We start from the raw sequence: 72,089 nt of genomic DNA, 5'->3' as shown, positions 1-72,089 counted from the left end.
CGGTAAATTGAAGTAATTTTGAAACATGTTCACTGTCACAACGTAAGAAAAGTGTCAGAAACAAAATATCTCACCTGTCATGCAGCAATATTTGACTGGTTAATTTGCTTTTCCTGGTCTTGCTTGAAGGTTAAGTATTTGCCAGGAAGCAAGAAGCTGACTTTGGCTTTAAAATAGTGACATGCTTTCCTTTGTTTCCACTTAAGAGAGCAGAATGCGCCATTTATTTGAATAATGGTGCCTCTAGAAGTACAGTACTCCTCAACAACGTGCTATTGTTGGCTAGATAGAACCACAGAAAAGTATGACAGAGAAGGATGTCATTCTAATGGTATCAATGCTTATCAAAATTATCTGCATAAAAGATATGCAAGAAAACCTTTTGACTGTATCTTGGTACATGTGACGATAAAAAGCAATAATTAGTCTGCCAAGCATTGTAGACATGCTATGTTGACACTAGAGTGTGTCGTAACACTTATGGGCTGCCATAAGTGTACACGTCCTTGGGTGTATTGATTCTTATTGCAAATGATGCATTCCACTGTATGTTCAACGTATGTGTGATAAATAAACGTGAATCAGAATTAATACCAATATCAATACTGGCTCATATATGCAACCAAGAGTTTGGTACTCCAGAGGGAGAGATCTGCCAACATCTAGTGTCATTATAATTGCTACGCCATTGCCATCCTTATGCTTGTCATCAACCAGAAACTTAAATGCACCAGCTACGGAAATACCAAGGCTTCATCAGCAGAGCAGAGAATGGGTTTTCCACTAGGACAGATTCAAGTTTTTGTTACTCCAGAAACTTCCGTCATCTCAAGGGAGAAATCAGGAATGCAATGGAATATCTCCAACGGGCATTTTCTGTCAGTTGAGATGATGACCAGTTCTTAGAAACAGGACACTGTCACAACTAGGGGAGGATCTGTAGTTTTTACATGTAGTGAGAGACTTTGCCTCCCCCGTAAACAGTGAGTTCAAGACCCCGACACCATATTGAGTGAAATTACTTTCTCAACTCCTATCCTTTAACCAATTAACCTGTATTTATTGATCTGTCAATTACTGACCTCTCTGTTAGGGTAAATGAGTCCTTATTGTTTGCTTTCTATGGTTTCTCCAGCCTTTGTATACCTGATCATGTCTTCTTTAGGTCTTTGTTCCAAAGTAAACACCCACAGTCTAGACAGCCTTTCCTTATAACTATAATTCTTCAGGTGACGCAATGTCATAAATTAATTCACAGGATGTGAATGTTGCTAGAAAAGCTAATATTTAATACCCATCCCAGTTTGTGTGTGCAAAGGTGGTGGGAAGGACAGCAAATAGTGGTTTAATTGTAGTGCTACTGCACCCAATATCCATAAGCCTGTATTAATAATTTGGATGTCCGAATCTGACCTCGACAGCAGATAATTTAAATTCAGTTTAATAAACAAGCTACAATAAAATGCTGGGATAGTATATGGTAAGCATGAAACTACTGATTGCTCCTTTGAACCCATCTGACTTACTGTTATCCTTCATTGGGTTGCATAGTAGCATAGCGGTTAGCATAATGCGTTGCAGTAGCAACGATCAGTGATAGGAGTTCAAAACACGCCGCCATCTATAAGGAGCTTATACTTTCTCTCCATAACCATCTGGGTTTCCTCACACATTCTAAAGACATACAGATTAGGGTTAGGTTTAGCAAGTCGTGGCCCTGCTACGTTGCTGCTGGAATCATGGCGGCACTTGTGGGCTGCCCTAGCGCATCCTCGCTGATTTGATTTGATGCAAAGGATGCACTTCATTCTATGTTTCTACGTACATGTGATAAATAAAGCTAACCGATCTTGTAAATATAAGGGGCACTATAAGTAGCATAGTGGTTAGTGTGACTCTATTATAGCTCAGGGCGTCAAAGTTGGGAGTTCAATTCCGACTCCTTCTGTAAGGAGTCTGTACATCCTCCCTGTGCATGCGTTGGGTTTTCTCCGGGCGTTCTGGTTTCCTTTTACAGTCCAAAGACAAACTAGTTGGTAGATTGATTAGTCATTGTAAATTGTCCCATGTTTAGGCTGGGGTTAAACCAGCGGTTGCTGGGCTGCGTGGCTCAAAGGACTGGAAGAGCCTATTCCGTGCTGAATCTCTAAAATAAGAATAAAAATCACTGTGTTACTTGTGTTTCCCACCCAGCAGCACTCTGTGTGGCATAGATTAAGAATCTCATCCACGTCATCATCTGTGGGCATAATCCATGAAAATCAGAGGAGCACAGGACACTGCACTAAATGGGCATACCCTTACAATTTATCAAACAGTATTCAAACGTTTATTCCAAATGAACCAGAAAATAAATACAATTTTATGTCAATTTTAAGAGAGAAAAATGAAGAAGTTTATCCAAAACAAATCCAAGAATCTAACAAGTGGTCTAATACATTTGTCTATAATTGTTATTAACTACTTAATTGTGACATGGCTCAAAGCATCGTGTCTCTTCCTTTGTGTGGGAGGCAGTTAACGTTGCCGTAAATTTGACTGTATTTGATTGCCGGGCAATTATCTGATTGCCCACTTTAGATTCTCTGATAGGCTGCGTCCTCCAGATCAACCACAAAGCAAAGTGCAGGATTAATTACAGCAAAATGGGAGTGATTGCCATTTCCATGGCAAGAAGCTGGGCCTTGTTTGCAAGTGTTAGCCACACAAAATAGTGAAATGGATCTGAATCTGGTGGACTGCTTAGATATCATGGATGGGCTGGGTCAAGAGGCCTTTTTCTACACTGTATGAACCCTATAATGCTATTAGAAACATGTGCAGAACTAGCAAATTGAGAGTGGTAAACCTCAGCCAGCTCTATCATAGGCAATAGCCTCCCCACCATCAAGGACATCTTCAGAAAGGCAGCAGCCTTCATTAAGGACATCCACCACCCAAGACTTCCATCAGAGAAGAGGAAAGGAACCCAAAAACAAGCACTCAGCGTTTTTGAAGGAGCTTCTTCCCCTCCACCATCAGATTTCTGAACTGTCCGTGAAGCAATGAAAACTAACTCACTATCGCTGCTCTCTTTTGACTACTTATTTATCATATCTCACACTACTTATTTATCATATCTCACTGTATATTTCTTATTATAATTTATGGTATTTTTCATGTATTACACTGTACTGCTGCAAAATAATAAATTTCACAACGTGTTAGTGACAATAGACCTGATTCAGATCCTTAATGTCAATATATTTCTCTCTCAACATTAAATGTCTTGCTTCTGTTCAAAGTGAGAACAGAGATCTAAAGCTCATCTAAACTGGCTCCCTGTATAATATCACTATAGCTATACTTGACTTTACAGAATGTATGACTGCCTAACCCACTGCTTCTCTCAGAAACAATGCAAAGCTACTCTGCATTGAATTGTTAATCACTGTGCACTTAGGTCAGCCTTCCTTCACTTTCTTAATTACCTTTCTTTTCTGAGATATTTCTAATCATGTAAAGACGCCTGCACAATTTTACCAGGTGCTGTTCGCTTTACCGCACCTGAGTGATCCTGATAAGAGATATTTTGAAAGTTGCTATGGATTCTATGCAGGGTACCTGGAAATGGTCTTCAGGGAATTTGTACTAAAGATTCCCTCCTAAAGCAGTTTTCACAAGTAGGCTTCAGTATAAATTATCACCTCAAGTCATTTACAACTGTCAGTTGTGTAGAGTACTCATGATTTCAGATGTACAGCACTAAATAAGGCATTTAATTATTTTAAACTCAAAATGCTAAAATAATATCTTAGAATCTTCATGTAAATATGATTCATATTTCAAATATACTAATCTATTTCAGCTTGATTATAAATACTTTGGACAAAAAAAAGCAGGAACATTTATTATCCCTCTTACAACCACACACAATTTGTTGCTAACCTTGGTTGCTCAAGCGCTGTTTTTCTATACATAGCAACTGACAATGATGAGGCCAATCTCTAGGTGTGGCGACTGTCATCATGTGCTCTCTGTAGCAAAGTACATTGTTGAGTCACTAGGAAATGAGCTATAATGCTCTAATCTGCACCACACTTAAACAAACAAGGTAACTGGTTTCTGAGAGATTATTTAGCACTAAATCACTGCAGTCTGTATTTAGCTGCTGAGTCCTATATTCACACCGGTAACCTTTAGTGAAGAAGCAGTTGTGAGTCAATGGTATATCAATAGATTTAGAAATGGTTCAGAGAGTGGCTGGTCCTTCACTCCTCCCCATCCTCCTCTCCCCGACTTCAATGATTATACTCTCACCACCACAGATTGGAGGATACAATCCGGGCTGGAGATTCACCACGAGGCTGAGTGGGTGTTGCTTTTCCACTGAAGCCACCTTTCAGAGCAGATACGAGGAAATCTGCAGATGCTGGAAATTCAAACAACACACACAAAATGCTGGTGGAACACAGCAGGCCAGGCAGCATCTATAGGGAGAAGCACTGTCGACATTTCGGGCCGAGACCCTTCGTCAGGACGAAGTCGAAGTCCTGACTTCGGATCTTGGGTCTTGGGATCATACAAAAAATATTTAGACCACACATTTGCACCATCTATTAGACCCAGAGAGGCATTCATAGTTTCATCTGCTCACAGACCATTACAATCATGGGTTGTAATGGTCAACGCCTGTTCTGATTGTGAATTTTAGTATCTATTTGATTCAACTGTGCTTTAGCTCAATCAGGAAAGTGACCTTTTCAAGCAAAAATATTATGCATGCTTGAGTGTAGATCTCCATACTTTCCACTCACTTCAACATAATACATTTTTACTTTTGCCTGAGGTAAATCATATTCAAAGCTTAGCCTTTAGTTGAGGCTACAAATAGGACTCTACCCTGCAAATCAAATTGAAGCACATCTTTAAGTCTGTAATCTCATTATTGCATCCTCGCCAGATGCACAGTGATTTTGACTGGCATTTCATTGCTTGGCATGCTTTTTAAATTGACTCTCATTATAATGAAGACTGCAGATGTGTGGTGGCTGTTTGTTTGGCCTGTGTTGGTTTAGGGAAGGTAGATGAGCCTTAATGTGGATGAGATGCACCTGGTGTCCAAATTGTTGGGTATATCAGTGTCAGCACCCCTTTTAATTTCAGAAGTTTGTGAAAAAGTTTGTAACTTCAAAACATTAAAGTAATTCAAAGAAAGACACGGAAGTCTGGGAATACAGGAATAACGATGTTTATTTTAAGCAAAGTGAGCATGTATCACATGGTAGCGTGGTGACGTATGCAATTCATGTATTTATATATGTAATCCACAATGAATTATTTAAATGAAAAAGAATACTTAATCAAACAATATATATAGATTACTCAAATATTACTGAAATATTAAATTCATAGCACTGCACAGACCTTTAAAATATTTTGTAGTTGTATGTTTAAATTCAAGTGATTCTTTGACTAAAGAGACTTTTATTTGTTGCCTGGAAGCATGTTCTTCCTCTCAACCATGAGGTCTTACATTTGCGGTAGGGTGAGGGAGACAAAGAGATTAGAACATAGAACATGGAACACCACAGTCCTGTACAGGCCCTTCAGCCCACAAAGTTGTGCCAACCTTATACCCTATTCAAAGAACAGTCTTGGCAAATGGATAGGCATCTTGGGTTGGCACGGTAGCGTAGTGGTTAGTGTAATGCTTTACAATACAGGCGACCCGGATTCAATTCCTGTCACTGCCTGTAGGGAGTTTGTATTTTCTTCTCCGTGTCTGCATATGTGTCCTCCCGGATGCACTGGTTTCCTCCCACAGTCCAAAGACCTACCAGTAGGTCAATTGTCCAGTGCTTAGGGTGGGATTAAATTGGGGGTTTGGTGGGTGGCATGGCTCAAATCAATGGAAGGTATCTCAACAAAATACTCTAAAATCAATCTAACAAAGGGATTAGCATCTTCAAGAGCAGAGCGTTCTGAGCGGATGATAAAGACAAAAAAAAGCTTGCATTTGTATAGTGATTTAAATATAATGACTAGAACTATAGTGACATGAAGATCACTGCATTCAATGAAGTTCTTTTGATGTCATAGTTATAGATGTAAGAAGTCATCAGTCAGTTTTGTACAGAACTCCCACAAACAGTCATAAGGTGACATATAGACTGGTGGTGCTTCAGGGAAAATACGGTCTGGAACAGCAGAGAAACCTTCAGGAATTTTCTTTAAATATCCATCATCATTATGTGCTGTGTCATATGACGTGAGTGATCATGGTCTTGACCATGATAGTTCTTGGCAAATTTTTCTGCAGAAGTTGTTTCCGGGGAGGGTCTTTTCTAGACAGGTGATCCCAGCCATTACCAATACTTTTCAGAGATTGTCCGACGGACGTCAGTGGTCGCATAACCAGGAGTTGTGATATGCACCCGCTGCTCATCCGACCATCCACCACCTGCTCCCATTGCTTCACATGAGCCTGATCTGTGGGCTCTGTAGGTGCTGCACCTTTGCCAAGGGGAAGCTGCAGGTTAGCCGAGAGATGGAATGCCTTACAGCTTCTTTGGTAGAGATGTACCTCCACCACGCCACCCCCTTTCAAATAGTGTATGTATTTATTTATTGATTGATTGTGATACAGTGTGGAGTAGGCCCTTCCAGCCTTTGTGTTGCACTGCCCAGCAGATTTAACCCTAGCTTAAACATGGGACAATTTACAGTGACCAATTGAACTACCAACCAGTACGTCTTTGCACTATTAGAGGAAACCAGAGCACCCGGAGGAAACCCACGAGGTCTCGGTGAGAATGTACAAACAAACTCCTTACAGACAGTGGCATGAATCAAACCCAGATCAGTGACAGTGAAAAGTGTTGTGCTAGCCACTATGCTACCAGTAGGACCTTTTACTTCCATCTAACAAAATAGAGGGGAACTTGGTTTAATATTTAATTTGAGAGCTGAAACATCAGAACAAGATGTCCAAGAGGATATTAAACAGTAATATGGATATGACTGTGACACAATAACGGTGTTGCAGTGGTGGATATGTACCCACACTAATGACATTCATTGATTGTTTTTTTTACATTGTCATTCAATTGATACATGTTCATTCATAAAGTGCCGTGCACAGTGTGAACTGTGATTAGTCATACCCACGTCAGATGGTAGCATTGTATATAGCAACACATGATTACAAGGCAAATGTAGGGAAATTTTGTCTAACTTAGTACCATTCTAAATGTCCTGCTCTTGCGTTAGATTTTATTTTTGTCTCTGCTAACTTGTAAGCATCATTTCTATTCTCATTCTTTCTTTTTGAGATGATGCAGAATTCATTGTGAAGGAGGATGAGAGGTGATTTGGTAGATGTGTACAGGAACACTTCCATCAAGAACATAGAACATTACAGCACCATGCAGGTCCTTTGGCCCGGTATGCTGTGCCAACTCAGTTCTGGTTGTCCTCATTATAGGAAGGATGTGGAAGCTATCCTATAGAGAGGGTGCAGAGGAGATTTACAAGGATGCTGCCTAGTTCAGAGAACATGCCTTATGAAGATAGAATCGAAGTTTCAAAGTATATTTATTATTAAAGTATGAATGCAGTATACAACTCTAAGATTTGTCTTTCTACAGACAGCCTCAAAACTAAGAAACACCATGGAACCCGTTCAAGAAAACATCAAATGCTAAAAAAAACACACAAAAAAGATTGCACGAAAAAGCAAATAACAAATGAAAACCACAAAATATAAAATAGCAAATCATATTGAAACAGTCTAGGATAGGCTGAAAAAGCTAGGACTTTTCTCCTTGCAGTGGAGGAGGATGAGAAGTGACTTGATAAGGTTGGACAACATGACAAGAAGCATTGATAAAGTAGATAGCTACAGAGTTTTTCTCCCAAGCAGAAATGGCTAATACGAGGGGGTGTGGCGACCCACTTCCTAGCACACTCGAACCGGCTCACAATTAGCCAGCGTGCAGGCACAAAGGCCAGGTCCACAACAAAGGTTGAAAAGCCTGCGGGGGTTTGTGAGTACGTGTTTCTTGGAGCATCCGTGACTAGGGAGGGCGGAATGAGGGAGGCTTTAAAGCAAGGCTGTGAAGTTCGAATAAAATTATCTTCGACTGCAGTTCACTGACTCCCTGTCGTTATTTTAGCGCTGCGTGTAGCACACTGCTACAGGGGCATAATTTGTGGGCCATGGTGGTTAGCACAACGCTATTACAGCTTGGGCACTCTGGAGTTCAGAGTTCAATTCCAGCATTGTTCTGTAAGGAGTCTCTGTTCACCCTCTCCAGGGTAACGTGTGGGTTTGCTCCAGGTCACCAGGTTTCCTCCCACAGCCCAAGGACGTATCAGGTAGGTTAATAGGTCATTGTGATTTGTTCCGTAATTAGGTTAGATTTAGTCAGGTTTGTTGGGGGTTGCTGGGACGACATGGTTCAAAGGGGATGGAAGGGCTTACTCCACCCTGCATAGCTAAATAAATAAATAATTTTAAGCTGATTGCAGGAAGGTATAGGGGGATGTCAGAAGTAAATTATTTTATACAGTGTGGTGGGCACATGGAGTGCTCTGCCAGGGGTGTTGGCATTGACAGATACATTAGGGGTACTTAAGTAGCTTTTAGATAGGCACAAGGATGATAGAGAAATGGAGGGCTAAGTAGGAGGGAGGGGTTAGATTGATCTTAGTGAAAGTTAAAAGGTCAACATGACATAGTAGGCCGAAAGGCCTGTGCTGTGCTGTAATGTTCTATGTTTTATGTTTAAGTCCCATTTGAAGATAAGAAGATATAACAATAATTAAAAATCTGTTTCATTGAAGGTCCTAGATCCTTTAAGAGAACCCATGGCAATACTTGAAGATCATAGAATTGACTTCAACATCATTCTTCCCTTGACCAATAATACTAAAATGTGATTTGGGCATTAGTTTCATTAGTTACTCTAAACATTCATTTTCTCTCCCATCAGTGCAGGATGTTCTACCTACAAAATGCCCCCCTTCACTTTGTCCTGTCCCCTTCCTGAAAATGTGGTCTCATATGCCAGGCTGCTGTTTATAGACTTCAGATCGGCATCTAAGACCATCATACCCTAGAAACTGGTGGGGTAATTGTCCTTACTGGGCACCAACATTTCCCTCTGCAACTTGATCCTGGACTTCTTAACAGAAAGGCCACATGTGGGCAGCAACGTCTCAGGTCCCATTTCGCTGAGCACTGGTGTATCCCAGATCTGTGTGCTCAGCTGCTGCTGTTCGTACTGCTGACACAAAACTAGGTCACGGGATTCAGCTCAAACCATGTCATCAAGTTTGCAGATGACACAGCAGCACCAATGCTGAGTTGGAGTACAGAGAGGAAGTGGAGTGGCTGGTGGACTGGTCTGAGAAGAAATACTTATGACTGAACGTGGAAAAGACCAAGGAAATCATTGCGGACTTTAGTAAGGTGCAGGTGAACCATCCTCCTCTGCAAATACATGGCTTCTCCAAGTTCCTGGGAGTTCTCATCACAGATTACCTCACCTGGATGCTTAATATCACCTCCCTGAGCGAGAAGGCACAGCAGCATCTCCAGTTGCCAAGGAGATTGAGGAAAGCGAAGCTTCCCCTCCCCCTGCATCTTAACTGAGTTTTACAGGAGCACCATTGAGAGCGTCCTGACAAGCTGCATCTCCATCTGGTCTGGGAGCAGCCGAGCATCGGACTGTAACTCCCTACAAAGCACTGTGAGAATAGCTTAGAGGATCATAAAGGTCACCCTACCACCCACTGGGGACATTTATCAGGAGCACTGCATAGGCAGGGCCCTTAGTTTATTAAAGATCCCACCCATCCATCAACCTCTTTCTGCCATCAGGCAGGAGATAAGAACGGTCAGGATGGGAAACAGTTTCCTCCCTCAGACCTTAACATCACCTGTAGTGCATTCAAAGTGTCATTGGTTAGTCTGTTCTGTACTTCCAATATTTAACTTATGCACTTTAGTTTGAACTTGGTTTGCTTATTTATGTGTAATCTTTACTTTCATAAGTTATTATGTGTTCTGTGTGTTATGTATACTACAATGCTTTACAACCTGGTTCTGAGAAATGTCGTCTCATTTTGACAGAATACATGTATATAGTTAAATAACAGTTAACTTGACTTGATTTCATCATCATTTCCTCTGTTACCAAGGATAAGGAGAGCTGGGGAATGGGAGCGCTGTCCTGACTGGGAAATATACAACCATTTTCCAATTTCACTGGGTCTAAATCCTGAAGTTACTTACCTGCAGCCTTGTGAGAGTCCCTTCACCATAAAGGCTGCAGCCGTCCAAGATGGCGGGTCACCACCGCTTTTTGAAGAGCAGGGAATGTGACTATTTAGGTGACTCTACCTCTATTCTACTTCACTATTCGTCATTTTACACTGTTTACTTATTTATGTTTGTAACTTAGTTTCCTTGTCTTGCACTGCTTTGCTGCCACACAACAACAAATTTCAGGACACAAGCCAATGGTAATAAATCTGATTCTGATTCCAATTCTGGCACTCACATCTCGAAGCAGTGGATGCACTGTCGATAACCCTGCATCTCATGACCTTGATATTTAGTGCTTACTTATTTATTATTATTACATCTTTCTGTAATGGAACAGTTTGTTGTCTTTTCCACTCTGGTTGAATGCCCTAGATGGCAGTTTGTTGTTGATTCTGTTATGATAATTATTTTATAGACTTATTGAATATGCCCACAAGAAAAGGGTTGTATATGGCAGTGGTTGGGGACCTCTGGTATATGGTGACATGTAAATAGTTTGATAATAAAGTTACTTTGAACTTTGAACTTGCATTCTCCTTTTGCAAACTCATCTGCCAGTCTTCTGGGATTTTCACACACAATAATGTCTTGTGTTTCCTCAGTGTGGTGCGATAAACAAAATACATCCATCGAGCAGCAGTTCAGTGGGTGAAAGCACCTTGTTAATGAGAGGATGGCAAGACTGGTTCAAGCTGTCTGGAAGGCGATAGTAACTCAAATAGCCATGTGTTACAAAAGTGGTGTGCGGAAGAGCGTCTCTGAAGGTACAACACGTCGAACCCTTGCAGTGCATGGTCTGCAGTTGCGGAAGACCACGAATATACACTCTGGTGGCTACTTCATTACATACAAGAAGTACCTGATAAAGTTATCACTGAGTACAACTTCCTTTACTTTCTGCCTTTCCTCAATCTCTTGAGTGTTTTTCCCTCTGGTTGGAGTGTTTGATCATAGTCTATCTCACAGGAAGTTGCACGTACATATAGAATTTACAGAAAACATTCTGCTCAGCTGAGATGCAGGAACAGAAGATCACAGGGGCAGGTGCAGGCTATTTAGAAATGCAACCTGTTCCAGTATTCAGTAAATCATGACTAATCTGTAAATTGACTCCATCAACCTGCTTTTTCCTCATTTAATAGAGTCAGTCAGCCTTAAAAATTAACAACTGACCGAACAGTTATGGAACAATGCATACCTGCACCATCTTCTGTGTGGGATCTGTTCTGTCTTCAAATCTGAAAATACCGATTCTAATAATATTTTGATGTTGCCTCCTTATCCATGATTCTCCAAGTGGCAAGATGGATTTCTCTCCTATTCCATTGTTCCCAAAAATATTTTTGGAAAATTCAAGTCAGCTCCTATAACTAACAAGTGAACATGCCAACTAGCCCAGAGAGAGAAGAGATGGAAGATACTGCAGTGTAAAGTTGGAAGAACTCATGACCAGAAATATTGATTGTCCATTTCCCCCCGCAGCTGCTGTTCGACCAGTTGAGTTCCTCCGGAAGCTCTTCTTATTTTGCTTTAACCTTAACCCATTTAATGTCATCTTTAACCTTATGAGCACAGGATTCATTTTCTTTACTACACTTAGCGACCTCTTTATTAGATACCTCCTAGTAAAGTTATATTTGAGCTCTTCTGTTGCTGTAGGCCATCCACTTCAAGGGTTCGACATGTTGTGCCTTTGTAGGATTTTGCAATATCCTTGTAAAATTTCTCTGCACTCTTTCAATCTCATTGCTCTCCTTCCCATAGGATGGTGACCAGGATCCGGCCCTGTTTAGCAGGCAACCAGGAGATGTAAGTTGGTACATGTTTAAGATATTTGGCCGATAAGGTAGCGTAAGGGTTTGCGCAACGTGATTGCAGCTTGAGGTATTCTGGAGTTTGGAGCTCAATTCCGGCACTACTTTGTAAGGAATGTCTGCATGTGCTCCTTGTGGAATGTCTGGGTTTTCCCCAAGTTCTCTGGTTTCTTCCGACAGTCCAAAGATCTACCCGATAGGCTAACGGGTCATTGTAAGTTGTCCTGTGATTAGGCGAGGGTTAATTACATTTGTTGGCGGTTGCTAGGGCAGCGTGGTTCAAAGAGCTGGAAGGGCCTACTCCTCACTGTATCGCAAAATAACTAAATAAATAAACTTACAGTGATTGGAGGAAAGTATGGGGGTGGGAGGATGTCAGAAGTATTTTTTTTTACACAGAGTGGTGGGCGTCCTGTAATTAGGTTATGGTTAATCGGGGTTGTGGGATTGCATGGCTCAAAGGCCTGGAAGGGCCTACTCTGCTTTGTATCATTAGATAAATAAATTAATAAAATATTGTTTGACTTGAGGCCAGGTTTTCAAATAACTGCACATTGGCTGTAACGTAGAGGATGGAGGCTGGGTGCTGAAACAGCAGAATATAGTTTGTTTGTTGTAGTGTGCATCCTTGCACAGGCTTTGTTCTCCCTGTTGGTGTCTCTATATGCCTGCCTTCAGTCTGATGATAGCCTAAAAATAACATGTACGTATTTGCAGCAAAGGAGCTGAGCCTTAGCTTCTATTAGTGCCTCTGACCTTTTTGGGTGATGTGTGGGGCAAGAGGGTATTTTGTGAAATGGAATCCATTATTCATTATGTCTTCATCAGCTGTGCCGTGGTTTGGTTGTATCCAGTTAAGGTTAGACAACCTCAGCATTTTTGTCTCCAAACATCTGGAATCCACATACCCTGGTTGCTGGCTAACCAAAATAGGCAGTAAAACTAAAATAGCTCTCCCGATGTGTCAGCGAACATATCCAGTTGAATGGCTGAGACTTACAGATAGGGAGATCTTTGACGTAAACCCTGCATTACTTGAGGTGATAACTGGAGAGTGTGACCAGCCTCAGAATCCATTGGGAATATGATGATATGCGGGGCTTTCGTTCCTGGCTGCTGGCCAGTGATTCTGGCTGGAAATTCATCTGCAGTAAGCGTTAAATATTGGCAGGACTGAACTTGCTTGTAGCAGCTAATGTGGTGCAAATACAGTCTAGAATGCATCGTTCTTCACATGTTCCTCAGACAGACATTAATTCCAGAGGAGAGAGAAAATTGAAAAGTGAAAGGAAACAAAGCTATAATTCTTTCATATTTGCCCAAAGAGGCTTATAATCCTCATTCAACTCTAATTTATTTCTGGATATGCCACTTTAATATATAAAAGTTAAGGTGAATTTTAATTATTCAGTTCATCCTATTTACCTTAGTGAAGTGGCTGCTTTTGTTAAATCCACTTCAGTTTTGATCACGATCATTGCCTGCAGTATATGTTAATGGTTTCAATGGAACCATCCTGTAATTAGAAACCTTGAAGTGAGCAGCATTGATTCTATATCAAAAAAAATCATACAATCAACATTGTAGGATGAGACTATTCATTCCATTTTTTTCTGTGCTTGCTCCTTGCCAGTGTCAATTTGTCTCAATCTTTTGCTCTTTCCCCAAAGCCATGGAGATTCATCCTTATCATCATCATCATCATTATGTGCCATGTTGTATGATATAGGAGACCATGGTCTCAGCAAATTTTTCTACAGAAGTGGTTTGCCATTGCCTTCTTCTGGGCAGTGTCTTTCCAAGACAGCTGACCCCAGACATTATCAATATTCTCCAGCGACTGTCTGCCTCGTGTCAGTTGTTGCATAACCAGGACTTGTGATATGCACCAATTGCTCATACAACCATCCACCTCCTGCTCCAGGGCTTCTCAGGGCTGAACGAGGGGCTAAGTAGATGCTACACCTTGCCCAAGAGTGACCTCAGGCTAATGGAGGGTAGGAGTGCCTTACACATCCTTTGGTGGAGACGAATCTCCCCACCCCACTGTCCTTCTGCATCAATTTATTTCTTTTTTTCTAAATTATTGAATCTGTATCGACCATCTTTACTGGTAGAACATTCCAGATTGTAACAAAATGAGTTATAGAGTCCTTGAAAGTGTGTTCCCAAACTATGGGCTCATATTCAAGGTCTCTACAACTCATATTCTCTGTATTATTCATATATGGACTCTCTCTATTTATATATATCTATCTATATTGTTTTATTTATTTACTTAAAACATAAACTCTATACGAATTAATCTACGTATTTATTTAATTTGCAGATTTTTACCTTTTCACATTGACTTTTGTCAGTTTGTGTGTAGTTTTTCATTTCTTCTATTGATTTTCTTTTTCTTTGTGTGAACACCAGCAAGAAAGTAGATCTCACTTTCCTTTTCCATCTAGGTAGCCTCCAATATAATGTCAGGATCGTTGATTTCTCCTTCCAGTAATATTTTTCTCCTTCTCCCTCCCTCTTTTTCTATGGCCTCCTACTTCTTCTCCTCACCTGCCTATCATATCCCTCTGGTGCCCTCCTCCATCCCTTTCTCCCATCGTCTATTCTCCTATCAGATTCCTTCTTCTTCAGCCCTTTACCTCCTCCACCTATCACCTACCAGCTTCTTACATCACCCCTCTCTTCCCCCACCTGCCTGGCTTTACCTATCACCTTCTAGCTTGTCCTCCTTCCCCTCATCCACCTTCTTATTCTGGCCTCTTCCCTCCTCCCTTCCTGTCCGTATGAAGGGTATGGATCTCAAACGTCGACTGTTTAATCATTTCCATAGATGATCCATGACCTGCTGAGTTCCTCCAGCATTTTGTGTGTGCTGAAGTGAATCTCAAGTTAGTATATGATGAAGTTTGTACTTCATCAGTACAGTATGTACTTCAATAATATATTTTATTTGAAATTTGCACATACCGGTAAAATAAATCCAGATTCCTTCTCTGGAACTTTCCCCCATGAACTTCAATACATACTTGACTTGAGTCTGAGTTCTGCTAGTGTTATATATAGCATGGAGTTATAAAAGTGAGGCCTACTGACAGCCTTGTTAATAACATCATGCTTCTAAAATGACAGCTGACAGTTGCCTGAGTACGTCTAATAAGATTTCAAAGGTTGGATGATCTGGAGACATCAGATTCGAAGCAGGAATAGATATCAGACTAATGTTTAACTTAAATCATTGTGGTTATGACCTAATTGTTTAGCTGATTATTGTCAGAAGTCAATCAGAAAGTGAGTTTCATTTTTAGACAGCCCTGGGACACTGAGCAGTAGGTGTTGTTACTTCTACCTTAAACACCAGAGACTCAGCAGGTGAGGAACAGACAAAATGCTGGGGGAGCTCAGCAAGTCAGGCAGCATCTATGGAGGGGAACAAACAGTCGATGTTTCAGGCCAAGGCCCTTCTCCAGGGCTGGAAAGGAAGGGGCTGAACCCAGGATAAGTAGCTGAGGTGAGGGGAAGGAATACAAGTTGGCTGGAAATGGATGAAATCATGTGAGTGGGAAGGTGGGTAGGGGGCCTGAGGTGGGGGGGAGGGAGGAGAGGAGATGAAGCTGGGAGGTAATAGGCGGAAGAGGTAAGAGGGTGAAGAAGAAGAAATCTAATGGGAGAGGACAATGGACAATGAGAGAATGGAAAGGAGGAGGGGCACCAGAGGGAGATGTTTGGTGGTGAGAAGACAAGAGGAGGTGAGAGGGTAGACCGAGTGGAAAATGAAAAAAAAAAGTGGAGGGAGAGAAATTACTGGAAGTTAGAGAACTTGATGTTCATGCTATCAGGTAGGAGGCCACCTGGATACTATACTGAGATAAAATATGAGGCTTTTCTCTTCCAAGCTGAGTGTGATCTCAGAGTGGCAGTAGGACATAAGAACATAAGAAATAGGAGTAGGATTAGGCCACCAGGCCCATTGAGCCTCCTCCCCCATTCAATAAGATCATGGCTGATTTAGCCACATACTCATTTCCACCTACCTGCCTTTTCACTCATAACCTTTAATGCCCTATTATGCAAAAATTTACCCAACCTTGTCTTGAATATACTTACTGCTTCTTTGGATAGAGGAGGCCATGGACCAATACGCTGGAATGGGAATGGGGAGTTGAATTGAAATCAATGGCCACTAGGCAATCAGCTTGCTGAGGTGGAACGAAGGTGCTCGACGAAGCAGGGCCCCAAACTACATCGATGTAGAGGAAGCCTCACCGGGAGCACTGGATACGGTTGGTGACCCTGAAAGACTCACAGGTGATGTGTTGCCTCACCTGGAAGGACTGTTTGAGAGGTGGTGAGGGAGGAAGTGAATGGGCAGATGTAGCGCATGTTCCACTTGCAGCGATAAGTGCCAGGAGGGAGATCAGTGGGGAGGGACGAGTGGGCAAGGAAGTCACATAGAACAAGTCCTATGGAAAGTGGAGGGTGGGAGAGGGGAACTGGCAAGGCACTCTTATCCACTACACATGGCTGCGGGCTAATGCTGACTCCTTGTGCGGCAAATCCTCAGATTAAAATGTTGATCCTGATGTTCAAACCTCTCGATGAATTCTCCTCTCTCCATTTCTGTAATCTCCTCCAGGCCTTCGTTCAGATGAGAATGGTTTTTCCCCATAGTCCAGGCCTCATGTAACCTTCATCTTCATGTACAACCTTCGAAAGCTTTACAAAAATGATTGGCTGATAATATTAAAGCAGAAATTGCTGCAAGCTTTGGGCAGGGCAGGCAGAATCTGTGAAAGATGAAACTGTTAATGATGGAGGTCTAGGACTCTCCATCAGAACTGCGTATTATACCCCTCACCACGGACGCTGCCTGACCTATTGAATGCTTAAACCTTCCTGTTTTTATTTCCCATTTCCAACATCTGCAAGCCTTGTGACTTTCATTTAAGGGCAAGAAATTACTTCAGATTCAGATTCATTTACTTATTCAAGTACGTCAGTGCATGCAGTGAAATGAGTCATCTGCATCGACCATCAACACGACCTAACAATGAGCTGGGGGATGCCCACAAGTGTTGCCATACATTCCAGTGCCAACATAGAATACCCACATTGTTGCAGCCTTCCCCACCAGGCATTTATATTAGCTGCTTCCACTGCAAACCACAAAGGACTTTAAAAAAAGGATTTAATGTATTTAATATTTCAGGTCATGCACTAGGAGCAAAGGAGCGTGGATTTGTTCCTTTCAGCTTTACAATCCTACTTCAATGATTCAATGGTTCAATTTAATATCAGAGAATGCATATAGTATGCAACCTGAAATCCTTACTCTTCACAGACGTCCACAAAACAGAAAAGAAAACAAAGAATGGATGACCTAAAATATGAGAGCCCCAACCCCCTCTCCCCCTCCCATGCCCAAGCTGCAACAAATGCATCAACGCTCTCCTTCTCCCACTTGCTCCAGCAAACAATGCAAGCGATAACAAAATCTCCAGAGACCATGATCTAGAGTCCATCAAAAACTACTGTCCATCACAACACTTCGACATCTCAGGCAGGTTCTGCCACAACGAGAGGGGCAACCAACAGCTCACTGTCTCGATGCTGCAAAATGCCGTGTCGCTTGTCCGAGTCTCTTGACTCGAAGACCAATGGACTCTCGCTCACCATTGAAAGAGAGAGGGAAAGAGAGAGAGAGAGAGAGAGAGAGAGAGAGAGTTCACTCAAGTGCAGGGGCTTCCAACAGCTGTGCACATCGCCCTCCATCTCCCGCGACACTTCGGTCAGCGACATCGGTGAGGATTCGGGTGCACCCCGAAGGCGCATATCTTCCAGGCCGCACTAGAGATATTGAAATGCTAGGCCAGCCGGCAAGTTCCGAGAGTGAGAACCCACCGCTCTTGAAGAACCATACTTGACATAGGAATAGCCTTATTGTTGTCACATAAGGAGAAACAAGCGACTGCAGATGATGGAAATCTAGAATTATACACAAGATGCTGAAGAGACTCAAAAAGGTCAGGCAGCATGTACAGAGGGAAGTGTCTCGGGTCCATTGGCTGACAGTTCACGTCTCTCCATAGATCTGCCTGACCTGCTGACTTTCTCCAGTGCTTAGTGTGTTGCTCATCATTTTCAATTTGTTACAGTGCTGCAGAGGTTCCCTACATCATTTAGTGCATGAACTACACACTGATGAACTATCCTTTACATTTGTACCAGGTTCTACTGGGTGTTACTATTTCAGAGGACCTGTTCTGGACCAAGCATGTAAATGAACTCGGGAAGAAAGCATGGCAGTGCCCCTACTTCCTTAGATTTGGCATGTCATCAAAAACTTTGCCAAGCTTCTATAGATGTGCTGTGGAGCATGTATTGGCTGACTATATCACAGACTGGTATGGAAACACCAATACCTTTGAATGGAAATTCCCACAAAAGGTAGTGGATTTGGCTGAGTGCATCACAGGTAAAGCCCTCCCAAACATCAAGCATATCTACATGAAATGCTGTCGTAGGAAAGCAGCATCCATCAGCAGAGATCCTCACCGCCCAGGCTCTGCTGTTTTCTCATTGCTGCCATCAGGTAGAAGGTACAAGCCCTTCAGGACTTGCACTATCAGGTTCAAGAACAGTTACTACCCCACAACCATCAGGCTCTTGAACAAAAGGAGATAACTACACTCAGTTGCCCATCCATTGAGATGTTCCCACAACCAATTATCTCACTTTAAGAACTCTTGATCTTGTTTTTGTGTTCTCATTAATTATTGCTATTTATTTATATTTCTATTTGTAGTTTGTTGTCTTCTGCTTGATCTTTTATTGATCTTGTTATAGCTACTATTCTATAGATTTGCTGAGTGTGCGCAGAGGAAAATGAATCTCAGGATTGTATATGGCAACATATATGTACTCTGATAATTAAATTTGCTTTGAACTTTCTAGAGAAGAGAATTTGTCTCACTGCTTGGGAGGAATATTTCTGACTTGTTTTCTAGAATGAAGTGTCCATATTGGATACATTTTCCCCAGGTAGTCTGGGGCACCAACCAATTGCATGACACAGAAAACCGAGGTTCCTTTTTTCCTTCAAAATCTTCCAGTGAGTTTCATTTTGGAAACCTTCAATTATTTTTGCCCTCCCTAACTTGCATGTTACAATTTTGGTGCTCTTGCCTTAGGATCAACAATACACTCATACTTAAAATAATTTCTGGTGAAGAGGCAGTAACCTTAAGTATCTTTCTCTGTAGATGCTGCTCAGCCTGCTGAGTGTTTCCATTATTTCCTGCTGTCAAAGTCAAAGTGCAAAGCAAAATTTATTATCAAACTATATATATGTTACCATATACAACACTGAGATTCATTTCCTTGCAAGAATTTCAAAGTGCAAATTAAATTTTATTATCAAAGTATAGATATGTTATTATATGTAACCTTGAGGTTCATCTTCTTGCAGGCATACTCAATAAATCCATAGTAGAATAATAACTATGAAAGACCGCACCAACTCGGGGTTCAACCAGTGCACAAAAGAAAACAAACTGTGCAAATACAAAAAGAAATAAATAATAATAATAATAAACAAATAAGCAGTCAATGTCGAGAACCTTGAAAGTGAGCCTATGGGTTGTGGGAACATTTCAATGATGGGACAACTGAAGCTGAGTGAAGTTACTCTCTTTGGTTCAAGAGCCTGATGGTTGAAGCATAACAACTCTTTCTGCGCCAATGCGTTGTGTAGATGTGCTCAATGGTGGGGAGGGCTTTACCCATGATGGACTGGGCCATAATCACTGCTTTTTGCAGTGTTTTCCATTCAAGGGCATTGGTGCTTCCATACCAGGCTGTGATGCAGCCAGTCAATATGCTGTTCACAACATTTACAGAAAAATAAATTAATACAACAGAATGCATGAAAATCTCTACATAAAGACTGACAAACAACCAATGTGTAAAAGAAGACAAATTGTGCAAATAAAAATAACACTGAGAACGAGTTGCAGAGTCCTTGAAAGTGAGTCTGTAGGTTGTAGAATTCGTTCAGAGTTGTGGTGAGTGATGTTATCCATGCCGATTCAAGAGCGTGTAAACTAGCAGTAATTATGATTGATTTGTCACTTGTACTGATTCTCACAACTGTTAAATTTAGATCGCATCTGATATAAAAAAGGCTACATATATTTCTCAATGATAACGCTAAAAGCGATGCAGTGCGAGGTCAAATTTACTGGTTGGAAACAGATGTAGCATTGATATAATGGTGACTGGAAAATGAAGAGCGTGTCTTAAATGTCAGTTGTTTCCAGTATTATAGCCCAGATTTTATAATTTTGTAAAAGTTCCTTTCAGAATCCACAAGCATTGGCACTGACCATAGGTTCAGATGATACAGCCCTTGTCCCTGAAATGCCATCTGTTTGCAACAGCCTTGCTCATCCGATATCAAAAGACGAAAAAAATATGCGCAGATGCTGGAAATCTGAAATAAAAGCAGGGAATACTGGAATAACTAGGCAGACCAGGGCTACATCTGTGGTAAAGGAAACATTCACATCTTCAGTCAGCAACTCCTCATTAGGTCTGGCACAACAATATAAGTTACCTATACCCTCACATTTGCCATTACTGTCTGGTTTAGTGCAGCATACTATCATAATATATGCAAACTGCAGTGATCCCTCAGGTTAGCAGAATAGGTCATTGGCTGCAGTCTACCATTACCTCAGAACTTGTATGTGTCCAGGACAAAGAACTGGTCAGGAAACATCATTGCAGACACTACCTGACCAGCAAAATGCCTTTTCCTAAAGCTCCCTTCCGGAAACCACTGTAGAACTATTAGGACTAAAACTTCATGTCACCTCTGTCACTGTACTGTAAAAACTTTAAACCACTTTTTATAATACTGTTTGCACTGTAAATTAATGCTGATATTTATGTACTCATGCACATTTTATTCCATATACTTATTTCTGGCTTAACTTTTATATAATTCTATGTTCTCTGTGATAGTTGATCAGGATGGAGGAACAACATCTTATATTCCATCTGGGTAGCCTCCAATCTGATGGCATGAATATGGCTTTCTCCTTCTGGTAAGAAAATCCTTTCCCCTCTCCTCTTCTTCTATATCCCACTCTGGCCTCTTACCTCTTTTCATCTGCCTATCACCTCCCCCTGGGTCCCCTCCTCTTTCCCTTTCTCCTAATGGTCCGCTCTCCTTTCTAGTCAGATTCCTTCCCCTCCAGCCCTTTACCTTTCCCAATCACCTGGCTTCACCTACCACCTTCTAGTTGTTCTCCTTCCACTACTCTCACCTTTTTATTCTGGCGTCTTTCCCATACCATTCCAATCTTGAAGAAGTGTCTTGTCCTGAAATGTTGACTGTTTATTAATTTCCATTGATGCTGAGTTCCTTGAGCATTTTGTGCCCGTTGTTGAATGCTGTTTATTTTTTGCTGCATGCTGTGCCAATACACCACAGTAAATTTCTAATACATGTAAATGTATATGGTGAAGAAAGTTGATCCTTGACCCTTGATCATTGATCGTTCAGTAGAAGGAATGGGAGGGAGATGTAGAACAATTGAACTGTCAGTGTTAGGCCAAATCCAAATGGCTTAATTTGGGCAGATTATTTTAAATATCATGGGATGGATAAGGTCTCAATTACTGCCCAAAATCCATTGTTATTTCATTTCATTGATGCTGTGGATGTGTAACCATCGACAGATAAAAAGTACCATGTCATTTTGCTAGTGCTCAAGGTGCATTTTAACATGGTCTAATATTAGGAAGTGAGCACATTTCAAAAGTGCACCATTGGCTGTAAACCAAGAACATGAATGATCTATAAATGCATCCTTTCCTTTAATTATAAAGGGCTTTAAATGTACATTGTGAGATGACAAATATCACGTAGAAAGCCACTACAGATTCACACATGGAAAAGCAAAACCACATAGGTGCTTACAATTGCAGTTTAAAAGTATGGGCCTCATGGTTCTGTGGCTATTAGTCAGGGATAAATTCAAAGTTCAAAGGAAATTTATTATCAAAGCATGCACATGCCACCATATAGCACTCTGAGACTCATTTTCTCACAGGCATTAACAGAAAAACAAAGCAATACAGTGGGATCAATGAAAAATGATACACGAAGACTGACAAACTGCCAATTTGCACAAGAAGTCAAAACTGTGCAATTAAAAAAAAACATAATACTGCAAATAAATTAATAGAAACTGAGACCATGAGTTGTTGATCCACAGAACTGCCACAGAAGTGATACCATCCTAGGACTAAATTGGCTGGCTTTGAACCACACACATATATAAAGATAAAGATTCTAAAAAGGGTTTAAATCAGGCATAACACTGTTTTTGGTGTGAAGTGAAAATGTTTCGACAATGCAAACTTGGCAGTATAACACCAGCTTGTTGGTATCGGAATTAACAGAGCCATGAATGCTTACATAATAGAAATTAGAAACAGCTTCATGTGAACAGAAGAATTGCATATTAACATTGTAGACGTTATAATTATGGCACTTTTTAATTTATCTTTACTGAAACCCTTCTCCTGCTTATTGGAATTATAAAGTAAACACTGAGTCTTACAATTGCCAAAGTTTGCTTTAGGTGTTGGAAATTCCTCTTATTTCAATATTCTGTTCAAATCCTTTCAAATTCTAGATGATTATTTTTATTCAAAGATAAAGTAAAGCAAAGACAGATGGAGTCCTACCTGGATTTTAACTTGTAGAAATTTAAATTTAGCTTTGTCATGTTGAGGGTTGTGGTAAAAATTCAGGGCATTAATGAGCAAAATGAAACAGAGGAGCATTGCATGAATGCTTAACAGCACATATTTTAATATGAATGTATGAACAAATCTATTACTCTCAGCTGATGACTAGGTGGGCAGATGAGTGACTGCCTCGGTGACCGAATGCCTAGTGAGTAACTGCAGGGGTTGGGGATTTATTAGCATTTGAGTGACTGATTTTAATGCTCTAAGTAAGATCAGCTTTTGTGATGCCATTTTTTCTGGCACTCTTCCTGTGGAGATGTAAGCCTTTGCAAATGAATATTTTTTTCCTCCCGCTAACAGTTTATTCAAACCTTGTTTTGTAACCTCAGCTGCATCCTGGACTGACTTTCTGTCACACTACTTCAAACATTCATAGTTTAATAGTTGACCTGCTTGTCGAATTTCATTATGTAGAATGTGTGATTTTAAAAAAGAAGACAGTATCTTGCTATAAAAAGGGTTGAAAGCATAAATGTTATATGCATCTGACAGACTCAAACTCCCTTGCTAGTACAAATTAGAAAATGGTGTTTCGGTTGCCTGTGATGTGCTTTTGTAGCAGGGAATAAATATTGCTATGATAAGTATCTGACCCTTTGAACTTTGCTGTAATTCAGTCAATTCTGTTCGTACCTTGATCAGAATAAGAGTAAGTTGCCTTTGAAATATAGTTGTGGGAATATTAGGCCTCAATACTGAAGTGCTGGGGCCGCACAGTAGCATAACAGTTAGTAGAATTCTTTACAGTGTGCCAGAAGCAAGATTAGGGTTCGATCCCTGCTGCGGTTACTAAAGATATGAACAAAACTATAGTATTGCAGTTAGCATTAACGCTTTACAGTACCAGCAACCGGGGTTCGATTCCTGTTGCAGTCTTCAAGGAGTTTGTACGTTCTCCCCGTCATTGCGTGGTTTTCCTCTGTGTGCTCCAGTTTCTTTCCACATTCGGGCTAGTGGGTTAATCATCAGTCACATGGGTGTAACTGGGCAGTGTGGGATCATTCACCCAGAATGGTCTATGATACCATGCTTTTTTCGAAATAAAAAAAATAGTGTGGAATTACTTCATGACCATCAGCTTCTTCATACATGGATTATTGTCTATTAAAGAATTCTGTGAAAATGTCTTCTTGGGATTTCAATGAAAATCAGCTAAGATTTGGCTGTTGTGCTGAGTATCATTCTTCCTGCATTATCTGACGTGTCATATCCAGTTATGTCTTCACAGACGTTTCAAGTTTATTTCTTAGCTTGTCTAATGTGATATTTATGGATTACAAATAAAGGCATTCAAATAATGGATTGCATTATAATATAAAATCATCCTTCAAATTTCATAGTATTTTAATAGCTGAGCAGCTTCATTTTATTTATAGCTTGTAAAATTTGTGGAAGGATGCAGTAAAACTGTAGGAGGAGGTGTCTGACTACATTTGTGAATCTACCAAAAAGAAGGGAGCACTCGTAAGGTAATAACTTGTTGGTATGTACTCAGACTCTTTAATTTTCTCCCTTTGCAATAAGCTGACTCCGGCAAGAAATTGCCATGGCAACCCAGCCTTTTCCATCAATGGAACCAGGACACCACCTACGTATGAATAAAACAGATTTGCTTCTTTAGTTCAGCAAGTAACTCTCTGTTTGGAAATAGATGTGTTTTCTCAAAAATATTTGGAGATGAGTTAATAAGATGTTCTTTTCATTCCAGTCTTTATGTGACAGGGGAATCAGAACCCCTTTCTTTCTTTGTTTCACAGTATATAATAAAGCCTCTGGCACATTACATCTCTTTAATTGGTGAATAGAATGGGCTTTTACTTCATTCAAACCATTTCCAGTATTATTGCATTTGTCAATGCCCACAGCACTCACTGTGCCATGAATGCTAATAGCTCCATTAAACCAAAGCTCCTGCAATGGATTACTTTGCTGTATATCGGCTCTACCCAGAGTAAAATGAACACAAAATTGTTTAATTTACCTTGCACTACAGCTAAATTTGAAATGGAACAAAAAGAATCAAGGCCACCTACATTACCCTGGAGTGGGTTGGTGACCTTCTGCTGATGGTTTTGGTTACAGAACCCTGTTGCTCTATTGTATTTTGCTGATCTGGAACTCTTTGTAAATGAAAGGGGCAGTTGAACTAAGAGAACCGAGTCAACAAGAAAATGCCTATATTCTATCACTACTGCATTAGCTCAAGAGTAGGCACAATGAAACCCAAGAGTTTAATGATTGATCGTGCCCCGATCAGAAGTAGACTTCTTCAAAGTTCAAAGTACATTTCTTATCAAGGTACATACAAGTCATTACATACTACCCTGAGATTTATCATCTTGTGGGCGTTCACAGTAAATACTAAGAAACACAATAGAATCAATGAAAAACTACACACAAAAATGGGAAACAGCCAATGTATAAAACACAACAAATTGGGCAAATACTCTACAAAAAGAAAAAAGAAAACAAATAATAATAATAATAATAATAATAAAAAATCATCGTCAACAGTATGTCCTGTGCCGTATGACAGAGGCGATCGTGGTCTCATGACCATAATTGTTCTTGGCGAATTTTTCAATGGACGTGGTTTGCCATTGCCTTCTTCTGGGCAGTTTCTTTACAAGATTGGTGATGCCAGCCATTATCAATACCCAACAGAGAGAGTCCACCTGGTGTCAGTCGTTGCATAACCAGGATATGCATGTGACCATCCACCACCTGCTCTCTTGGCTTCATGCGACCCTGATCGGGGTGGGGGGGGGGAGACGAGGTTAAGCAGGTTCTACACTTTGCCCAAGGGTGACCTGCAGGCTAGCAGAGGCCTTACACCTCCTTCAGCAGAGACAGATCTCTACCTTGCCACCCTAGTAAAAAAAATAGAGCATGAGTTGTAGAGTCCTTGAAAGTGAGTCTGTAGATTATGTCATCAGTTCTGTGATGGGGTGAGTGCAGTTATCCACACTGGTTCAGGAACCTGATGATTAGGGGTAATAACTGTTCCTGAATCTGGTGGTGTGGGACCTAAGACTCCTGTACCTCCTTCATGATGGCATCAGCAACAAGATCGCATAGCCTAGATGTTGGGGGTCTTTGATGATAGATATTAATCAAGGATTTTATACCTGTACATATGCCCAACATAAGGATTTATTTAACAATAGTTACTCACATTGGGATGGCCTGTTTGCTCAGAACATCAGCTAGAGAACAAGCATTAGGTGGCTTTAATTTTGAACTGATTTTTTATTAAGTGAGGTACGTTTACATATTCATATCAGAGTTGGGTCACAAGGTCCTATCAAAGTTATGCTCGGAAAATATACATTTAGTGGCCACTTTATTAGGTACAACTGTACACCTACTCATTAATGTAAATATCTAATCAGCCAATCATGTGGCAGCAACTCAAAGCATAAAAACATGCATAAATGGGCAAGAGGTTCAGTTGTCGTTCAGACAAAACATCTGAATGGGGGAAGTAATGTGACCTAAGTGACTTTGACTGTGGAACGATTGTTGGTGCCAGACAGGGTGATTTGAGTATCTCAGAAATTGCTGATCTCCTGGGATTTTCACACACAATAGTCTTGAAAATTTATAGAGACTGCTGCTGCAAAAAAAAAAACAGAGAAAACATCCAGTGAGTTGCAGCTCTGTTGGCAAAAATGTCTTGTTAAAGAGAGAGGTCAGAGGAGAATGGCCAGATTGTTTCAAGCTGACAGGAAGGTGACAGTAACTCAAATAACCACACATTACAACAATGGTGTGCAGAAGAGTATCTCTGAATGTACATGTTGAACCTTGAAGTGATGGTCTACAGCAGCAGAAGACCATGAATATACATTCAGTAGAAGTACCATCCAAGGGTAGGAGGAATAGCGTAGTGGTTTGTGTAACTTTATTGCAGTGCCAGTGACCCGGGGTTCAATCCTACTGCTGTTGATAAGGAGATTGTACGTTCTTCCCATGACTGCATGGGTTTCTTGTGGGTGGTCTGGTTTCCACCCACATTCCAGAGGTTTAGTAGGTTATTTGGTCACACGGGTGTTTTGGGTGGCACTAGCTCAATGGGTCAGAAGGGCTTATATAAAATTTGAGGACTATTTTTCACACAGGGTGTGGTTAAAAGCTGGAAACCAATGCCAAGAAAGGTCGTCGAGGCAGGAACTGAGGAAGTGTCTGAGACAAGTACTCAGATACGACTCTGAAGAAATATTGAGATGAAAACTTGAAATACTGTACCATGGCATAGAATGCATTGTGCTGAATATTGGAAAATGCGAATAGTATAGATGGGGGTTAAGGTTTCAAGTGAGGAACAAAAAAAGAGAGAAAAACATTGGTTTTAAGTTGCAGAAAAAGTTGGCAAGGAAAGGACAAATGAAATAACCAACTAAACTGTACTTCTTTGGAATGTGGGTGGAAACCGGACCACCCATTGGAAACTCATGTAGTCATGGGGAGAACATTCAAAGCAGCAAAATTAAACCCAGGTCTCTGGTGCTGCAAAAACATTACACTAACCACAACATTATTTCTCCTCTCTTTGGGATAGTGCCTCCTAAAAAAGTGGCCATTGAGTGCATCTTCATGGTCTTCTGCTCCTGTAGCCCATCCACTTCAAGGTTCAACTTGTTGTACGTTCAGAGATACTCCTCTGCACACCACTGTTGTAATGTGTCGTTATTTGAGTTACTGTCACCTTCCTGTCAGCTTGAACCTGTTTGGCGACTCCCCACTGACCCCTCTCGTCAACAAAGCATTTTTGCACACAGGACATTTTTATGTTTTTCCTCCTATTCATTTTCCTCCTTTGCTGCAACTTAAATTGATCGTTTTTCTCCATTACCTAGTTCCCCTGACTGAAACATTAAATCTGTTTCTCTCTCCATAGATGCTGTCAAACCAGCTGAGTGTTTCTGATATAAAGTTCCAACATCTGCATATTTTCACTTTTGTAGCCACCTATATATACTAAGCACAACAGCCAAAACAAAAATATATCATTCAGATTCATATTTCACTTAAAACCTCTCCACCCACACCTCAACAGTGTTCACTTTAGAAGTGGTTGATGCAATACAGTGTAGGTCATGAACTTTGATAGAAAGAATAAAGGTGTAGGCTATTTTTGAAAAAAATTGAGAAAATTCAGAAATCTGAGGCGTAAAGTGATTTGGGATTCTCAAAAGGTTAACTTGCAGTATTGGTAAGGAAGGCAAAGGCGAAGTCAGCATTCATTTTGAAAGGACTCGAATATGAAATCAAGGATGTAATGCTGAGTGTTTATAAGACATTGTTCAGAACATGATTGGAGTACTCTGAGCAGCTTTTGGCCTTTTACCTAAGAAAAGATGTGCTGCTATTGGAGAGGGTCCAGAGAAGGTTAATGAGAATGGTCTGGGGATGAAAGGGTTAAGACGTCTAAGGAACAATTGAAGGCTCTGGGCCTGTGCTCACTGGAGTTTAGAATTATGAGGGAGGAAGATCTCATGGAAATCTATCCAGTATTGAAACGCTAAGTGAAATGGATGTTTCCTACAGTGGAGGAGTCCAGGACCAAAAGATGCAGCTCAGAACAGGATGTCCATTTCAAACTGAGATGAGGAGTAATTTGTTTAGCTGGAGGGTGATGAATCTGTGGAATTCATTGCTACAGATGGCTGTGGAGGCTTAGTCACTAGGTATATTTAAAGCAGAGGTTAACATATTCTTGATTAGTAAAGCTGTCAAAGGCTACAGGAAGAAGGCAGGAGAATGTGGTTGAGATGGATAATAAATCAGCCATCGTGGAATAGTGGAGCAGAATCATTGCACCAAATAGTGTAACCCTGCTCCTATCTCTATGGTTTTATGGTCTTTAGAGGAATAGGAAGGATTGGGTATAAGAAGAGGAGATGTCTATTTACCCTCTTCGAAATGTAGCACCATTCATCACAATAGCTAACGTGTGAACTACACATTACGCTGGTCTTTTACTTCTCTCTTTTAATACCTTTGACTCTCAAAGATCTTCTTACTTTAGATTTAAAATTCCAATTGACTTTAGCACCAAGTCCTACTTTGTGCAAGTGAGTTACAATTTTCCATCTTTCTCTCTCTTCATTCCTCCTCCCTTGAAAGGCCTTTGAACCTTGCCTCAGCCAAAATAACTTCATACCAGACAGATGATTTCCAAATATATCACGAAAATATATTGTCATAATGTTTTGTGGTGCGTAATCTAGTTTCAGTTCAAAGCACGTTCAAGGCTTTACAGTACAGTAAATACAATTCAAGATTACATACGTAAATACTAGACTATGTAGGTGTCATGAGTGTTGTGGGTCTCTGTGACAAACCATAGAGCATTGGACTTCCAGGTTTCTTGAGCACCTGCATTTACTAATTGTTGTCTTAAAGAGAGTCGTTAGGCCCTTGTGCTTTCTGTTTAATCTTGTCAAGTTAATTGTGACTTGCCCTGGTTTACAGCATTCTCTGATAATTTAAATGGACTCTCATTTAGTGCTCTTCTCGGAGTCCCTGCATGTTAAGAATGCTTTGCTCACGTTGGTTGCTCGATCGTGCTACCAATGCTCCGTTGATATTCTTATGTATAACTTTTTGCTTCTGTCTCTACATGGGAGTCTGGTGTTCCTCTGCACCTGGGTTCAGTCATTGCCAGCGCTCACTGTGACAGAATCTGTTGTTCATCCACACCTGGGTTCAGTCGTTGCTGGGGCTCACTGTGATAGTAGTGTATCATTAAACATGGAACATGTTTTTCTTCTCTCTGTATCTCAGTTGTCTATTTAAATTGTGATTGTGTTGGCCAGCTAAGCTTTATGGGATACTTGATTGCCAGACAGTGTAACAATTGCACAGAAAATCTGAAAAATTCAGTTTCATCTGAAGAGTTTAGAGATTGAACATGCAACTGGTCAGTATGCTGCCTTGCAAATAAGCCTCTTCATTTTTCTAATAGCTGTGTCTTACATCTTCAGAATATTGCAAAGAGGATTAAACAACTAACCTGTGGAGAGAAGTGGACAGTCAATGTTTTGGATTGAGATGTTTCATTTGGACTGCCAAACTGTACATAGATATTGCCTGACTTGTTGAATTCCATCAACAGTAGGCTCTGTTGCTCTAGATCCCAGCATCTACACTCTCTTGTGCCTCCAGATTCCTCATTTATGTTGTCTGGACAGTCATGGCTAGTCATTCTTTTACACTCAACTATTTTACTCTTCCCACCTCTGGAATCACAACATCCACCCAACAGCTCTGTCCATGAGAATAAAGAGGGCCAATCATTTGGGAGAAATCTTTGGAAAATTCCATTTTGATTTCCTTAGCCACTCAAATAGTTCATGTTGATTAACCGCCAATTCACTGAGCTTCTGAGCCTCCAGGAGACTGTCCTACAGCACCAGCACAACTGTTGGCAATTACTTTCAGGGAAAAGAAGAAATCCTAAGATGTAATGAACTCTGCAGTAGCATCTTCCCAAAGTTGTGAACCATAATAATTGATCAACAGACACAAAGAATGCTGGTGGAATGAAGCAGGCCAGGCAGCATCTATAGGAAGAAGTACAGTCAATGCTTCGGGCCGAGACCCAAGGATCTCGAAACATCGACAGTGCTTCTCCCTATAGATGCTGCCTGGCCTGTTACGTTCCACCAGCATTCTGTGTGTGTTGCTTGAATTTCCAGCATCTACAGATTTTCCTCGAATTTGCGTAATTGGCCAAAAGCATTGTTTTACATATTCCTTCCTTTCACTAAACACCTGGTGTAGAGGCTCTAATGCATAGAATCAAAAGATGCTGTGGAAAGTTGTAGACTCATCCAGCTTCATCATAGGCACAAACCAACCCTCTATTGACAGCATCTTCAAAAAGCAGAGCTTCGAGAAGATAGTATCCATAATTAAACACTTCACTGTCCAGGACATGCTCTCTTCAAATTACCAGGGAGGAGGTACAGATATGTGAAGACCCAGATGCAAGATTTTAGGAACAGCTTCTTCACCCATACCAACAGATTTCTGAATGGTCTGTGAACCCACGAGCACTATCTTGCTATTCACTTTTGCACTATATATTTATCTATCGATCTATCATTTATTTATTTATTTATTTATTGCAACCTATTGTAGTTTTATTTTGGGTGGCGGGGTGGAAATATCTGTAAACCGAAGAAGGTGTAAGGCGCTCCTTTCTTCTGCTACTCTGCAGGTCACCCGAGGGCAAGGTGTAGCACCTGCCTAGCACCCTGATCAGAGTCACATGAAGCCAGGAGAGCAGGTGGTGGATGGTCATATGAGCAGCCGCTGTATATCACAAGTCCTGGTTATGGGAACTATTGAAGAGTATCAATAATGGCTGGGGCCACCTGTCTTGTAGAAACACTGCCCAGAAAAAGACAATGGAAAACCACTCCTGTAGAAAAAATTGGCTGAAGCAATCATAGTCATAAGACTATGCCTGCCTATGTCATACAACATGGAAGGTAATGATGATAATGATAGTAGCTTTTTAATGCCTTGCACTGTACTGGTGTCACAAAACAATAAATTTCACAACATATACTGGTGATACTACTCCTGACTCTGATCCTGTTCAATCCTTTGTCACCTGATCTCTAACAGGTTTGAAATTGGAGTGGAGTTAATCTACAGAAAAAATTGGAAAGTGTCCAACTGAGATCACCCAGACTTCAATTATGCTGACAATATTTGCATCCATGCATGCATGGTTGGAAGCCAAGGCGTGATCAACTTATCAACTAAAGCAAATAAGGGAATGGGTCTTATGCTTAATATTTGCTTTACTTGTTCAGACAGGCCCACAATCAAAGTGCCCACATCTCACTTTATATTTATAGAAGGCCACTCAGCCCTTTAGATACTTATTAGCTCTCAGAGGAGCAATCCCATTAATATTATTCCTGCACTCCTTACTTCTAGCTGCTCTGTACCTTACTCTTCCTCACAAATCTCCTTTGAATCTTTATGCAATTGACCTGCACTAAAGAGTAACATATATTCAGTGGCCACTTTACACCTGGACACCTGCTTGTTAATGAAAATATCTCATCAGCCAAACATGCGGCTTCAACTCAATGCAAAAAAGAATGCAGACGTGGTCAAAAGGTTCAGTTGCTGCTCAGACCAAATATTAGCATGGGGAAGAAATGTGATCAAAGTGACTTTGACTATGGAATGATTGTTGGTGCTAGACAGGGTAGTTTGGGTGTCTTAGAAACTGCTGATCTCCTGGGATTTTCATACACATCAGTCTCTAGAGTTTTCAGAAAATGGTGTAAAAACCCCACCCCAAAAAAATCCAGTATGTGGCAGTTCTGTGGGGAAAAAAATTGCCTTGTTTATGTAAGAGGTGAGAGGAGAATGAGTAGATTGGTTCAGCCTGACAAGGAAGGTGACAGTAACTCACTTAACCGTGTGTTACAACCTGGTGTACAGAACAGCATCTCTGAATGCGCAACATGTTGAGCCTTGAAGTGGATGGTCTACTGCGGCAGAAGGCCACGGACATACACTCAGTGCAGGAGGCATCTAATAACGTGGCCATAGAGTGTAGCAGATTAACCTACAATCCAGTCTTCAGAACATGACAGGGAAGATGAGCAGCTGGAGGTTCATGTAGTTACAGATACAAGGTGCAAACACAACATGGCCGACATCTAAAGTCAAGATCAATCCTGGGTTCCTGGTGTTGTGAGGCAGGAAGAGTAGCTGCTGCACTGGCAGGCCATTGGGCATGACATCAACAGTGCACTGTAATTTCTAGCCTTCTTTAAACTTTTTTTTTAGTAAATGAGACAAGCAGAGGCAAATAAGTCTGGCTTAGATGTATGTCCCCGATTAGCATGAACCAGCTTCCATGCTGAATGACTCAATTTTTTTTGTATCTCTTCGTTTGCTCTCTGTTTTCCTTTTTCCTCTCTTTATTTCACTCTCTAACCTAATTTGTCATTGAATTATTGATTCTAAACTACTGCTATGGTTTCACAGTGCAGACACTCATATGGTTTCTTGAATCATGATAGTTAAGTGGATGTGCAGTACCTTTCCCTCTTCTCACTGGTCCCTATCCTTCATGCCAAAATCATCCTAAATTCCTGTGCCAATCTCCATAAAATTCTGTATGTAAGCCAAATGCTAACCCAAATCCCTGAAATACTTAAATCTGCTTTTGTAAATTCCGGTCTTATATTTTAGCAGATTAATGAGAAAGGAGACCAAGATTATTGAAAAATAAATGTAGACAATGCTGTTGCATTATGACTTCCAAACAAATCTTGCTTTTTTTTGAAGTCCTTTTAACATCTACGAGATTTCTCCTGAAACCATTAAACTCATTTTGTTCAGAGCACAAGCATACTGGAAAGTATACTCATGCCTATTGATGTTGAACAGATTCTGGGCCCCATTTCATATTAAATATGCCCAATTTAACAAGGCTGGATCTTGTATGCATTTTCTGAATTTTTCATCTGTGCTTTTATAGATTTCAAAGCCGTATCTCATCAAAAAAGTATTGCATCTAGTGCCTGACAGGTGCCCTGAACCCATTAAACTAAACACAGTCGGAGAATTCATATGTGAGATTGTGAATATTCTATGATTCTAGAGGGTATATCTAATATACTCTGTGAGGGAACATCACCCATGCGTTTGACAGCACAACAGCATCATTTTTTTTATTACCTAAAGCCAATATTACTGGAAACAAAGGTACAGCCATTCAATATTACAACAGCAAGCAAAATCTTACCCAGAAATGTGTTCAATAAATAAATATTGGTTATTTATTGTCAGACATTTTTCATCCTTTTTTTAAACAAATATTTTCACAGAGCTTGTGATCTGTCTGATACAGGGGCACCAAATGAAACATCAGCGGATTGTGGAACATTAAAAAGGGCCCCTAAAGAGAACTCAACAACTGTTCTTAAGTCTCACCTATTAATTCTTCAGCTCCTGCAGAGCTGGGTCAATTTCATTAGCGGGTTAGGTGACAGCGGCATGAGAAATGTGAGTCCATGGGAGTCCTTGGGAATAATCATAAGGTTGCAAACTCCATGCAAGATACACTCAGTGGCCACTTTGTTAGGCACACCAGTACACCTACTTGTTAATGCAAGTATCTAATCAACCAATCATGTGGCAGCAACTCAGTGCATAAAAGCATGGAGACATGGTCAATAGGTTCATTTGTTGTTCAGACCAAACACTAGAATGGCGAAGAAGTGTGATCAAAGTGACTGACTGTGGAATGATTGTTGGTGACAGATGGGGTGGCTTGAGTATCTCAGAAACTGCTGACCTCCTGAGGTTTTCACACACAGCAGTCTCCAGAGTTTACAGAGAATAGTGTGAAAAAGAATCCAATAAATGGCAGTTCTGTGGGCAAAAACCCCTGATGAACAAGAGAGGTCAGAGGAGAACGGCCAGGTTTGTTCACGCTGTTGGGAGCTGACACTAACTCAAATAACCACAGGTTACAACAGTGCTGTGCAGAAGGGCATCTCTGAGTGCATGGTTGAAGTGGATAGGCTACAGCAGCAGAAGAGCATGGACATACACTCAGTGGTTTTATTCATTAATTGTTCTGCAAGGCCAGCATTTATGGCCCACTGCCCTTGGGATGGTGATGATTAATAAACTTCATTAATGAGCCAAATGGATTGCAACTTCTAAAGACTGTACACTGTATCTGTCGTACAATATAATGTGAAAACTAGAAAGCTGCTGTTGGGGTAAAGCTGCTTTTCTGGAAGAGAAGTTACTTAAAATCTCACACTGAGGCTCAGCAACCAAACATGAGTCTACTCACTTGATACCTGCTATCGTGCCAGTTAAAGATGCCTTGATTTATAAGTACTGTTTTTTTTTACTACTGACAAAGGTTACCCTAGAATTGAAAAGTAAGTTTTGCACATGTCCAGAAATACTTCCTCAGTTTTCATTTAATAGAATTTAAATAAAAACATATCCTAACATTTGATAATGTAGTTGTTTATTTTTTTCACTATTTCACTCTTGACTATTAAGCTATCCCTACAATGCATGAGGCAAGTTCTTCTGACGCATAGGCTATCCCTGATGAAGAAAGTGATTTATTTTCAGGTAAGGATGGTGTACAACTTGGAGGAAAGTCTATAGGAGGTGGTGTTCCCCAGTATACCCCTTTGTTGGAGATGATGAGGTGTTGATCTCTGCCTTATACAAATGTCCAAGAGATCTTTTTTTTTAAATGATGGCACTCAGAATGCAGACAATATCCTAAACACAAGTGATCCTGCAGATGCTGGAATTCCAGAGTATTGGAGGAACAACACCTCATACTCTGCATGGGTAACCGACAGCATGAACATCGATTCCTCCAATTTCTGGTAGTCTCAGCCCCCTCCCCTTCTCTCCATTTCCATTCCCCATTCGGATTCCCCTCTTACCCCTTCTCCTCACCTGCCTATCATCCTCCTCTGTCACCTCTCCTCGATGTCTTTCTCCCATGATCCACTCTCCTCTCCTATCATGTGCACAAGTACAGTGAGGCTTTGCTGCCAGCAACATTGCATGTCTGTAGATTTAGACAACACGCAGACCACTTAATACTTAATTTTTGCATGACACTGAAGAAAAGGTGTGGAAAACAAGATATTAGTGTAAGAAAAGTGCAATCATAGATAATCCATGGTAGTGCAGGAGGTGCTTAATATGATTTGTCTGCCTGTACTGGGATATCCCAAAGGTGCCATTGGTGCCATTGACTGTGTTAACCGGCTAGCAAGGATACACGGGGTTATTACTTGTCCCTCTTACTTTAACCAATGCTACCTTTTCAAATGTATTTGCTGAGCCTTTTGTACCGAGGCTGAGTGAATGAGTTTGCACTGTTTCCTCAGAGCCAAATCTGAAGAGCTTTACTCATTCTATCCTTGTCATTATGGTATTCCTGCTGGAATTATCTCTCTGATATGGAAGAGGTTCAGAGGGAAAGAGAAAGGATAATGCTGCACAGAGGTACTGGTAAACCACCCTGCAGTCATCTGCCACTAGAAAACTTGTAGCCTGTCACTCATCTCTCCATCTTACCTCAGGGCAAAGCATAGAAAACTGTATTTCCCGAAAGGGGCACTTGCAATTTATGTTTAATAAAGTGACTATGCTTGCTTGCTGTTCCTAACACTCAGCTCTGCTCCTCAAGGCAAATCTTGAGCTCATCATCTTCTTTTTCCGCATTAGATGGTGAATATAATGAAGGAAACAACAGGAAAGATGCTTGAAATGCTTAGCAGACCAGGTAACATCTGTGGAGAGGAACGCAGAATTAACCTTTCAGGTCAATCATCTTTTATTAGATTGGGAAAAGATTTAAAGGTTTAAAGATAGCTTTACTCATCATGTTTATCGAAGCATTGAAACATACCGTGAAATGCATCAGTTTACATCACCGATCAGTACAGTGCAGGGATGTGCTGGGAGCAGCCCACAAGTGCACCAATGTCTGTAAGCTTCCAGTACCAACAAAGCAACCCCATAGATTACTAACCCATATGCCTTTGGAATGTGGAAGGAAACCTGACCACTCAGAGAAAACCTACACAGAAGTTACGAACTCCTTATAGACAGTGCTGGGAATTGAACCACGGTCAGCGAAAGCGATTTGCTAACCACTATGCTTCTGTGACATTCTAGGATGGTGAGTGACTTAAAGTGGCGCCTGCAGACAGAAGTGTTCTTAAATAACATCTACTGCTGTCCTCATTACAGACGTCAGCGGGAATTGAACCCTGCTCTTGGAATTGCTGGTGCTGTGAAGTTTTATGCTTACTGCTATGTTACAGTGCCACCCCCTAGGCTACCATGTTGCCCCAGTACAGAGAGGACAGTGAATGCTATCGTGTGCAGGGAACAGAAAACTCATCTTAAATAAACAAGGGGTGATTGATAAGTTCATGGCCTAAGCTAGAAGGAGTCAATTTTAGAAAACCTAGCACATTTATTTTTCCTACATTTACACATTTAGTCCAACGGTCATGTAGCATACGGACCCAGAAGTGGTCCACAGCATGGGGTGATTGACAAGTTCGTGACCTAAGATAGGAGATGAGTTATTAACTTCAAACCTTCTGCATTTTCACTCAAAGAGTTGATCTGCGTGTGTATTTAACGAGAGCTGTATAACTCATCTCCTTCTACTTTAGGCCACAAACTTATCAATCATCCCTGCTGTGGACCACCTGGAGGTTCAAGACACTCTCATTACATTTTGAAGTTTGAAGTTAATAACTCATCTCCTTGTACTTTAGGCCACAAACTTATCAATCACCCCTGCTATGGACCACTTCTACAAAGAAGGGATCCATATGCTCCATGACTGCTGGACTGAGTGTGTGCATGTAGGAGGGGACTATGTTGAAAACTAAAGGTGCTAGGTTTTCTAAAATTGACTCCTTCTACCTTAGGCCATGAACTTATCAATCACCCCTTGTAAAAACTCGTAAATGGACAGCCACAGATTTATAAACATGAGAGGCAGATGCTAGAAATCCAAAGGAGAATATCTAGAAGCTGATAGGTGGAGCCAGGTGGGTGGGAAAGGTAAAGGGCTGGAGAGGAAGGAATCTGATTGGAGGGGAAAGTGGACATCAGAGAGAGTGAAGGAGGAGGTGTCCCAGGAAGAGATGATAGGCAAGCGAGAAGAGGTCAGAGGCCAGAGTGGGGAATAGAGGAAGAGGGGAGGGGGAGCAATTTTATTTTAACTAGAAGGAGAAATCGATATTCATGCCATCAGGCTTGAGACTACCCAGAAAGAATATGAGGTGATTTGTAAAGGTTTAAAATATCCTCCTTGATCGTTTACTCTATGTCTCTATTTGTAAAGCACAGATTCTGACTGTATGTGTATTATGACAGCTTCACAAATTTATGCACATAATCGTTGGAGCTGATGGCCTCTCCGGGCTATAAAGGATTGGGTGTGCACGCGGGAGTGTAGAAGGGAGGAACAGGCTTGCTTCTGCTGTTGTCACTGTTTGTTGCTTGTTGTGTTCTGAGTTCTGCAGAGCATTGTGGGTATGCTATGTTTGTGCAGTTGGAGCGTGTGGCGAAACTTGCAGGCTGCCCCCAGCAAATCCTCTGGCATGGTGGCTATTAATGCAAACGATTCATTTCACTATATTTTTTTTGTACAAGTGATAAATAAACTTGAATCTTGAGTCTTGACCACTGTTATTGACTGAATCAAAGACGGTGACAAATCAGATGCGGGAAGGATGTTGAAACTCTTGCTGTTTAGTGCCATAACAACAACATCTTACTCAAAATTAGCAAGAATGAGGAGCTGATAATTGATTTCAGGAGGCAGAAATCAGAGGTCTGTGAGCCAGTTCTCATGGGAGATCATAGGTGGAGAGGGTCAGGAACTTTAAAATCTTCAGTGTTAGTATTTCGGAGGACCTGACCTGGGCCCAGCAAATAAGTGCAGTTACAATGAAAGCATGGCAGTGCCTTTACTTCTTTAGGAGTTAGTGAAGATTTAGCATGACACCTAGAACTTTGTCAAACTTCTATAGATGTGTAGTGGAGAGTACGTATCTTGACTGGCTGCATCACGGTCTGGTTTGGAAACACTAACGCCCTTGAATGGAAAAAACCTACATGGGTAAAGCCCTCCCCACCATTGAACATATCTACACAAAGCCATGTTGCAGAAAAGTGACAGCCATCATCCAAGATCTCCACCACCACAAGATGCTCTCTTCTCACTGCTGCTATCAGGAAAAAGGCACAGGAGCCTCAGGACTCACACCACCACATTCAGGAGCAGTTATTACCCCTCAACCATTAGGCTCTTGAACCAAAGGGGTTAACTTCACTCAGCTTCACGTGGTCCATAATTGAAATGTTCCCTCAACCTATGTACTCACTTTTAAGGATTCTTCATCTCAAGTTCTCGGTATTTACTAATTATTTATTTATTATTATTATTTCTTTCTTTCTGTATTTGCACAATTTGGTGTCTTTTGCAAACTGGTTGAATGCCCATGCAGGAGCAGTCTTTTATTGATACTATTATGGTTATTATTCTATTGTGGATTTGTTGCATATGCCCGCAAGCAAATGAATCTCAGGGTAGTATACGGTGACATATGTATACTTAGATAATAAATTTGATTTAAACTTTGATCCTTAAACCTTGAATAATTGCCAATCTCACTAACTGTATAGTGCTTTTAAAATCATACAATTTACTTTGTATTTGTGGAATGTACTTTATCTGCACCTGCAAAGTGATTTTTATATTTAAGAAGACTGAGACATTTTCGAACACATTGGCAAATTCAAGCACAGATGTGTCTTTTGTTATTACATCCTAATACCTTTCATTGTTGCTCTGACTTCATTTTCAACTTCTGACATTCTTAGCAGAAGTTACAGGAATTAATAAACAGAGGTAGTTTTTCTCAGTGCCTGGTTCTCTAATTCCCCACCTACTTTTTAAAAATTCTATTAGCCATGAGATTTGAAATAACCTTTGCTTTAATAGAACTTATGGAAAAATGGCAGAAAATGCACAATTGCTGGGCACTTGGCCTCATGGATCGAACTGCTTTAGAAAACACAATTTATACCTCAAGGTAAAGTCTATTTTCTTCAAACATTAGTGCTTTCTCTATTATATTTCTATTTTGCTTCATTATAATTGAAATGTCCCTTAACCTTTCATACAGTGAATTATTTTGATGCTCGGTAGCATTTTCATTTGCACAAGAACCACGGATAATTTGTATTGGCAATGTCCTACAGGCAGCCAACTAGCAGCGATAAACATTCAACCAGTTATCAAAATACACAAAGTGCCGGAGGAACTCAGCAGGTCAGGAAGCCTCCTTGGAATTGAACAAAGAGTCGACGTTTCGGGCCAAGACTCTGCTTCAGGACTGGAAAGAAAGGGGGAAGTTCCCCTAGTAAGAGGGGGGAGGGGAAGGATAGACAGAAGGTGAAAAGTGAAGCCAGGTAGGGAGGAATGCTAAAAGTGGACCATAGGAGAAAAGGAAGAAGGAAGGGACCCCGAGGTAGGTGATAGGCAAGTGGGAAGAGGTAAGAAGCTGCAGAGGGGAGTAGGACAAGAAGGGAAGTGGAGGAAAATTTTATTTCCTGGAAGGAGGAATCAATATTCATGCCATCACTTTGGAGGCTACCCAGATAAATAGAAGGTACTGCTCTTCCAACCTAAGGGTGGCCTCACCATGGAACAAGTGAAGGCCATGGAACAGCATGTCAGAAGGGGGAGGGGAATCTAAATTAAAATGTCTGACCACTGAAAATTTCCACTTGTAGCAGATGAGGCAGAGATGCTTAACAAAGCAGTCCCCCAATTTACGATGGGTCTCATTAATGTAGAGGAGACTGCATTGGGAATACTGGATGCTATAGATGACCCTAACAGATCTGCAGGTGAAGAGTTTTCTCACCTGGAAAGGCTGGGCCCCTGAATGGAGTTGAGGGAGGAGGTGAATGGGCAAATGTAGTGCTTTGGCTGCTTACATGGTTAAGTGTCTGGATGGAGGTTAGTGGGGAGAGACAAATTAACAATGGAATTGCAGAGAAAAAGCGGAGAGGGCAAGGGAGGTAATGATATGTTTAGTGGTAGAATCCATTTGAAGATGGCAGAAAGTGCAGTACAAGCCATTGATCTAGAGATCTGCCCTCAATTGCTCAGTTGCTCTACAAAGGGTAGCTAAAACTGCCCAACGCATCACTGGCATCAGCTACCTGCCATCAAAGACATACATACAGGAACATGCCCAGAAAAAATCCAGTGATATCATGAGGGATCCCACCCACCCTGCACTTGGGCCGTTTATCGCACTCTCATCAGAATCAGAATCAGGCCTGATATCACTGACGTTTGTCATGAAATTTGTTGTTATGAAATCAGGTACATAGCATCCATTCCAAGACCACCACACTCAAAAACAATTGATTCCCCCTGCCGCAGCCGTTAGGCAGATCACACATCCACCCATTAACCCACCCCACCCCTCAGAGTCACCTTAGCACAGCTACTCCTGTACCTAGCATAACTTTATGTACAGACAAGCGGTTCATGTATATAAGGTGATCTAATTTATTTATGTTTATTGTGATTTTTATTGTGTTTTTGATCCTTGTTGGCATTTTTTAATGTGCATTGGATCCAGAGTAACAATTGTTTTGTTCTCCTTTACACATTGACGAATGACAACAAACTGTCTTGAATCTTGAAGATGCAACATATTCGGCATACTAGTGGATGCACATTGTTAGCAACTATCAAAGTTTGATTTCATTAAAGTTAATAGAACAGCAGTGATTAGTATGTTTTGTGTTCAGTGCAAGTGGCTGAGAATAGGCCTGCTAACATGGAATTCATTGTCATTGTCTGAGGGCATAGCTATATCTCTTTCTGGCTGTATTAATTTCTTCTTTTCATCTTCAATTGAGGAGCCAACTGAAATTCACTTAACTTCACTGTGACCTGAAAAAGTAAGTTCTGTCATTAAATATAAAATAGATAATCAATCGCACAAAATGCTCGAGGAACCCAGGAAGTCAGGCAGTAACTATGGAGAGGAATAAATTGTCGATGTTTCAGGTCAAGAGCCTTCATTATGTCTTGATGAAGGGTTTAGCCTGAAATATCAGCTCTTTATTTCTCTTTATAGATGCTGCCTTGTGTGCTGAGTTCCCCCAGCATTTTGTGTGTATGACGCTGGATTTCCAGCATCTGCAGAATCTCTTCTATTAATAAAAAGTCATTTTTGTTTTCCGTTGAGCGTAGAACATTACAGCACAGCACAAGACCTTCGGACCACAATGTAGTGCCGACCTTTTAATCTACTCTAAGATCAATCTAACTCTTCCTCTCCTATATAGCCCTCCACTTTTTTTTTATCATCTGTCTGTCTATCTAAGAGTCTTCTAAGGTAAACTTACAATTTTTTTCTATTTGAAGTAAACTTATAAACTCAGAAGTTATGAACTGGAATTCCATTTGAAGAATAGAGGAATGCCAACTTAGAATGGAGACGAGGAGAAATTTCTTTAGCCAGAGAATAGCGAATCTGTGGAATTCTTTGCTCCAGACAACTATGGAAGCCAAGTCACTGGGTCGATAGGCGGAGGTCGATAGATTTTTGATTAGTCTGGGCATGAAGGATTTGCAGGAGAATGCAGGAGTTTGGAGTTGAGAGGGAAAAAATATCAGCCATATTGAATGGCGGAACAGGTTCACTGGGCCAAATGGTCTAATTCTGCTCCTATATCTTAAGATGTTAAGATTCAATGGTGCAGTACAAAAGCACTTCTCTTCAGCACAATGGTTCAAAGGTTCACTTATTAACAAAGAAAAGAAAGGCATCATCATCAACCCCCACAATTGCCCATTGCCAAAACCTAAAAAAAAAGAATAGGCACATTGACCCCCAAATCCCTCATTCGGCACAAAAAGAAACAAACAAAACTGAACAGGTACATCAACCCCCCGGATCCTTCCTCCCACACAAATAAACTAAACAAAATTGACCTCCAAAATCTCTCCCCTTCCACAAAAAAGACAAGAAAAATTGGGTGAAAAGTACAGAATATAAAAAATGTAAGAGTGAATAAAGTCTTTAGTCTCAGTTCACATCCAAAATGCAGAAAACCTGGGCAACATTCTGTGGGCCCAGCGGCAGACCTCTCCCTGCCCATAGCAGAGTCTTCAAAGGATAGGCAGCCAGCACTGCCCCTCCACACTCACCTTGATGTTTCAATTTCCCTCATCACTTCAATTGGTGAACAATGGAAGCTTTTATGAATGAAAAGGAGTTGAACGATGGCTCGCCGCCTGCCCGCCATGAGGTTTGCACACACTGCCTCTGCCTCTTGGAATCCTCTTGGAGGATGCAGAGCGCAGGGACGCCCAAACAATCTCCAAACAGCAAATTGTAAGCTCCAACAGTTCCAGAATCGCATCCAAGACAAAAAAAAATATAAAAGAAGTGAAATATATAATTTCATGATCTAGCCAAGAGGTGTTAACAGAAGGAGTGTTGTACACAGAGGTGCCATCTTGACTGGAAAGTCAATGGTCTTGATGACATAGCCAATACATCTCCCATAATTAAAACAAATGATCTGCTTATAAGCCCATTACTGATTTCAGCTTCCTTCCTTTACAGCAGGGAGCTTCCTGTGTAAAATGTTTTAAATCCCCATTCAAAGTACTTTACTGGCTGCGATGGTGCTATGGTTTTTCACCATATCCCAAAGGTAAGTGGATTGTTAGGTGAACCAGGCACTGTAAATTTCCCTAGTGTGTAGGTGCCTGGTAAAACCTGGTAAGGAGTTAATGAGAAAGTTAGGGAAATGAAATGGGATTAGTGTAGGATTAGATTGAAGGTGGGCCAAAGGACCAGTTTCTATGCAACATGACCCGACTCTGTGGAGTGCTTTGGGACATTCAGAGATCATAAAATAGAATGCAGAAATATAAAAAAAATCTTCTTTCATTTCTTCTTTCAAACTCTGTATTAAAGAAATGGGTGGTGGGGTTGGAGATACGTCTCTTCCAAAGGAGGTGTAAGGCGCTCCTTCCCTCTGTTAGCCCACAGGTCACCCTCAGGCAATATGTAGCACCAACCTAGTCCCCCAGTCAGGGTCGTGTGAAGTCATGGGAGCAGGTAGTGGATGGTCGTATGAGCAGCTGTTGCACATCATGAGCCCTGGCTATTCGACCACTGACACCAGGCAGACGATCTCCAAAGAGTATTGATAATGGTTGGGGGTCACTCGTCTTGTAAAGACACTGCCCAGAGGAAGGCAATGATAAACCATTTCCGTAGAAAAATTTGCCAAGAACAATCATGGTCATGGAAAGACCATGATCACATACATCATCAACACAACATATACAAAATGAACGATTAAAGGAATATGTATCGATGCACCATATGAAGTTAACAGAAATTTAACCACTTAAGTGGCTGCATTTGAGGCTTCAATTTCACATTCTACTGTTGTTCTAATATTTCACTTAATGAGATCATCAAAGAAGATCAAAGCATAGTCTGTGGATTCTGACAATGGGGAATTAGTACCCAATCACTGAGTCATTGTGAGCCACAAAATTTCCTCTCACCCTCATACATGCAGCATTCCATCATGGTACATTTCTCTAAATGGCACTTACAGTAAAATCAAAATATATTCAAAAATATATAAAAATGTGTGAATGTGAAAAGATGTTAAATTCTATATTGTTAAATTTAATTTAGCTTTGGAAATGTTACCGGGAGGCATGGAAGTGCAACAGCTAGTGTACTTACTATTACAGTGCCAGTGACCTGGGTTCAATTCCTGCCGGTCTGTGAGGAATTTGTGCTTGGCCGTGTGGGTTTCCTCCTGGTGGTCCAGTTTTCTTCCACAGTCCAAAGATGCATGGGTCAGTAGGTTAACTGGTCACACGGATGTAATTGGACAGCATGGTCTCGTGGGCCAGAAGGGTCTGTTACTGCGCTGCATTTCCAAATAAGTAAAGATGTCATTGATTTAAAATTGTTACCACGGTTGGAGAGGTACACTATGTACGGAATGATTGCTTTGCACATGGGAACAGCTGAGGGAGATGACTTTACATCTTGCGATGGAATGGCAGATCAGGAGACGAACTAGAAGGCACAGCAATATAGGAAGAACTGAATGAATGAGGATTAGAATTTGTCTTGATCTGTTGCAAATGACAAATGCTCTTTGAAGCTCAGCCTCGACATCCCAAACTTCTATCCCTCATGGCCATCAGATTCCTGGCCACAAGTCCCTGGTATTCACTTCCCGCTATCAACAACCTACCCCCTTCTCCCACCACCATCATTTTAATTCCCAAACCCAGTTTTGGTCGCATGCAGTATGTTACTTAGCAATGGATTTTCTAGGCTCTGTGTTTATGTATTTTAATATACGCTTCATGTACAAACCCCATTTCCAGAAAAGTTGGGATATTTTCCAAAATGCAATAAAAACAAAAATCTGTGATGTGTTAATTCATGTGAACCTTTATTTAACTGATAAAAGTACAAAGAAAAGATTTTCAATAGTTTTACTGACCAACTTAATTGTATTTTGTAAATATACACAAATTTAGAATTTGATGGCTGCAACACACTCAACAAAAGTTGGGACAGAATTAAAATAAGACTGAAAAGTGCACAGAATATTCAAGTAACACCAGTTTGGAAGACTCCACATTAAGCAGGCTAATTGGTAGCAGGTGAGGTATCATGACTGGGTATAAAAGTAACGTCCATCAAAGGCTCAGTCTTTGCAAGCAAGGATGGGTCGTGGCTCACCCCTTTGTGCCAAAATTCATGAGGGAATTGTTAGTCAGTTCAAAAGAAACATTTCTCAATGCAAGATTGCAGAGAATTTAGGTCTTTCAACATCTACAGTACATAATATTGTGAAAAGATTCAGAGAATTCAGAGACATCTCAGTGCGTAAAGGGCAAGGTCGGAAACCACTGTTGAATGCGCATGAACTTCGAGCCCTCAGGCAGCACTCCCTAAGAAACCGTCATGCTACTGTGACAACTATAGCCATCTGGGCTCAGGAGTACTTTGGAAAACCATTGTCACTTAACACAGTCCGTCGCTGCATCCAGAAATGCAGCTTGAAACTGTATTATGCAAGGAGGAAGCCATACATCAACTCGATGCAGAAACGCCGGCGAGTTTTCTGGACCCGAGCTCATCTCAGATGGACTGAAAGACTGTGGAACCGTGTGCTGTGGTCAGATGTGTCCACATTTCAGCTAGTTTTCGGAAAAAACGGGCATCGAGTTCTCCGTGCCAAAGATGAAAACAACCATCCTGATTGTTATCAGCGAAAGGTGCAAAAGCCAGCACCTGTGATGGTATGGGGGTGCATCAGTGCCCACAGCATGGGTGAGTTGCATGTATGTGAAGGTACCATTGACTCTGAGGCAAATATTAGGATTTTAGAGAGACATATGTTGCCATCAAGGCGACGTCTCTTCCCGGGACATCCATGTTTATTTCAGCAGGACAATGCCAGACTACATTCTGCACGGGCTACAACAGCGTGGCTTTATAGACACAGAGTGTGTGTGCTTGACTGGCCTGCTGCCAGTCCAGATCTATCTCCTATTGAAAATGTATGGCGCATCATGAAGAGGAGAATAAGACAACGGAGACCACGTACTGTTGAGCAGCTGAAGTCTTATATCAAGCAAGAATGGACAAAATTTCCAATTGCTAATCTACTACAATTAGTATCCTCAGTTCCAAAACGATTAAAAAGTGTTACTAAAAGGAAAGGTGATGTAACACAATGGTAAACATGCCTCTGTCCCAACTTTTGTTGAGTGTGTTACAGCCATCAAATTCTAAATCTGTGTATATTTACAAAATACAATCAAGTTGGTCAGTAAAACTATTGAAAATCTCTTCTTTGTACTTTTGTCAGTTAAATAAAGGTTCACGTGAATTAACATATGACAGATTTTTGTTTTATTGTATTTTGGAAAATATCCCAACTTTTCTGGAAATGAGGTTTGTACTTGTCTAACAATATGTCATCATTATGAAATTAGACTGACAAACTTTAAGTACAGTTAGAGTATAACTATAATGTATTTACTAAAGTACCAGCTACTAGGTTAGTTTGTCATTATAGATTGTCCTTTGATTTTGCTAGTGTTAAATTGGTGAGTTGCTGGCCAGGGCAGCTCATTTGGTGTTGTTCCATGCTGTATCTCTAAAATAAATAAAAAGTATAAATGAAAATATTGTCTTATGCTTAATATAAGGTTTACATTTTGCAGCTAGTTTAATATGGATAAAAATAACTTTTTTGTAATCAAAAGTTGCCCAGAAGTGATTCTCTGATACATGTTTGCTGGTACAATATTTTCAACGATTAACTGGTCTTGTCCCAACAGAATCCTGGCGACTGCAACTTTTGTGAGGAATCAGCGGTTTATATGTTAAGAATTAACATTTCCACTGTTTGCTGGGCACTGCCAGTAAGTTGTTGCCTTCCGATGGTTTAATGAAAACATTTAGCTGAGTAATATTTGAGCTATTTTAAGGCAGAAATTAATGTGGAAGCAGACGGGATAATCAGTTCACAGGAATTTGAGTCTCTGGATCTGCCCCCAAGTCATTGGAAGCACTCTATACACGATTACTGTTGCTGTTGTATTTACGGAAAGTGTCTGGGTGTGCTAATTGTAAATGTTCTCAATAGCAGCATACAATATTTAACATTTGAGTGCCATGTATGACCATCCCTAATCACCCGTTTTTCTCCATTTCTTCTCTGCACCTTCTGACATGGAAGACTATTATAAAGACCAACAACACTGAGACAAGGACAGAAAACATCTTTGGAAAGAAATACAGAATTAACGTTCCAACTGAGTGGTTTTTTATTGGAGCTCAATTGTGCTTGTCTGGAGATGGAGGAAAGAGAAAAATTTGCAGCACCAATGAAAAGGCAAAACAGACTGATGTACACTCTTTCTCTCTCTCTCTCTCTCTCTCTCTCTCTCTCTCACTGAATTCATAGGCAGGAGGTGGTGGGCCCTTTAAATCTAAATTGTTTTTTTTAATTCACCACCTTGTTAAAGCTGGAAATCTGTTTGAGAGAGGTGCGCTGATGAGCTGGTGAAGCCAGGGGAGCAGAATAACCTCATGGTCATTATCATTATCACATTACACCAGCTGCATTTTACAGTAACTGCCTCGTTTAAGTGGATTCTGAGTGCGGGCACCTAAGAAGTGCGAGGATTGCTTTTATGTGTAGGACATCTCAGTGGGCAATGCCAGCTGTCATTACAAAATAGGAAAGGAAAAAGCTGAAATGAAGAGCCAGGGACATGGTATCATAGGTTGTTTGCACTGGCAAAGACACAACCATGACAAACATGCAAACTCAGTCATCTTCCCAGACAAAGTCCAGCCTCAATGCTACCCAGTCATCCAGTCATCCAATGCTACCCAGCCAATGCAAACCCAGTCATCTCCCCAGACAAAGTCCAGCCTCAACGCTACTTTGTCTATGATACTTTTCACCCTTTAATAATAATTTTCTGACTCTTATCTGGTTTACTCAGTTATTACCCCTCAACTATCAGGCTCATCAAGATAACGTCTCTCTACTTCTGTTCACTCACTGAACTGTTCCCACAAACTATGGACTCACGTTCAAGGACCCTTCAGAGGACTTTAAGTCCATAAGACATAGGAGCAGAATTAAGCCATTCAGCCCATTGAGTCTGCTCTGCCATTCCATCTTGACTGGTCCCGGATCCCACTCAACCATATACACCTGCCTTCTCACCATATCCTTTGATGCCCTGACGGATCAGGAAATTATCAACTTCTGCCTTAAATGTATGCATGGTCTTGGCCTCCACTGCAGTCTGTGGCAGAGCATTCTACAGATTTACTACTCTCTGGCTGAAAAAACAATCCTCCTTATCTCTGTCCTAGATCACCCTCAATTTTGAGGCTGTGCCTTCTAGTTCTGGATACCCCCACCAGAAGGAAACATCCTCTCCACATACGCACTATCTAGTCCTTTCAACATTCAGTACGTTTCAATGAGATCCCACTGCATCTCAGATTCAGAATCAGAATCACCAGTCAGCTCCATCAAGTGCACTAGCCTCCGAGGAGAACAGGATATCTTCAAGAAGCGATGCCTCAACTGGCATCAGTTGTTAAGGACCCGCATCACCCAGGACACGCCCTCTTCTCATTGCTACTGTCAGAAAGGAGGTACAGAAGCCTGAAGGCACACCCTTAATGATTCATGAACATCTTTATCCCCTCTTCCATTGGATTTCCGAATGGACGTTGAACCCATGAACACTACCTCACTACATTCTTTGCATTGCTTATTTAATTTATCTATTACACATATAAATACATGCTTACTCTAATTCACAGTATTTATTATCATGTCTTGCTCTGTACTACTGCCACAAAAGCAAGAGATTTTGCAGCTTTGGTGGTGATATTAAGCCTGATTCAGATTCTGAGTATGTTCTCAAGAAAACTAATTTCAGTGTTGTATTTGGTGACATATGTACTTTGGTAATAAGTTTACTTTGAACTTCATTGAACTATGATTCTTCTATTCCTAAGAAAATGCTTATTTACATAGAGTATAGCTGGTAACGAAAGCAAATACTGTTGGTTGCTTGGATTCAGCTGTTTAAGAGGTGTGGCGTGGAGTCAATAAATGTTGCGTCCACAGTCTCAAATCTGCCACAGGGGCTTCTGCTGCATGGCTTCATCAGCATTACAACAGATTCTAGAAAATATGGGGAAGAAAGGCGTCCCAGATTGATCAGCTCGATGGAACTTCATTTGGGGAGTATCAGGTGCACGAGCGTTTACATTTAGTCATCTGAAGGCAAATTTTTGTGTTAATAACTTTTGTGTTAGTGGCACAAAAGTCAAAGGGCTTTTCATCACTTTTAATTTTTTATCTAATTTGGGCAGATTCCACATGGTGCTTGCAGTTCTTGCTCCTCAAGTTCCATTTTATTTTCCTTTGACCACACGCACATATATATAGCTAAACAAAATATTGTTCCTCTGGGGCCAAGGTGTAAACAGCACATCTAGTCACACATGGCAGATATAGTTATGATCCAGCAATGCATTCATTAAATAATATTAGCACGTCCCTGAGTGGCATGGCCTGAAGATTGATGGGTTGATATAAAGTGTGAGGTGTTTATGTAAGACAGTATGTTACTGACCCTATTATAATACAATAGCTAGTTGTATAAATATGCAAAACAGTAGGTAAGAAGATGAAAAGAGACCAGGGAAGGATCAGAGTGTCTCTGTGAGTTGTGAATTGGGTGGGTAGGAGGTGGCAGGACATTCATACAGGGTCTATATGTTACTATAGGCACCCCACCATGCCAGCCTCTGGGTTTAGATGTTCTGACTCTCCAGAATATGAATAGCTGGCGCGGCCCCTTTGAAGATCCAGGCCTGCCCTGCTAATCAGAAGCCATGTCTTGGCGCCAAGATTTTAATATTTAAACAGCACCTGAACTGAGGTTTGGTGCTCAATCATCAGCTTAATTTTGGATTCTTGTCTAGCGTCTAGTTTAGAGCTCTGTTCTCATCTCAGTCTCGTTTCGTGTCACCGTTGGAGCCTAGGATAGTCCAGCGCTTAGATCATAACCATCCTGGCTGACGTCTCTCATCGGAACGTGTATGCTGGTGGCAGCAGAGAGTTGAGAAGCCTAACAGCCCAGGGGGAAGAAGCTGTTGTCCCAGTCTATCTCTCTCCCTGCAATGCAGGGAGAGCAAACATCCAAAACCGGCTCCCTACCAGTACACAGCTTCAGCGAAAGCTTCGGTTTAGCTCAAGGCATGCAAGATCACTGACATTGAGGACTGTGATTCTTGCTTGGAGGGCTCCATGTCTGCAGTCAACCACACTCTTCCTAATGTAGACTTCTTTCGCAATGCTTGATTGCTTTACAATATTGTGGTTGCAAGCATGGAATCTCAGTATTTCCTGACATTCCTGTCCGCCAAGTAATTACATCAGTTCTTGAAATTACCGTTTAATGTCTTGTAGAACAACCACCATTTGGGAATGGATCCATAAATATCATGTATCAACTGATTCCAGAGTGGGAGCTGCTGTTGTTTATCCTACTGTTCTCAGACTGTGGTACGGTGCTGTCATACACTGAAAGATGAACTCTGAAATTCCTAATCTACCTCAGTGTGGTCCTCTCACTTTACTTGTCTGCTTCCACGGCACTCATTCTGTACACACCACACTATATGCTATATTCTGCATTCTACGCAGCGCTGGCGATTACTGATTGAGACTGAATTCCTGCTGCTGTCGGAAAGGAGTTTGGATATTCTTTCCATATGAGTCCAAAGCCAAAAACATCATCCACTTGCTAGTTATCGGATATGGTTGAGTTGAGTGAAATTTCTCACTTATTAACTTTTATTCCTGCCTGTCTGTGAAGAGCTCATCCCATGACAATGAGGGGTTCCTCGGGACGCTCTGGTTGCCTCCCACATTCTGAAGGTGTATGGTTAGGGTTTCTGAGTTGACTGCTTGCTACGTTGGTGCTGGAATCAAGGCAATGTTGTGGGCTGCCTCAGCACATCCTTGCACTGTGTTGGTTGCTGATGTAAATGATACATTTTACTCTATGTTTCGATGTACATGGGATAAGTGAAGCTAACCTTTATCTTTCTCTTCTTAAAATCAACTTTCTGCTTTGACTTCTTTTGCGGTGAACAATAAACGGATTTATCATTAGTTCCACCGACTGTGTCTCAGGGACAACCTGGTGGTGAGTTAAGAATTGGACCCTGTTGGACCATGGACCTCAACACCATGAAGCCAGTGAGCTACACAGACCAAATTAGTAGCTTCCAGAGAAGGACAATTAGATGTGTGGGCACAGTAAAGCTAGCAACAAATCTCACATCAGTCAAAGAGGTACAAGCATGGAAAGGAGCACAGTAAGGCAGGTGGGTGAGGGAGAACGGTATTGATTCTCAAGGAGGCGGCGGGATGTGAGGAGGGAGAATTGCCAGAATTGGGAGGAAGAAATTGCCCGATAGTGACCACGTTCATCCGTGTATGCTCCGACTTATTTGAAGATAAGCAAATTTAAAACATTTTATTTGTTAATTGTGATGGGGTGAGCCAGTCCTTCTGCATCGCAGAGTGATGGACAGTGTACTTCCAGCATTTGAACCATATGTGCTCATGCCTACTGATACTAAGGGTGGGTACTTGGGCATCAATCGCTCTGGTTTTACATAAAGAATCAAAATGTATAATTTCATGAGGAGGTGCATTCAAGATCCCAAATTTATTATAAGGGCATTATAAGGGCCAACTTTCACTGATACACCAGACTAGCATGTACTGATTGATAGCTAGCTACAGATCATGCATTGTTGCCTTCAATAAAAATCCTCACTGCAATTGCAAACACGTCAGAGATCAGATGCATCTGCAACTGACCTCTTACAGATGCCAATTAATTTGTTTTTTGTTGTTAATTTTAAATACTTTGTTTCTCTGTGTCTCTGACCACCAGAGTGTAAACTGGTGGAACTCTATCAGATAGTTCCTTGGCAAAATTTCCACTCCCACCACTCAGCACCATGGGACAGAATTGATACAATGCCACCTATTATCTATCATTTGTCGTTAAAGTTACAGTCTGTCCCGAGTCACATAGGCTCATCAGGCCGGTGCTTATGCTGGTTTCCGTGGTGTAAAGCAACTGAGAGTACGAGACTCCCCCCCACCCCTGGAAAGGACGCCAGTCTACCGTGAGGTTAGCCCCCAGCGTTTTGCCGGTACCCATTTTCAGCTGGGTGGACTGGAGCAATGTGTGGTTAAGTGCCTTGCTCAAGGACACAACACACGGCCTCGACTGGGGCTCAAACTCACAACCTTCAGATCGCTAGTCCAGTGCCTTAACCGCTTAGCCACGTGCCGCACTATTATCATTTATGGCTCCAAGAAAATAAGAATGAAAGTTCTAGTGACTATTTTATTAAGTATACCTGAACATCTGCTCACTACTACATATAGCTGATCAGCCATCATGTGGCAGCAACTCAATGCATAAAGGTATGTAGATGTATTCAAAAGATTTTGTTATTGTTCAGACTATAAGACCATAAGATATAGGAGCAGAAGTAGGCCATTCACCCATCAAGTCTGTTCTGCTATTCAATCATGGGCTGATCCAATTCTTTCAGTCGTCACCACTCCCTTGATTTCTCCCCAGGGTTTGACACCCTGGCCAATCAAGAACCTATCTATCTCTGCCTTAAACGCACCCAGTGACTTAGCTTCCACAGCCACTTGTGGGAACAAATTCCATAGATTTACCACCCTCTGACTAAAGTAATTTCTCCACATCTCTGTTCTAAAGGATGTCCTTCAATCCTGAAGTTGTGCCCTCTTGCCCTAGACACACCTACCATGGGAAATAACTTTGCCATATCTAATCAGTTCAGGGCTTTTAACATTTGGAATGTTTCTATGAGATTCCCCCTCATTCTCCTGAATTCCAGGGAACACAGTCCAAGAGCTGCCAGACGTTCCTCATATGATAACTTTTATATTCCTGGAATCATTCTCATGAATCTTCTCTGAATCCTCTCCAAAAACATCAGACTACAAAAATGAATAAACAGAATTAAGAACTAAACATCGGACTGGGGACAAGATATGATCTAAGTGACTTCAACCGTGGAATAATTGTTGGGGCCAGATGGGGGTCATTTAAGTATCTCAGAAACTGATGACCTAAGATTTTCACATATGAACGTCAGAGCAGGGGTTCCCAAACTTGGGTCTGTAGACCACTCGGTTAATGGCATAACTGCGGTTGGGAACCCCTGCTCTAGGGTTTACCAAGAACGGTACTAAAATATTTAAGAAAAAACATCCAGTAAGTAACAGTTCAGTGGACAAAAATGTCTATTAATGAGAGATCTCAGACGAGAATGGCCAGACTAGTTCAATCTGACAGGAAGGCAACTGTAAATCAAATAATCACACATTACAACAGTGGTGTGCTAGAGCAGCTCTGAATGCAAAACATGCTGAATATTGAAGTGGATGGACTATAACAGTAGAAGACCGCAAACATACACTCTGTGGCCACTTTATTAGGTGCCTCCCATGCCTAATAAAGTGGCCATTGAGTGTATGTCAGTGATAATAAATTCTGATTCTGAGTCTGACATGTATTGTACATTGCTGGATGCTACTACACTTTCTTGGGGTCTATTATGTCTCAAACATTAGAAATACAGAGGATCATAGGGTTTGTGATGGACTGTGAGTTGCAAATTTCCCATACAATACATATGGAAACTACCAATCGATAATAGTTACAGAAATGCGGGTGGGGTCTGGATGTGTGGCAGGGCTCAGTTTAAGACCATCTCAACATTTGGCTCATTTTATTCATTTAGGTTGTGGATGGCGCAGGCAAGTGCAAAATTCTGTCATTAACTCTCTCTGCTCAAGGTGTGAACTTGAACTACAGCAAGTTTTGTTGACAAGGTATGTGGTACTATGTAAGGGTTTATACCTTATGCTGCTGAAGGTACAGGGACACATTTCTAAGTTAGAAGGAGAGGGGAATTTGCATGTGATGTTCCATTTGATTACTGCAAGGTCCTTCTTGCTGGTATTGGAATAGCCTAGATTATTTATTATCTTTTTATTTTATTTAGAGACACAGCACAGGCCTCAATAGAGTGGATGTGGAGAGGATGTCTCCTATGGTGGGGAGTCTCAGACCAGAGGACACAGCCTCAGAATTGAGGGTTGTCCTTTTAGAAAGGAGATGAGGAGGAATTTCTTCAGGCAGAGAGTGGTGAATCTGTGGAACTCATTGCATCGGTATCTGTGGAAGCCAAGTCAGTGGCTAGATAAAGACATAGGTTGATAGATTCTTGATTAGACATGAAAGGTTGTGGGGAGAAGACATGAGATTGGGGCTGAGAGTAAAAATGGATCAGCCATAACTAAATGGTGGAACAGACTCGATGGGTAAATGGCCTAATTCTGCTCCTATGTCTTACCATCTATGATAATAGGCCCTTCTGGCCCAATGTGCTCTCGAAGTCCAACTACACCTACATGACCAAAAACTACTAACCCATCCGTCTTTGAAGTGCGGGAAGAAACTGGAACAACCTGAGGAAAACCATTTGGGCAAGGGGAGAACGTGCAACTCTTTACAGGCAATGGCAAAATTGAACCCGGGTCACTGGCTCTGTAATACTGTTATGCTAACCACTACACCAATGGGCCACCCTGTATTTTCTAGATTGGTATTGGTATTGGTTAATTTTTTTGTTTACTTACATACATTGAAAAACATTTGTTTGTGTGCCATCCAGACAGATCATAATAAGACTGTAAGACCTTAGATATGGGTGCAGAATTAGGTCATTTGGTCCATTTTGTCTGCTCCCCCATTTCATCATGGCTGATCCATTTTCCCTGTCAGCCCCACTTTCCTGCCTTCTCCCCACGTCTCTTCATGCCCTGAACAATCAAGAATCTATTAACCTTTGCAGCTAATACACATAAAAATTTGGTCTCCACAGCTGCTGATGGCAAAGAATCCCACAGATTCATCGCTCTCTGGCTAAAATAAAAATCCTCCTCATCTGTTCTAAGAAGACGCTACTCTATTCAGAGGCTGTGTCCTCTGGTCTTAGACTCTCCCACCATAGGAAACATCCTCCCCACTTCCACTCTATCAAGGCCTTTAACCATTCAGTAGGTTTCAATGAGGTCACCCCTCATTCTTCTGAATTCTAGTGAATACTGGCCCAGAACCATCAAATGCTCTTCATTTCTTCTGCCAAAGTGCATGATCATACACTTCCCGACATTGTACGAGGGGTGATTGATAAGTTCGTGGCCTAAGGTAGAAGGAGATGAGTTATTAACTTCAAACTTTCTGCATAATCACTCAAAGAGTTGACCTGCATGTGCATGTAACGAGAGCTGTATAACTCATCTCCTTCTACCTTAGGCCACAAACTTATCAATCACCCATGCTGTGGACACTTTCTGGAGGTCCAAGATCCGTATGCTCCACGACCACTGGACTAAGTGTGTAAATGTAGGAGGAGACTATGTTGAAAAATAAATGTGCTGTTTTTAAAAAATTGACTCCTTCTACCTTAGGCCACAAACTTATCAATCACCTCTCGTATTCCATCTGCCATTTCTTTGCCCACTCTCCCAATGTGTCTAAGTCCTTCTGTAGTCTCTTTACTTCCTCAGAAACACCTCCCCCTGCACTTATCTTCATATTGTTTGCAAACTTTGCAACTAAACCATCAATTCCATCATCCAAATCATTGACATATAATGTAAAAAAAATCAGTCCCAACACTGACCCCAGTGGAACACCACTAATCACTGGCAGCCAACCAAAATAGGCTCTCTTTATTCCCACACTTTGCATCCTGCCAATCAGCCACTGCTTTATCCATGCTAGAATCTTTCCTGTAATCATTCCATATATAAACACGCCAAGGTAGTGAAAGGAAAACAGAATAGAGAATATACTATTGCACCTAGAGAGAATGTGTAGTGTAACATTTTTCCTTTCTTTCTTTACGCTTATGTACTGGACATAATATTAAACAATCTTGAATCTTGAGTAATTTCTTGTTATTGTGCTTAATATGTAGAGGTAGAGGGTCCTGACTTCAAACGTACAATACTGCGCATAAGTCTTAGGCTATGCAGTATATATAGCTAGGGTGCCTTAGACTTTTGGAAAAGTAATTTTATTAATTTTATGTATTGTACTGTACTGCTGCCACAATAAAACAAATTTCATGACAAAAGTGATGATATACCTGATTCTAATGTGGGTCTCTTTTTTGGACTGAGAGTGGGAAGGGGCAGGGAGAGGGGAATCATGGTTGGGAAATGGGGAAGGGAGAGGGGAGGGAGTGGGAAACACCAGATAGACATTCTGTAATGATCAACAAATCAATTGTTTATAACAATATGACCTTGTCTGGTGCTACAAGGCTGGGTGTGTCTGCACCTGCGCCAGCAACCCCCCCCCCCCCCCCACCCTGGCATTCCTTCTCTGCCACCTCTCCCACATCCCTCCTGTGACGCTTCAGCCTCACCATTCCCAACATCCTTTGCTCCCACCAGATTTACAAACTTGCTCTCCACTCCATATTGACAAATACAGTACTGTGTAAAAGTCTCAGGCACCCTAATAGCTATCTATCTATATATATACATGTACACACACACATGTGCCTAAGACTTTTGTACATTTGCTACATGGGTCCTGTGTCCCCTCTGCAGTGACGTAATGGGCTGAAAAGTAACAGCAGTGGTTAAAACCAATAACCAGTGTAAAACACAGTTAGGTGAAAGTTTTCTGTCTGTGAATTGTTTCAGGGACATGGATCTTCCACAAAATGGGCAACTAAATCAGATCAGTTCAGGTCATTAGATTTATAATTGAATTGTTTTGGATTGTTAGACAGGGCGTTATTTGATTGGAAACATTTACTTACAATCCATCTTCCCTTGTACACCATGAGTTTCCTTACTTAATTCCTCAGCAAAATCTCCATTAAAAGAGAACTCTATACATAAAATAAATAAATCTCATTGGATATGCATTTAGAAATATCTCCTCAGCTTCATTCTTCTAAAATCCAATAAGGAAGTGAAATGTACTACTGGTTCAACTCAAGGTGGTAAGTTGCAAATAAATGATATAAGGCTGAACAATGAACTATTTTTTCATAAACAAATAAAATGGTAAACTTGTCCTCGATATTAAGGAGTCAGGAGATTGGCTGTGTATTTCATGTGTATCAAAAGGACCTTATTGATTTGCTGTAGATACAAAGACTTGAACCATCCACAACATTAGATATGATGCACGCTTGATTATTCAATGGCTGGTTAGTCACTTAATGATGCATGCGGATGTCAAGTACTGTCTTCCATCTAAGTTATTAAAATAGACAAGTGACATTTGGATTTGCCGACAATCCCAGGATTGAATATTTTGAAATGTATTAAGTGGCTACAGCCTGAGTACAGATTTAAGGAATGGAATGCTCTTTTTGGGCAATACTTTGAGATTAAATTAAATGTGTATTGTGAACCTACTTTGGGTGTAAACAGCATCATTCAATGATAGGGTGTTGGGAGAAGTAGGGAAGGAAGAGGGTGATGGTGCATGAATTTATTTCAATGCACTAAAAGGGGACAAATGAAGAAAGATCTGCCCCTATATATTGGATCCCATTGCACTGTTTGGTAACAGAACAGTCGATGTAACATTTATTTTTATTTATTGAGACACAGCATGGAGCAGGTCCTTTGGGCCATTTGAGCCACACTACCCAGTAAACCCCTAATTTTCCAGTAGCCTAACCATGGGACAATTTATAATGACTGATTAACCTACCAAATGGTACGTTTTTGTCCTCTACAAATCATCCCTAGCAGGGCGTTCCACAAATCCACCATCTGTGCAAAAATAAAACTTACCTCTGGCCTCCTCCCTATATTTTTCCAGTCACCTTAAAATTACGCCCCCTCGTATTAACTATTTCCACTTGGGAAAAGGTCTCTGCCATTGCCTCTTAATCATGTTCAATGCTACACTGGAAAAACAACTGAGAACTCACGATTCATCTCTGCACCAATCCTGTGAAGTCATCTCACTTGTCCTGTTGCTCTAATCAAATCAAAAATCAAATCAAATTGAAGTTTAATTATCATTCAACCATACATGAACGCAGCCAAACAAAACATCATTCCTCTGGGGCCACGGTGCAAAGCATACACAGCATATTCAAAATAGTGAGTGAAAACACACAGTCACATTAAAAAAACATACACACACACATATATATATATATGTGTGTGTGTGTATGTTTTTTTAATGTGACTGTGTGTATATATATATATATATATATATAGCCCAAGACCCTGAGCAACATGTCCTGCAAATCCCTGCAGTGCACAGCCTCTGCAATCTAGCCTGTCAGTCCTCCAATGGAACTTTGGAGAGCAGCACTGCCAGGAGAGACCAACCCCCCCCCCCCCCCCACCCCCAACTGAGCACAGATGCCATGCTACACCACTTCTGCAGTCTCCTCTCCTGGACTGCAGCAGCAAGCAAGCCTGCGGCTAGAGGCCTAGTCCTTGCTAGAACTGAGGCTAGGCACCTCCCGTACCATGTGTCTCATCAACCAAACAAGCAAACCAGACCTGTTGCACCTTATTAATGCAGGAGTTCCCAACCTAGAGTCCACGGACACCTGAGTTACTAGTGGGGGTCCATGGCATAAAAAAGGCTGGGAACCCCTGCTCTAATGAGTAAAATGTAATTCCATGAGTGACCCTGGACTATGCTGAAAAAGACTGCCGTGTAAGTTTCTCAACCTACCTTTGGATCTATGTCCAAACTCCTATAATAGTTCCATAATAGGAACTCCTTTCCTCACCATCCCTGGCACTGGGATCCTGACCTTTAACCCCTCGTTCTCGGTAGGTGTATGGAACGTGCTGCCAGGGTGATGGTAGAGGCAAATACATAAGGCACATTTAGATAAGGATATGGGTGAAAGAAAAGTGGAGTGCTATGTGAGAGGGAAGAGTGAGATTGAGTTGGAAGGTTGGCACAACATTGTAGCCTGAAGGGCCTGTATGTTCTATGTTTTATGTTCAGAGGTGAATTACACTTGTACGTGAAAATTAACCAAAAAAAACTGCAGATGCTGATAATCTAAAATAAAGTCTGAACATGCTGGAAATACTCAGCAGGTCAGGCCACATCTGTGGCAAGAGGGAACAATGAGTAGCTAAGTTAGTGGGGAGTTGGTTGTCTTATAATAGATAGATAATTTTCAGCTGAAGATTCATCCTTACCTTCATTCATTTTAAAAAATTAGCAAAATCTAACATCAAACAGATGAGTCTGAAAAAATTATGGAAGTTTTATCAGAATCAGAATCAGGTTTAATATCACCATTTTTTGTGAAATTTGTTGTCTTTACAGCGGTACAATACAATACATAATAATTTGAAAAATGTGAATTCCTGAATCGTTCAGTATGTGTCTTCATGCTTCTGCACCTCCTCTCCGTTGGTAGCAATGAGAACAAGGCATGACCTGGGTGATGGGCATCCTTAATGTTGGATGCCACCTTTTTGGATTGTGGGAGGAAACCCGAGCACCTGGAGGAAACCCACGCATTCACAGGGAGAATGTACAAACTCCTTACAGACAGCGGTGGGAATTGAACCCAGGTCGCTAGTACTGGAAAAGTGTTATGCTAATCATTACACTACTCTATATGTTTTAAGAACATAGGATATGAAAACAGTACAGCATTATAGAACTTTATAGAACTTGGCCCATGATGTTGTGTCAATCTTTTAACCTACTATAAGATCAATTTAGCTCTTCCCTCCTTCATTTTCCTATCGTCACCGTGCCTCTCTAAGATGTCCTGAATACTATGGATGCTAGTGCCCATGATGGACTAAGAACACTTCTAGATTGTATTTAAGAAGTGCCCTTTGGAAAAATTGTACAACATTAATGATTATGGAGCAATCTATTATTAGAGTCACAGAGTCAGACAGGGAAGATTAAAGATTAGCTTTATTTGGCATGTGTACAGTGAAATGTGTCACTTGCTTCAAGGATGTACCGGGCAACCCACAAGTTGAAGAGGCACAGAAACAAACTCTTCATCCCACTGAGCCCATAAATCCATAACTGGCCCTTTGCCTCAATGTATCCACGCTGGCCATAGTGATATTTCCAGGCTAGCCCTATTTACAAGTGTTTGGCTCATATGTCCCTAAACTCCTCCTATCCATATACATCTGGTATGGGGGGGGGCGGGGCTACTGCACAAAATCAAAATAAGCTGCAAAGAGTTTTAAATTTAGTCAGCTCCATCATGGACACTTCATAGTATCCAAGGCATCTTCATGGAATGAACCCATCGGATTCCTAAATGGACTTTGAACACATGAACACCACCTCACATTTTTTTTACATATTATTTCTGGTTTTGCACTATTTCTAATTTAACTATTTAATGTGCATATATGTACTTACTGTAATTGATATACTTATTTAGTTTTTTCTATACTAACATGTATTGCATTGTACTGCTGCCCCGAAGTTAACAAATTTCACAACATATACCAGTGATAACAAACCTGATTCTGATTCAGAAAGGTGGCATCTATTATTAAGGACCCCTATCACCCAGGTCATGCCTCATTCTCATTGCTACCATCAGGAAGGAACCTGAAGGCACACACTCAGCTTCTTCCCCACTGTCATCTGATTTCTGGTGTCACACCCCACTACTTTTTTATTTCAATTTTACACTACTTATTTAATTTAACTATTTATTTACTGTACTTCACAGTTTTATCTCTAATATTATATATTCCATTGTACTGTTCCTGTAAAGACAACTAATTTCACGACATATGCCAGTGATATTAAACCTGATTCTTGTACTGATCCAAACATTTTTATTTAATTTTAATTATTTGTCCATTAAGGATTCATTTTTATACTAATCCCACCCTAAATAATTTTATTCACCCAACATTCCTGCTAATTTCCCTCCTCGCATGCACTTCCCCACATTCTAACTCTCACCTACCCTACAGAGATGAGTTACAGAGGGCAATTGGCCAGTGGGAGGAAACCTGAGCCCTCAGAGGAAACCTGCACAGTTACGGAGAGAACATACAAACTCCATACAGTCAGCACCAGCAATCAAGATTGCACCTGCATCACTGGGCTGTGAGAAAACAGCTCTATCACTTGTGCCTCCGGCTCACCCGTATTGCAAATCAAAAATTATTTTAATTCTCCACAGAACGTTTCCGAAGTAAACAATACTCCTTCTGCCTTTGAAAGTGGAAAGCTTTGTAGGTGTTCAAAGTAAATTTTATTATCAAAGTATGTATATGTCACCATATACAACCCTGAGATTCATCTTCCTGTGGACATATTCAGCAAATCTATAGAAGAGTAACTACAACAGGATCAATGAAAAGCCAGCTAGAGTGCAGAAGACAACAAACTGCGCAAACGCAAATATAAATAAATAGCAATAAATATCGAGAACATGAGATAATGAGATAAAAAGTCCTTAAAGTGAAATCATTGGTTGTAGGAACATTTCAATGATGGGGCAAGTGAGTGTAGTTATTCAAGGGCCTGATGGTTGAGGGGTAGTGAAGTTGGTGGTGTGAGCAGATGTATTTATAATTTTGGAAATGTTCCACAACCATTGCCAGCCAGCTTGCTTTTTAAAGTGGGTAATCGGAACAGGTAAATTACGTTATATAATGATATTGGCATCTCACGGGCTTTTAGATGGATACACAGAGATGTAGGGATTGGAGAGACATGGGAATCCTGTGTAGGGAGAAGAGATGTAATTGACTTCGACATTGTGTTCAGTATGGACATCATAGGGCCAAAGTGTGTATTCCTGTGCTGACCAGTTCAATGTTCTATATTCTGTGTTCCTTTCTCCTACATCCCAGCATAAAAATACTGCTGTTGGTATTTTGTTTTTAATGAAGTGGGAGAAAGAAAAATCCCAATACCCAGTTCCTGAATTGCTTGGAAAAACTTGCACCTCTATTGACTGCTTATTTTCCGTGTGCTGGTGTCTGTAATACTGTTATCCCTGTGCTGTCTATCAGTCCAAACCAATTTCCCCTGGGGATTTTAATTTCCTCTGAAATCCACAGTTCAGCACATTCATGAAAGATTTCTTTAATGATTGTTTGAAAGTGGCGTTCATTTCAGATGTTTACAGCCTTTATAAATTCATACCAAAGAATAATTTAAAGAAACATATATCAAAAAAGCTAAGTTAAACCACAAACACGAGGAAATCTGCAGATGCTGGAAATTCAAACAGCAACACACACAAAATGCTGGTGGAACACAGCAGGCCAGGCAGCATCTATAGTGAGAAGTGCTGTCGACGTTTCGGGCCGAGACCCTTCGTCAGGACTAACCGAAAGGAAAGATAGTAAGAGATTTGAAAGTAGAGGGGGGAGGGGGAAATGCGAAATGATAGGAGTAGACAGGAGGGGGTGGGATGAAGCTAAGAGCTGGAAAGGTGATTGGCGAAAGTGATACAGAGCTGGAGAAGGGAAAGGATCATGGGACGAGAGGCCTCAGGAGAAAGAAAGGAGTGGGGGGAGCACCAGAGGGAAATGGAGAACAGGCAAACAACTAAATATGTCAGGGATGGGGTAAGAAGGGGAGAAGTCAATTTTCATGCCATCAGGTTGGAGGCTACCCAGCCGGTATATAAAGTGTTGTTCCTCCAACCTGAGTTTGGATTTATTTTGACAATAGAGGAGGCCATGGATAGACATATCAGAATGGAAATGGGACGTGGAATTAAAATGTGTGGCCATTGGGAGATCCTGCTTTTTCTGGTGGACCAAGCATAGGTGTTCCATGAAACGGTCTCCCAGTCTGCGTCGGGTCTCGCCAATATATAAAAGGCCACATCGGGAGCACCGGATGCAGTATACCACACCAGTCGACTCACAGGTGAAGTGTCGCCTCACCTGGAAGGACTGTCTGGGGCCCTGAATGGTGGTGAGGGAGGAAGTGTAAGGGCAGGTGTAGCACTTGTTCCGTTTACAAGGATAAGTGCCAGGAGGGAGATCAGTGGGAAGGGATGGAGGGGACGAGTGGACAAGGGAGTCGCGTAGGGAGCGATCCCCATGAAAAGCAGAAAGAGGGTGGGAGGGAAAAATGTGTTTGGTAGTGAGATCCCGTTGGAGGTGGCGGAAGTTACGGAGAATTATATGTTGGACCTGGAGGCTGGTGGGGTGGTAGGTAAGGACAAAGGGAATCCTATCCCGAGTTAAACCACTCAGTCTCCATCTAATGCTATTGTGTTAATCTACCTCTTAGAAGCAGACTACACTTGGTAGCATGGTGCTTTACGTACAAGAGACCTGGGGTTCAATTCCCGCCACTGCCTGTAAGGAGTCTGTATCTTCTTCCTGAGACTGCGCACGTTTCTTCAGCATGCTCCGGTTTTCTTCTAGTTACTAGGTTAATTAGTCATTGTAAATTGTCCCATGATTAGGTTAGGATTAAATCGGGTGTTGCTGGCAGCTATTCCACACTGTATTTCAATTAATAAAAAAATAAATAATTAATAAGTAGATTTCAGTGTAAAAAAAGTTGATGCATATCATGTGACTGGTCCAACAGCTACAAATTGCTCCTTAAATTGTACGCCCAAGTCCTTTCCAGATTGCAGAGTCCAACTGCGTTGGTTACCCTTCAGGCAATTTTACCCGGTGTAACTTCATCTGAAACTACAGTTGGTGGAATGCTTAAAGGCAAGCTGTTCATTGTCCCCAGATGTTGAATATGCTGACATATAGGTACTTTGATAATCAATTTACTTTGAACTTTGTAGGGGGCTGGGTTTGATGTGTCTCTCTGAATAAATTTTATGTTCTTTCTTTGTTTCGTGGCTATCTGGAGAAGACAAATTTCAGAGTTGTATATGGATACATGCTTTGAAAATAAATGCACTTCTGAATCAGAATCTGGTTTATTATCACTGATATATATTGTATCAGTGACAGTACTGTGCAAAAGTCTTAAGCACCCTAGATTTTTTATAGGGCTTCAGAAAGTATGGCCTCCTTAGAGCCCTGATCTCAAATTCATCAAGGTTGCCTGGGGTTACCTGGAGAGACAAAAGCAAGTGAGAAAGTCAAAGTCTGCAGAGGAACTGTGGCACATTTGCCATAATGCTTGGAACAACCTACTAGCGATTTTTTAAAAATATAAAACTACACGACAGTGTACCTAAGATAATAGATGCAGTTTTGAAGACAAAGGGTGGTCACACCAAACATTGATTTGAGTTAGATTTTCACAGTTTACTATTCTTTATAACTTTTTTTGATATTTAGTAACTTTTCACTTCATTATTTTTGAAAGCATCTTTGCTTTGCAGAATTTTTTACGTGCCTAAGACTTTTGCAAAACACTGTATGTCATGAAAATTTGCTGTTTTGTGGCAGCCATACAGTGCAAAACCTAAAATATATTGTAAGTTACAACAAGAAATATATATACACTTTGTATAAAATAAGTCATGCAAAAAGAGAACAAAAATAGTGAGGTAGTGTTCATGGGTTCATTGTCTGATTGTCTTAGGAAGCTGTTCCTAAAACTTTCAATGTGTGTCTTCATAAAATGTTGAGAGTCACTCTCAGGTTTGGAAGACAACAAAAAGGCAGGTTAATGAACAGGCACAAAAATGTCAAAAAATCAAACAAAATAACGGAATATCTCAGATAAACATTATAATGCTGGAAATATTCAGCAGGTGTAAGGAAAAGGCTAAATGTGATTCCTCTTTGGTATATATGGTAAAATAAAATGGAAGTCTGTAAGGCAAAATGATTTTATTATGGAGTGGGATTGTTTTGAGGAAGTACAAGAGAGCCAGTCTACAGCAATGCTTTGAAAAAGTTAAGGGTGTACAAGTCTACAGCCACAATAGTGGAATTTGGTGAAAAACATGCTTTTCTTGGGAAGGCGATGCATTGTGCAAGTACAAAAGCATGCCAAAGGGATTTTGAGTGGTATAAAAGAGGCACTGTCTTGCTGGAAGAGGAAAGAGTTTTGTCCGAGGCTAGGTCATGGCTGGTGATTAGTTCTAAGGTAGGGGACAGTACATCAAAGAGAGTCAGAATATGTCAAGTTAGGGTTAGATTTCGACTTGGGGGGGAGAGGTTGTGTGGAAGTATTCGACAGGCTGTCTCTTTTAGAGGGTAAGTATTATTTTGATTTCTGTACTGCCTCTACTTATTGCTGCAGGGATTTGGTTTTCCTCTTGTATTGCATTTGTGCTAGTTCTAATAGTATTTTCTTGGGTCCTTGATAACATGAGTTGTCTCCTTTTGTTTGCGAATACATATGCGAAAGCCCTGAGCTGAACCAGGAAAGAACACATAATTAATTTAAAAATAATTTTCGTTTACAGGAGCTTCGGCAGCACTTATGGAAAGAGAAACAGAGCAATTACTCCAGGTCAAAAAACTATGATTCTGATTAGGCTTTCCGTAACTGCTATCTGACCTGATGAATGTTTCCAACATTTTCTGTTTTTACCCAAAGCCAGTGTGGCTCCAGGTACCTTTGTAGATGAAGTGGAGAGGTTTCACTCAAGCGCAACATCCTGCTGTGACTGCAGTGCCAAGGCAAGTTTAAACACTCACACATGAAGCCACCTTGACAGAAGTTAGCTTCGCATGAGTGTTGGGAGTTTTGCAGTTGGTTGACTATTCACCGAAAGGAGACATAGGTAGCCATGCCATTGAGTATATCTACTTGCTACTGTGAGAGCGAGTGTGCCAATAACCATCCTGAAGCCATGGGAGTCGACGGTGCGTGGTCGTATGAGCGGCTGGTGCACATCACAAGTCCTGGTTATGTGACCACTGACATCAGGCAGACAATCTCTGAAGAGTATTGATAATGGCTGAGGTCACTCATCATGTAAGGACACTGCCCAGAAGAAGGCAATGGCAAACCACTTCTGTAGAAAAAGTTTGCCAAAAACAATCATGTTCAAGGACCATAATTGCCCACATCAAATGACATGGCACATAATAATAATGATAATCAACGTACAGGACAAATGAACATGAAATAAATATTTACTATAAAGTATCTGCCTTCTGAGATCATTGACAGTAATTTTTAGCCTTAGAGACCAACGACTTTTTGGGGTAGCACAATGCTTTACAATACCAGAGACCCGGGTGCAGTTCTCGTAGCTGCCTGTAAAGAGTTTGTACCTTCTCCTCATGGCCACATGTGTTTCCTCCGGGTGCTCTAGCTTCCTCCTATGGTCAAAAGACGTACTGATTGGTAGGTTAATTGATCATTGTGAATTGTCCCTTGATTAGGCTAAGGTTAAATTGGGGGATTACTGGACAGCGTGGTTTGAAGCGCTAGCAAGGTCTACACGCTACATCTCAATAGAAAGATAAGTAAAAAGATAGACAGACAGACAGACTTTTTAGGGAGCCTGGGATAGTGCATGTAGTTCTACATTTCACATGGATCGAGCATACAAGGAAAGGTTACGATGTGTTATAGATTTAAATAGGAAACAGACTTCTGAAAGGCTGTTAAAGGAGGTCATATAGGCAAGGCTGCCCCAGACTGGCATATCGAACATATGATTAGGGGGAAAGTTGTGTCTCATTACTTACTGCAATTTTCAAATTCCAATGTGGATTCAATTATTACGGAAGTGAGCAGTCAACATGATTTATTCAATCAAGCTAGGTATTTAAGCTTTTATTACAGTCAGCTATTTACAAGGGTGGTACTTGCACCACATTAAGACCCTTTAGAGCTAAAGGATTGAGCATTCCCAGGGGCTCCTCAGAGAAAATAAGTAAGTTAAGGAGGAAGCACATGCCTAAAATGTATAATCAGCGCCAGTCCACTCTACCTTAGCCTGCATGGCATTGGATCTCGGTGTTTTACTTGATGTGTTTCAGGCTTGTGTCATCTGACAGATGATTAGCCAAATCATCATGAAGCTGTCAGGCTCTACCACAGGAACCTGGAGCATATCCTCTTCAGCATTCTCCGGGAGCTCTATGCTTTGTTATAAAATGCCCTCCTCTTGTCTAGCTTACACCAACCACCAAAACTGCAGGCAACATTCGTTAATCTGAACTCTCTTTCTATTAAGCTCTTTCCATTAAGGCACCTCCATTGAAGGTCACTGTGAGAAGGCCATTAATGTGAGTGTGAGTGAGTGAGAGAGAATAAACAAGTGAGAGAACATGAAGGAGAGAGAGCATGCCAGAGAGAGAGTTAAAGGAGAGAGAGAATGAGAAAGAAAGATTGAGAGAGAGGGAATGAGAGAAAGTGAGAGAGACAGGAGAGAGAATGAGCAAGTGGGAGAGAGTGTGAAAGAGAGAGTAAAAGGAGAGAGAGAATGAACAAATGAGATAGCATGAGAGAAACAGAGAGAGCATGCCTGACAGAGAGTAAAAGAGAGAGAGTGAGAGTGTGTGAGAGAGAGAATGAGCAAGCAAGAGCACATTACAAAAGAGAGAGAACCTGCCTGAGAGACAGTAAAAGAAGAGAGAGAAGGAGAAAGAGAGAATGAGAGAGAAAGAGGAGAAATCGAATGCTGGGAAGACAGTGCAAGAGAAGAGAGAGAGTATGCCAGACCAAAAGACAGTAAAAGAAGAGAGAGGGTGAGCGAGAGAAAGAGAATTCTGAAAAAAACATTGTTAAAGAACGTGAATGTGTTAAAGATGCTTGCTATTGTTCTAGAGAATGCGAATGATGTCAAAATTCCCAGCTCCCCTCAAGTGGCTACTCTGCATTATTCCAAAAAGGAAGTATTGAGTATGTCTGTGGTTATCCTGTTATTGAATGAGTTCAGTAAGCTGGAAGAAGTGCAAAGAACTCCTTTTGGAATACAGCCAGCACTCGAGGGCCTGTGTTATAGGGAGAGGTTGTACAGGCTAGAACTTCATTCTTTGGTGAGCAGGAGAATGAGGGGTGATCTTATTGAGGTGTAGATATGGTGAATGCATTCAGTCTTTTTCCCTCGGAAAAGGAATCCAAAACCTAGAGAGAATAGGATAAGTTATGAGGGGAGAGTCTTGAAAATGACCTGAAGGATAACTTCTTCATCCAGATGGTGGTATGAGAGGAAGTGGTTGAAGCTAGTGCAATCACATTTAAAAAACATTTGCACTGGTTCATGGACAGGAAAGGTTTAGGCCAAATGCAGGCAAATTACATTAACTTCAATAGATATTGTGGTCAGCTTGAATAAGTTGGGTCAAGAGGTCTATTTCCATGCTGTATTACCTTATATGACTCTAAATGAAAGGACCTCATGGGATTTGTGGCAGTCCTAAATGAAGGCCCCTCAGTGCATTTCTGTTAACTCAGGTCATCATAGAAGGAACTCACATAAAAATTCAGCATCCTTTAACGGATTTCATGAATTTATCATTTAAGGTTAACTCAAGGCTGAAATCATTGAAAAAGGAAATTTCTTGCTCCATTGTTCATCAAAAATTACAAAACACTAAAGAAATGCCAATTCCTTTAAGATAAGTCATGTAAGATAATGAGGCACAGTGGGTTAAATGATCTGTTTTAGCTTGTGAACTGAAATTTTTGAGCCCATAGATAATGCTTAAGTTATGTAAGATTATCAAAATTAAGATATATTTTTATGTGTGTGATAAATGGATGAAGATTAGTCGAAGAGATATTCAGCATTTCAGTGACAATTTCACTTAACATTTTCCAAGAAAACTGGTCATTGCCATCTTTCTAACATTCTATATATCTGTTACTATCTTATCCCAAAGATATTTACTCCAGTGAAACACCTAAACTCAACTTCTCATCATTTTTTGTTTAGAACAGTGGATGTAGTGTTTATGGATTTCAGCAAGGCATTTGATAAGGTACCTCGTGCAAGGCTTATTGAGAAAATAAAAGGAGGCATGGGATCCAAGGAGACATTGCTTTGTGGATCCAGAATTGGCTTGCTCACAGAAGGCAAAGAATGGTTGTAGACGGGTCACATTCTGCATGGAGGTCGGTGACCAGTGGTGTGCCTCAGGGATCTGTTTTGGGATCCCTGTTCTTCATGATTTTAATAAATGACCTGGAGGAGGAATCAGAGGGATGGGTTAGTAAATTTGCTGATAACACAAAGGTTGGGGGTGTTGTGGATAGTGTGGAGGGCTGTCAGAAGTTACAGGGGACTTTGATAGGATGCAAAACTGGGCTGAGAAGTGGCAGATGGAGCTCAACCCAGATAAGTGTGAGGTAGTTCATTTGGGTTGGTCAAATATGATGGCAGAATATAGTATTAATGGTATGACTCTTGGCAGTGTGGAGGATCAGAGGGATCGTTGGGTCTGAGTCCATAGGACACTCGAAGCTGCTGCACATGTTGACACTGTGGTTAAGGAGGCATACGGTGTATTGGCCTTCATCAATCATGGGACAGAATTTAAGAGCTGAAACGTAATGTTGCAGCTAGATAGGACAATGGTCAGACCCCAGTTGGAATACTGCGCTCAGTTCTGGTCACCTCACTGCAGGAAGGATGTGGAAACCATAGAAAGGGTGCAGAGGAGATTTACAAGGATGTTGCCCGGATTGGGAGGGGGGCGTGCCTTATGAGAAAAGGTTGAATGAATTTGACCTTTTCTCCTTGGAGTGATGGAGGATGAAATCCTGATAGATGTGTATAAGATGATGAGAGGCATCGATCATGTGGATAGTCAGAGGCTTTTTCCCAGGGCTGAAATGGCAAGCACGAGAGGGCACAGTTTTAAGGTGCTTGGAAGTAGGTACAGAAGAGATGTTGGGGGTAAGATTTTACACAGAGAGTGGTGAGTGCATGGAATGGGCTGCCGACAACGGTGGTGGAGGCGGATACGATAGGGTCTTTTAAGAGACGCCTAGACAGCTACATGGAGCTTAGTAAAATGGAGGGCTATGGGTAACACTAGGTACTTTCTAAGGTAAGGACATGTTCCGCACAGCTTTGTGGGCCAAAGGGCCTGTATTGTTTTCTATGTTCCATGTTTATTTTTACCCGAATTTACAGTCATCCAATAATATACAATCAATGTGAAATGCTGGAAGAACTCAGCAGGTCAGGCAGTATCTATGGAGAGGAGTAAGCAGCTGATGTTTGAAGCCTTTTACCTCTTCTCCTTCCAGGGTCCACTCTCCTCTTCTGTCAGATTTCTTCCTCTCCAGCCCTTTACCTTTCCCACCTTCCTGGCTTCACCTATCACCTATTATCTTGCCTTCTTTTCGTTCCTCCACCTTTTTACTTGGGCATTCCCCCCCCTCCTTCCTCAGCCTGATGAAGAGTCTTGACCAATGAAAACCACGCGTCAAAAGCTTTATTTATCACCTTGTCTGCCTGTGACTCCGATTTCAGGGAACCATGTACTTGTAACAGCAAGGCCCATCTGTTCTGTAACACCTCCCAAAGTCCTGACGACTTTAACCGAGGAAAGCCTACCTGAGAATGGGCTACTGGAGCACCCACATGGGCGTGCAGTTCACCAAGGAGGGCATTAAGTGAAGGAAAATACTTGTCACCAAGCCTTCAATAGACTGTGTTATGAGTCTGGTTATACAGATGGTGCAGAAAAGACTACCTGCTTAGTGCTTTAATCTTTCGCCTCAAAAATTGATAGAAACAAACTCAATGAGTAACTTTCAAATTGGTTTTCTCTTAATAAGGGCAGAACTTGCAGAGCAATTTTAAACAGGAAATATATAGGACCAATTAACAGCTCCCTCAGAAAAATGAAAGAGAAACGGCAGGCTGAGTAGCTTTCCTGTTCTGTATAATTACCTGTTTCTTGCTTGCTCATGGTTTTGCCCTGCCAGTGAAGTGATCTATAATGTTCTCTGGTGCTAAAGGTTTTGTGTACATAAATAAATTGTGTGTGTATTTCTTGGTGACCTTTATCTGTATTAATTGATGAAGATCCTTCATTAATATCGTAGTTCTGGACCAGACTTGTGCAGTACTAAAGACAAATCACCATCAGTATTTGCACTGGTTGCTATGATAATCATGCAGTGGTGAGTAGGAAAGATGAAGGCAAGAATAAATGTTCCAGGGCTAGTGAGGAGGAATTAGGTAAAGTTAAAACTGCCCACTCTTGACTATAGACTTTCTCCGCAAATTACATGCTTGCGGATATCAGCTTAAACAGATAAGGTTACCACACTGAAATTACCTCACTGCTTATGATGTTATTAAAGAAAGGTCATGTGAATGAGATAGTGGAAGGCCACTGATGCTCCTGAAGTTAAGTCTATCGTGAGCCGAAGACTCCAGCTTCGAGAAAATTGGAGCAATTCTGTAAAGAGCATGCTGCTGAGTAGGAAGAAAAAGTCACGTTTGACAGCGCGTGACATTCATGAGTACTTGAAGGGATGGACAGGCAAAAGTTTTGAAGAGCTTATCAGAATTTCTCCAATTAAAGACAGATGCAAGAACATGATCTCCCATGTCATATGACATGGCACATAATGATATTGTCTGAGTAGGACATCAGTATGGTAAATACGCCATACATCTAGAAGAAAACCACCTTCTGTCTGGGCCTCAGGCTGTCCTTCCACGTGAGGCAACACTTCACCTACCAATCTGCTGGGGTCGTCTTTTGTGTCTGGTGCTCCCGATGTGGCTTCCTGCACAATAGTGAGACCTGTTGTAAATTGAGGGACTGCTTTGTCGAGAACCTCTGCTCCATCCCGCCACAGGCAGGACTTCCCAGTGGTCAAACATTTAAATTCAGATTCCCATTCCTGCTCCGTCATGTCGGTCCATGGCCTCTTTCTGTGCCAAGATGAGGCCACC

At 41.1% G+C, this 72,089-nt stretch overlaps 1 long non-coding RNA gene across 1 annotated transcript; it reads left to right on the top strand.

Annotated features, from left to right (window-relative positions):
- Positions 1-12,075: 12,075 nt before the first annotated feature.
- On the top strand, positions 12,076-65,767 carry LOC132405781 (uncharacterized). The gene is made up of 5 exons (XR_009515964.1): positions 12,076-12,121; positions 21,154-21,236; positions 46,958-47,041; positions 54,033-54,123; positions 65,673-65,767. It is a non-coding gene; the product is annotated as an uncharacterized LOC132405781 (long non-coding RNA).
- Positions 65,768-72,089: the final 6,322 nt, after the last annotated feature.

This window comes from Hypanus sabinus, chromosome 16 (genome assembly GCF_030144855.1).
Source record: "Hypanus sabinus isolate sHypSab1 chromosome 16, sHypSab1.hap1, whole genome shotgun sequence".
In the NCBI taxonomy this organism is placed as follows: Eukaryota; Metazoa; Chordata; class Chondrichthyes; order Myliobatiformes; family Dasyatidae; genus Hypanus; species Hypanus sabinus.
Note: the sequence above shows the minus strand (reverse complement) of the source record. Positions and strands in the feature narration are given on the sequence as shown.